This window comes from Magallana gigas, chromosome 6 (genome assembly GCF_963853765.1).
Source record: "Magallana gigas chromosome 6, xbMagGiga1.1, whole genome shotgun sequence".
Classification (NCBI taxonomy): domain Eukaryota; kingdom Metazoa; phylum Mollusca; class Bivalvia; order Ostreida; family Ostreidae; genus Magallana; species Magallana gigas.
Genome location: NC_088858.1, coordinates 31,725,646 through 31,782,810, shown reverse-complemented (window position 1 = coordinate 31,782,810; position 57,165 = coordinate 31,725,646). Strand labels below are relative to the sequence as shown.

At 31.2% G+C, this 57,165-nt stretch overlaps 1 protein-coding gene across 2 annotated transcripts; it reads left to right on the top strand.

Moving 5' to 3' along the window:
• Positions 1-2,638: 2,638 nt before the first annotated feature.
• Positions 2,639-52,164, top strand: LOC105330219 (uncharacterized). Of its 2 annotated transcripts, XM_034470450.2 has the most exons (38): positions 2,641-2,770; positions 5,725-5,776; positions 6,024-6,126; positions 6,455-6,685; positions 6,903-6,977; positions 7,219-7,341; positions 11,475-11,534; positions 11,641-11,730; positions 11,847-11,959; positions 12,549-12,594; positions 12,999-13,235; positions 13,401-13,475; positions 14,036-14,131; positions 14,416-14,583; positions 14,677-14,760; positions 17,388-17,521; positions 17,965-18,010; positions 18,292-18,525; positions 19,388-19,462; positions 19,573-19,692; positions 23,472-23,639; positions 24,394-24,477; positions 25,299-25,402; positions 28,196-28,244; positions 28,344-28,580; positions 31,900-31,974; positions 32,107-32,214; positions 32,618-32,767; positions 36,518-36,601; positions 37,698-37,789; positions 37,960-38,014; positions 38,121-38,351; positions 40,163-40,237; positions 40,521-40,634; positions 42,185-42,400; positions 49,410-49,493; positions 51,384-51,484; positions 51,795-52,164. In XM_034470450.2, exons 2-38 carry the CDS (start codon positions 5,757-5,759, stop codon positions 52,063-52,065), a joined length of 4,428 nt encoding a protein of 1,475 aa, XP_034326341.2. In that variant the 5' UTR covers positions 2,641-2,770; positions 5,725-5,756; the 3' UTR covers positions 52,066-52,164. The 2 variants fall into 2 exon arrangements, with proteins under 2 accessions (XP_065942983.1, XP_034326341.2); XM_066086911.1 differs by lacking the exon at positions 49,410-49,493 and having other exon boundaries at positions 2,639-2,770.
• Positions 52,165-57,165: the final 5,001 nt, after the last annotated feature.

The following is a 57,165-nucleotide window of genomic DNA, read 5'->3' as shown; positions in this document are numbered from 1 at the left end:
TTGTTCAAACTGTCCAACCTTCTTAAAATCATATTGGAATGTGTATAATAATAGAAAAATGTACTATTTAAAAAGCGATAAAAAATAATGGGAATTTCGCCCCTTCTCTAAGATGAAATAAAGCTAGTTGACGTTAGAAAGGGGTTGATAAATAACAAATGCAACCAAAGATTATCAATGAGTAATTATGTCAATATCGTTATGCTTTTATTCATAGGGAACATATTGCAAAAATATTGCTACCGAATGAACTTTGCGGGCGCTGGATTTTTATGGTACATGTAGGTCACCTTACTTTGAATCTAGATATAGACAGATTGAAATAAATTTAAAACAAAGAACAGTAATTACTTTATTTTAATTGCAATTTGTATTGGTATTTGATATTGTTGTTAGAGGGCTGCTACATGATCTATATTATTTTAAGCAATGCGTTATGATCTTATATTTTTGGTTACTCTCTATCAAACATATGTTTTGAGTTTGGAGAATATGTTGGTCAATTCAAAGTACACGAATCCCTTAACTAACACGTATTATATATAATATTTGTGATCGGCTTCGGTCAGTCACAGTTGTGTCCATATGAGGCATCGGGCAAGTTATAATATTTGCGCAGGCATTGTGCCCTTCACTACTTTATTTAATATGCAATGACAGCTTCATGTAAATATTATAAATGTAGATTTCTAAATAAGTTATTCTAATGAGTTTGTCATGAGAGTAAAACATTTATACAGTTTTATACATAATGATTCAAATCACTTTTTTCTCTGCGTAAGAATATTAATCGAAAGTACAATTTGCCTACTAGAAATAAAAATTATTCACGCCTTGCTATTTCGGAAATTAACTAATCGGTTCGATATATCTTATTTATCATATATATTGCATGCACCGTAATACTTTCGCATTACATTAACAGAGCTGACCAATGATATTACTTACCAATCATTCCTTTGAAAGAAATACTTGTTTGAGTTTACGTTCCTTTATTTAGGTCGAATTTCGTTGATATTTGTAGATTGCTAGTTTAGAAAAACCTTTCGTACAATTACCTGTATGATAAATATATTAATACTATTATTCATAATTCGTTGTCGTTGTGGATTTCAATTCATGGATGATACGACACACGAAATCCATAAAGATTGAGCATACACATTCCAATGATTCCACAAATGTCAGAACAATCAAGAGCTATATTCAGACTGGGATGAGGTACCATCAGAACCCCTTTACCCCCGTGAAATTCATTTGGTAACAGTATTTTCACAATATGCTCCCAAGAAACTTAAACATATTTATGTATATATACCGATAATATATACTTTTCCATTGTTTTATGCCAATATTATCACTCTCGATATGACTAAAATTCATTTTTAAGTTATTATTTATAACCCAATGTTATGTTCAGATAGCAAGAAAACTTAATTTTTATAGTAACGGGATTTAAATGAAGTAAACTGTAAACTTACCCCAATACAATGCAAAATATCTGAATGAATATAACGACTTTTAACTAATTTTAATTACTGTCTTTAAGTAAAAAAGACGATAAAAATGTCACAGTGTATAAGTTAAACAAGTGAAGGTGCAAAACGCTTTCGTAGATAATTAAAACATAAAGAACATCAACCTTTATCGCGCATTTTATATCATATTCTATCTATCATTTTATACTCATTGCATTATATTCTGCTTGGTTACTGTTTATGATTATTTATTTCCCTTAAGTTTATAGAAAAAAATGTAAGCTTGACTTTATTAATCAAGATGTTTGTCAGCGTCCGTGAAGACGTATTAAAATTTACAAAACCAAGTATTTTTTAAAAATTAATTTAAGAAAGATGAGTTGAGTTACAACAATAGAAAAAATAAAGCAGTAATGCAAATACAAGGCAATTAATTTTTATACATATATTTCTTTTTTCAAGACTTGAACTTTTGAGGTCAGTTCAAGCCTAATTAAGCATTGAATCATTATGTTTTGAAAGATGCGGTCTCATAACTGCAACGGTGTGTGCATACAAATTGAATAACGCGCGCTAGCGCTTGATGAAAATTTGTTTCCACACACCGTATATTTACGTTTTTTAACATTTATTCTCTTTCAGAAAACATGATTTATTTTTTAAAAATCTCTGCCTTATTCAACGAGTAATGTGCAATTAACGGAAGAGCTAATAGATCAGCCGAATCATGCTAAGAAAAACAGTGCACAGAGATTTGATAACTTTTTAGAGAATTTTATTTTTCATTCTGTAATTTGATGAATTTACTTTTGGTATAGTAAAAAATTAATCATTTGAATTCATTTTACTGTTAAAATATGTTTACATCAATGAAATATTAATCAGCGTACAAATGTAAGTATAATATCAGGTCGTGATCTGGCTTTAGGTCGCGAGAAGAGTCAGTCTTGTTTTTCGAGAAATACTAAAGGAAGAATGTATTCATACGCACCAGATTTGGTGATTGTGTCTTCCGTGTTATGCGTAAATATCACTTAAATAATTCAATGCAGTTTGATAGGGGAAAGAAAGTATATGTAGATTTTATACCATTAACACGACAGGGATATTTTTTTACCTGCATTTACACTACCTGTTACGAGAATGCTATTGTTTTTATTGTTTAAATTACAAAAATACATATCTTGTTTTTAATCGTAGGATTTTAAACGACGTCTTGTTATTTAAACCATTGTCGTTTGAGCTGCTCCTACACCTGGTTGGATGTTTGCAGTTATACAGGTATCATTGTGGTAAGATTAAGCAATCGGTCTTTATTTTTAACCAGCATAATTGCTATTGAATCGTTCACTTAAAAGATAATTTTCTCATATTTTAACAACTTGAGTTTCTGTTGTTTAAAATAATTGCAAGTTTTATCTGAAGTATCATTATCTGATAATTAATACCTGAGTGAGAGTCTGTCCGAATGAAAAGACCACTCACGCTTTGGTAGGCTTTTGGTCAGAATGGGATTCTTTTAAATAAATAACAAATCTTTATTGTAATACATATGCTCTTAAGACTGAATATCCATACGTTTACACAGTGTTCTGTGTACAAGTGTGCTTTAAACTCAACTTACATGCATAAATATTTTGTAGATTCTTAATGCATTTTCCACACCCAGAGACCTGTTTGTTACTTGCCAATGAATATTTCTTTTCACTCAACCTAAAACTGTTTGTTATTCAAAGGACAAAATTAAAAGCTTGAACGGTGTGATTTGATTTATACACCTTTTATAGTTGTTGATGAAAGCGTTTACATTAATAATGGAGTAAACCTGAAACCATATTGCGTTGACTTTTTAAGTCATGATGGATCCGTAAACCATCTTCAATAAGGAGCTCGGTGTTCAACAAATTACCTTTCAAACTTTAAATTACGAATATGATATACAGCCATGGCTACCAGTTTATCATTTTCAAATAGTAAATATCCATATATTTAAGGTTTAAATTTTAAATAGATCTTCATTTGGCAAAGAGTAAGAACTTTTTTTTAATTATAGTCCGGTGTTTTTATACTAATATTAATACTCATACAATTAATTTAAACAATCTGATATCCTTTATACATTTTATTATTTACAAATGTAAAATGAAATGCAGATCTGATGATGAGATTAGGTCGGTAAGATACCTTATAAAAAAGATAAATATAATCTTACTCTACAAAATGATATTCTGAAATGTGCCAAGAAATTGAGATCTTATGATAATTTATTTACTAACTTAGGAAATTATTTGTTATTAGAATATTTGGCTCTGAATTTATGATGACCTTAATTTGATTCTTCTTTCAATTAACAAGAAAAAACCTCCAGTTCTTTATATGATAGAGATCTGTATACTCAAAAATGGCCGTGACCTTCCAGATCTCTTAACTCGTGGAATATATGTCAATGGAGGACTTGTTCCAATACTGAAATAGAGACACACTGACGTCACTTAGCTGTGTTTGAATGATAAGGATACAATTTCAAGATTACACATCTTAATTTGTTAAATTGTCTGTGAATCAATCAATTGGATTCACAAATTTATATCGTTTATTTTCACAGCATTTTAACAATTGATTTGCCAAATTAATTAAATTACAAACATGATAACATTATATCGTGTTGTTTATAGATAGTGGGGGTTTAAATATTTCGAACAGGAAGTTATTTGCACTTCTGGCAGGTTTGCATTCGTCATGTAGGTACATTCTAATTAAAAGTCTGAAAGAAGACTATGATATTTTGTTACGTCTACCTTGTTCTAGCCGAGAATATGGACATTTAAAATCATTTCCTGTGTTTCAAAAAAAAGACATTATTTTGCAAAAGTGGATTAAATTAAATTGTTATACTTTCATGTTAAATACTGAAATCTGATTGGTTAAGACGCAGTTAATAATATTTACTATTACCCTCAGCGTTAGCAACGCACTTGGCAACGGGTAACATTAAAAAATGTTACATGCGCGAAAATTATGCGCGTACGGTTCGCTGTAGAATTCACGTTATTCCTATATAAAAGCAGTAAAATTTTCTGTAAAATTTTAAAAAGACATTCAGTATAACAAAATAAATAGTGCCTGTTTGGGAGGATAACAGTTGAAATTGACACCCCTCGAAAACCATTGTCAACCTCCGCTTCGCGTCGGTTGACCATGGTTTTCTCGGGGTGTCAATTTCAACTGTTACCCTCCCAAACAGGCACTATTTATATAATGTCATTTTTTGGCAAATTTTTCTAAAAATTTTGTGGTTTATACATGTAACACAATTTCTATTAAAAGCATGTTATTCTATACAAAAAATTTTACTTCTTTTATTTTAGAGTTAGACTATCAATATTTGTCTCATCAAAAAATCATAGTAAATTAAACATTAAGTATGTATTTTTTAAATTGAGGATTTGAAATCATTTTTACACTCGGACGTGTCTAACTGACGATTGTAACAAATTCAAGTACTAGTATTTGTTGCACTAGCCGAAAAAGATAAACGGTTTGCGATACCTAGCCTTTTCTTGCGAGAGCACAGAGAAGTTATGTCACTAAGCTTTTAGAAAAATATAATTGCTTATTTTTAAGTTAATGTTCTTTTAAGTAATTGGGAATCTTTTATAACAAATCTTTCTTCGCGAGCCAATTTTTACACAGTTGGGGCGAATACACTTCGGGTTAAAATTGTTCGGGGGCAAATACATACAGGGCAAACAAAACCACTTAGATTCGCAAAGCCAACAGTGTTATTTCTAATTTAATTGTTTATACTGTGTGGGGTTAATTCATCAATGTTAATTTAACCATGTTATAACCACTATATAAGAGCTATTAAGACATTTAGTTGTAGGCAAGAGCATGTACGAATGATCTTTATTTAGAACAGTTTGATGTTGCTAGGATACAGGTTTCAGATCCATGATTTGATTGGTTAATTTAGATATTGAATCTCGAATTTCGAATCTCGAATCTCGTATTTCGAATCTCGTATTTCGAATCTCGAATCTCGAATGATCCTTCTCGGCTTTCGTACTTTTGAATTGACTGCAGGGCATTTCTTTTCGATCCAGACCTGATAAAATACGTGTAACACTTGCCGGTTTAGAATGATTGTAGATTGTAAAAGTTTAAATTGAATTTTTGTCAAAATTTGTACATATCTTTTTATTTAACATATAATTGCTTATTTCTTTTATTTTTCTGAATTCAGTATCAGTTCGTTATACTGGTTTGGTGACCAAAATGACAAAGAAACACATAGGGTAGGTACCTTTATGATCGATTTTATAATCCCTTAACGCAAATTTAATATTCTCCATTTAATTTTTTTAAAACAATATATATGAAATTATTTATAAAATAATATATGAGACATCATTAAGCATAACGTGTTTCAATTTGTTTTTTTAACGAAAATTTTTATTGCGATTTGTAATATAATTTGAACTTTGATCCTAGCAAAGTATATTCTATCATTTAAATTATTTTGAGCATTTTCTTTGAACTTAGAACACGTATCTTGGATGTTTTTGCGCATGCACCAGGGACTTTGAAAGAAAATTTGTACTCTTTACCAGTTAATGTATTGATACTTTGCCTGATATTATGCAAGGTAAGACACATTTAAAATTTATTTCAGTTCATTTAAATTCAGTATTACCGTTCTTGGCTCATGCATTCTAGTTGTTTGTTGCCATAATCAAGAAACAAACAAAAAATGCCTATTAAGTTTTGTATTTTCGTGTACGCCCTATAATTAATAGTAGTTGTTTACAATACAAAGCAAATATAAAACAAATATTTAGTAATTTCAAAAAATACATTTTAAGAAAACCTTTTGACTACCCTAATGGTGACGATTCAAACGTTTTAAAATGTAGATATTATTGCAGTAACGATTATGTTTTTATATTTTTTTTGTTAACGTTTGTGTTTTGCAGTGCGTATCTGTAGGGTACTTTGTAATGGGTCTGGTTTGGAAGCTCCACACCGACGTTATTGATGAGAGCTGGATCAGGATTCTAAACAGGCTGTGGATCGGAAATCTTAGACTAGGGTCTACAGTCAATGGACTAGTGTTCACAGCGATATGTCTGTTTCCAGTTTATGTCATCGCTGGGACTCTCGGATTAGTGGGAGTATTTTGTAAAAAGAAGATTTGTATTGTTTTGGTATGAAAACTTGCATTGTCTCCATTAAATCTATACCAACTTTCTAAACATTGTAATTGAAATATGCCATTATCTAATTTCTGTTAATCTGGATTTGTTTCTTTTTCATAATAAGCAAAACTCGCTAATGCTGCTCAAGAATTACACGTCGTAACATTTCATAAGAATAAATAGCAAGTGAGGCAAAAGAGAAGTTTGATATGGTTTTTTATTACAGTACATGGTTTTCCTGTTGATGTTCCTAATGATAGACATAGTTTATGTATCCCTTTTTGCTGCTCTTCTCACAAATGTAAGTGTTAATGTGTTTGTTGTGGAAAATTGGAAAAAGCTCAAATTGCTGTAGCTGCTTGAAAAATTAAGAAAGTCATAAAGCTTGAAATCGGAAAAATAAAATCATTTACAAACGTATGTAATATGATGCCCTTAAAGAAATCCAAAAGTTATAAATTAAGTGATACATATAGCTATTCAAGTTATCAAAACAGTTATATCCTATATACATGTATAGTGTTACTTCTTTTGTTTGGTAGATGAAGTCTTTCTCCCTAGCATCGGATTTTCAAGGAATATATACGTCCTTTGTGCGTCTCAACCAAAATAGTCAAACTGATGTTAAGAACATCAAAGCTGATTGGCTTCAGATGTTTCAGTTGGTAAGGTTTTCTTTAAATCTCAAACTCATTTCTATCAAATTTATAGCTTGCTAGTTTGTCAAAAACTGACAGATATCTTTTTATATTATTTTTAATTTCACTATCCAAGGAACATATTAAATAAACGCAACACAGTTATTTTAATATCCTTTCATTCACAAATGCTTACTAACTCGTATTCTTAATGAAAGAGGCTGCTTTTATTGAAAGACAACCCAAACCCCAATCCACACAAATAATACCCCAAGAGCAGAAAAAAACAAAAGAAAAAATAGTTTAGTTTAAAAAAAAGGAAAATGATAAGACAGTTGCAAGCACGTTAATTACCAACCAATTTGGAAAATTTTGATTTAGACTGAAAACATAAATATGATTGGGTAATGGTATCAAAAATATTTAACCAAGGTTACTACTTATCGACAAATTTATGCTTTTCAAAACATTTACAAGCAATATATTTTTCAACTTTATATTTGTTGAATAAGGATTAAATAAGAGTACCGAAAGACGTGACAATTTGCCATTTATTCAAATAATAAAACAAATATTGCTTTGAACATGAAATGATTAAATAAATAACTTTGTTATTTTAAGACAACGGAAGTTCACTTATCATAATATCAGTTATAATATTAAAACTAATTTTTGAGGCAGTAATTGGTACATGTAAATATGCAAGCTCAGGTTGCTCCATTTTGTCGATTTTTTTTCACAACTTAAGACATGTTGACCTGTCTAAACCAATTAGGTCTTATTATAGGTCATGACTATTATATGAGCTATATCTAGTATAAAAACTTAAGACTTTTTAGTGTGAAAGTTTTTATAGCAATATGTCCATAGTTTAAATAAACTAATCAGTCACAGCATAAAAACGTTTTAGGTAGTGCTCAAAGTAGTTGTACTCTTAATTAAAGAACCATTACACCATTTATGTCTTTTCTACAGGTAAAGAAATTTCCTTTTCTCTTTCTTCAATGTCTTCCATATTATATGTATATTTCTAATACATTTTCTAGAAGCCAATACTGGTCAGGTGAACTTTCTATTTCAATAGATGATAAATAAAAAGTACATGTAGTAAGAAAAGAGAGTGTTCTAAAAGTTTTCTTGGAGAAATATGAATAAGTTAAATGTTCAAAACCCTGTTAGCAATTCAGCGAGCTATTGAAAACTTTAAGCTGATATGAATTCATGTCAGTATTTTTGATCGTTCCTCAACTGTTACTGGGGTATGGGTTATATCGGTTGAAAAGTGACGGTTAGTTGCGTTCCGATGAAGGCATCCAAACTGAATGAACTAAAAGTATGCATGAACTCTACTTAGTAGTTATATCTTTTTTGGAAAAATAAATAAATAAAAGAAATTACATTATACTCTGTCCCAAGATATCCGGGATTCACATTTGGCTTAATTGCTTGATATTTATAAATACCCCTGGGTTCAAACGATGTTCATTCAAAAGTATGAACAATTTCCACGATTTCTCAGTCGAAACGCCCCTGTTAGCTTATCAGGTTTCAATACAATGCTAAAAAATGTGATGTCTACGGAGATTTTGTATTGCAGCAAGCTCGGATGATAACGTTGAAAAATTGCGCGATGTATTCCGAGTGTATTCCGAATGGAGAAAAGATGTAAGCATTCCCCATTATAAATCTCCGTAAGGAATCTGTTTTCGTTCCTGTGAATTTTTCCGAGTGAAAGATGATAATGTCTCAATGAAATTATGTTGGAAAATATCCCTTTCAACTATTTCAATTGCACTTCTTTCACAGGTATGTGTAGTTTTTATTAAAAATCGTCCAAATGTGCTGCATTAATATCTTGGGACAGACTTTAAATAGAAAATTAAAGAGGTTATTTTAGGAAAGTGCCGGTGTATCTAAATAATTAAGCAAGGAGTGCTGTCTTACTTTAAAAGCCTCAATTTCTGACAGAATGGACATTTTGAGGCCAATTACTTAAAGCATTTTGTCTCTTCATTGCTTGTGATTTTTTACGATCGTTGTGCTTCATTCCATTAACCTGGCACTATGCAGTAAGTTAACAATAAGCATTAGCCCAACAAACAGACCATTTTGAGTTTGGGTATGTAAATTAACTACATGTACATGTTTAATGAAGGAACACAATTATGGAAAGATAAACAAAAATCGTTTTGCTTTGTTCCTTTTAATCCACATTGCTTAATTAAAAAGTGTGCACAAAGGTGAACATATTTAGAAATTTCTGCACATTGGTTATATCTGTAGCGGTAGAGTATGGTGTGATTCTGTAGGATTAAAATGTTCAAACGTGGATATTTGAATGTCTGTTTTAATTCGAATTCTTTTCCAAAATCATACATAATCGAGCACTTTTGCACGTGCTATAATATTTCAATGCGTTGACATGCTCATTTGTGACGGTGGTTTTAGCTTATTTTGATTTTAGTTTCATTTACGTTAATTATGCCTTTGAACTTGACGGGAACTATCGCTTGTATTTTGGAATATTTACGTATCAAATCAAACATAGACAGCTGATTGTTTACCTGCGCAAAATGGGCAAAATCTGACTCACTAACAACATATTATAAAATACAATTCATTTCATTCGTAATTCGGTACGATCTCTACGTTGAAGAATGCAACGTGATTTGTTAGGAAGCTCAGCATTTTCAGTCTAAACGGAGATTATTTTCGCTGCTAGAAATATAAAGGTATATTTATGATGAAAAATAAATTGTGCTCTTTCTTTGTTTTAATGCAATTTTTCTTGTTTTAATTGTTAACAATTTTCTATAATTTACTGACTTATCTAAGAGTTAAGTTTCGAGTTATAAGCAAGTGCCCAATACTATGTAAACAAATAGCGAAGGTCTTGCTTTAATTTGTTGATATTTTAAATGCTGAATAGGAAATACCAAGTTTAAAAATCTTAGTTAATGTAATGAATTCATGTTAACAAAAACATAGCTCAAACCAAGGTCTGTATCTTCCTTTTAATTCTACGATTGACGCTTAGATTTTGGTTAATCATAAGAAATGTCTTGCCAAAAGGATGACATGCAGTAACTACTCTCTGGTGCCCCTTTTTATATGAATTGTATATATAAAATCTACACAAATTTTGATAGTTTTTTTTACACACAAGTAAATAAAAACGAAGGCTTTCAAACAGTTGCCATAGTTCTTGCACATTATTATGATGTGGATAAAAGCATTATCGATGTTCTTAAAAAAATTATAGCGGAAAAGTATCTTTGTTTGTAGCCATTTGTTATTTTCTGATGAAGATGAAAATAATGGATGGACCTTAGTACAATAGAGCGATGTGCCTGTCAATACATTGATTAGAATTATCATGTGACAACATTGTTCAGTTTTATAGTTTGTTCATCAGTCAAGTGAGGTTATGAAACGTCATACGAAATAATTTCACGCCAGGTACTCTACAATCATTTATAATGGAAAACCAATTACATTTTTTAAATGTTTTTGATTCGAGAATTAAGTGCATTGAGGTACAATTTTCTTCTATCACATACAGGAACTTTTTAAAATAAAATACAATAACTAGTAAGTAGCCGAAGGAGAAGATGTACCTATATGCTTTCATATATTTTGATCTCTTTATAAAGTGGTTGGGGGGGGCTAAAATAAAGAGAACCGGAGGTTAACCGTTAAATCCTTTCAAAAAATTAGTTAAATATCTTGCATATGATCTTATTTTCGGTAAAAATGGTATTTCATAAAGGTACAATTTCAAAGATGAAGTGCATGAAAAAATAAGTGTAAAATTTTCACGGTAATTTTTGTGTTATTCTACCGAGAGACCATATGGCACAATAATCTTTGAATGCCCATATAAAGTCATAGTTGCCCAGTTGAGCGATGTGGGCCTCTTGTTTTTCAAAACGCGTGTCTACAATTTTTTTGTCCAATGAAACGTGTTTAAATTAATGACATAGTGCGTTGAAGCATGAATAGTGATAAGTGAATAGTGATTTTCCCTCATATACAAAGGAAATACTGTAAATGCATGTAGTGGGCTTTGTCTGATACCGTCGATTTAATTTTTAACATACAATTCTTATGACATCTTCTTGTATTTTATTCTACGTAAAAATATTATTTTCTAATTAAAGTTGGGATGCTGTGGCATAACAAACAATGATGGTGACAGTCATTGTACCAGTTATATTTCGGTAAGATTGTTCAAACGAAATCAAAAATGCTGAGGTTTAAAAAAATAAATTCATTTGTTGTTAATTTAGCATAATCATGTTGAATGCAGCTATTTCTATTTAAAAGACACGCCCGTGTTGGGAAAAATTTTCGGATACTATGACCACATACTGCTCTTCCTATCTCAGTTTGTCCGGAATCCTATTTTTTCTTGAGGTATTTAATTTTTGTAAAAAACATATTAAGATATAGCCAATATTGTTATTATCAGGAAATACATACTTTTCAAAAACGAGAATATTTTGAGTTTAATGTTAATTCAAATTTTCCAGATAATACAACTGTCTTTATGCGACCTTATCTACAGCCAATTGTCTAGAGAGAAGAAACTGCCATTCGCTTTAGCTAAAACCTTTATATCAAAGATGCAGTTCTCCTGGAAAACGTAAATACATGTTTGTAGATATCTACGTGAAAAAATTAATTTAAAAGCATTTGGTGCAGCTATTAAATCTTTTTATAACATAACAAAATAAAACTACTAACATTCCTATGATTGTTAAAATCATAATAGAAAATAAAATAAGAGATTCTTTATTACCTTATATCAATGAAGAGTATTTTCATCAAATTATAAAGTCTAAAGTGAAAAAATAATAACTCAAAGCTATTTTATATACGTACAACTTAGGAAAAAATGATAACAAGAGCATTTGATTAATATTTATCTACAATCATTAACAAATGCATACGTAAATACATACGTTTTTAAACTTAAAACTTTAGTTCACCTTTCATAAGTAATATGATTAAAACTAGTGCGACCTAAAAGAGCTGAGTATTCAATTTCATTGTCTTTCAAGTTACAATTGACATGTTCATAAATATCTAATATATCTAGGAAGTTTTCTGAGAGTTTGTTAAATTCCTACACCATCGTCTTATTTTTTTATTCGAAGAAGCAATATTAATTTAGATGTTCATTATATGTACATGTGCTTATATTTAATTAACTATTATTATATATTGTTTAGGTCCAGGAAAACTGTTTTGACAAACATTTGTAGAGTTCTTTCAAGCGTAAGTTATATTTTTCCTTTTTATAGTTGCGTACTGAAAAAAAAATGAATGTTTACCGATGCAATTTGCCTTTTCATTCATATTTTTATCCAATATGTTTGCATAATCAATGCAAACACTCCAATTTGTGAAACATATCTTTGAATTTCTTGATCTTTATATATATATATATATATATATATATATATATATATATATATATATATATATATATATATATATATATATATATATATTTTTTTTTTTTTCTGATATGAAATATAAGTGATATATTTTTCTTAACCAAAAAAAACAACTTAAAATTAGATCAATTAGACAGAATTAACTTAAAGATCTTTTTAGCTCCCGCGGACATGTCTTATAGATACGAAAAAATATTTATGAGTATGTATTACCAATTTCAGATTAACGCCATTGTTCTCATTATACTTGGGTCGGTGTTACTAAATGATGACCAAATGACTGGAGAATATGTATATCACATTTACATTCAACTTTACTTTTGTGGACTAAATTTCACGGACATCATTAATGGACTCGGACATCTAATGATTGTTCTTGGGACTTTGGAATTATTTGCAAATATTTCAGCTGTGCTTGCTGACGTAAAGTTTCCAGAAAACAAGACCAAAAGTGCAATGGTATTGTACTGTTTCAAGTCATTCAAAAATCTAATTGAAATCGTTTACGTGCACCAACGATAGAGAAAACTTTTAACATTCATCCTTTATCCTTTAAGGGAGAAAAAATACTTGTGTCATAAATTTAACAAACACCTGCTTAATATCCTTACGTTCATTTTTCAGTTATTGGGACTTAACAGCCTGCTAATGGTGCTGAAAATTATTGTCTTAAGCTTATGCACTCAACTCGTTCTGCAGGTAATGTTGGTAATAGGGTATATTGAGCTTTGTTATATGCTATTGTTGTTGCTCAGGATTACAGCACGTACAATATGCAAAAAAGATTCCAATGCACCGAAATGTGTTGTGTTAAGCACGGAAAATGGGTCTTAAACGCAAGGGATCATTTACTGTAATATTAGTCTAAAGGCATTGTTCCTATCCTATTTAATACTTACAATGTTCTAACTTCATACTCTCAGACGAGTAAAGCCAAAGCTTTCGAGTCTCCAATCACACAATTTACAATTTAAAATAAATTCCAAAAAACAAACAAAAGAACCAAGAGTAACTCATAAAGTATTGGTGTAAATTGGATAAGAAAATATGGAGTCTAGATGAACAAAACAAAACATATTCTAGTAACAGAACCAAAAACTAGTATATGAAACTTAAATTGATATTTATTCTCATGTAAACAAATCTTTTTTTTTAAATTTGTTGCACTTATACACCTCAAATATATTGCAGTATAAATAAGATGTTTAAACAATTTATGTCAAAGTTGAACCATATCAATATTCATATTTTCGATGCAGATGAATGGCGACGAACCTCGTAAACAAATGGCATACTTATTAAGAAACTATAGCATGGGTGATATGGCACGTAATTGGATGTATTTATTCAGCGAAGTAAGTGTTGCTTATCTGGATATCCATATCATTGAATGCTTACCCTTTTATTCTATTCCTCTATTTTTCATATTATTTTTTTAATCACTAGTAGAAAAAATCAAAGACTTTATCTTTTAGGAACATTGTAGAACATCTTAAACATTATCAGTATATTTAAGAAATCAAATATTCTTAATATTCATATGTAAGAGCATTAAACAAAAAGAGACCAAACATCAAAATTCATGTACATATAAAAGGCTATGAATCATACATATACATATAATTTTTTTTCTTTCCAGCTTCAATGTTGTGGAATAATATCTGGTTATGATTTTTCTGACTTTATACCGATATCTCATGGACATTATCCAATTACTTGCTGCCGAATGACATTATATGATGCATCATATAGTCAAATACTTTCCAGCACCGAAGTATATGGACAATATTGCGACTTGATACAAACGGTAAGATATTTGTCGTAAAACAGTTCACGTAAACATACGATAACGGTAATGCTTGAAAAATAACATGTTTTATACTTTTGTCCGTCATTGTAGGGATGCCTCGGAAAGTTAACTGAAAATTTTCAAATTTACACAACTGGGTTTCTTGTCACAACGGCGATGTCCATAGCTTTCGGGGTGAGTTTAACATAGAATTTTTTTTTCCAAATCAAGATATTTTAAAAAGAAAAAGATATAAATATAAGGTAAAATATGTAATTACTTTTTAATACACAGATGCGATAAACTTCAGTAAATTTGGCTTATGTACGCAAAATAAAAAATGAAAATAACAATTTAAAGAAAAAATTATGTTAATTTTAAGATATTTCATCTACTAGGTACCCGGTATTTCCCCCTGTATTCCTTATGAAAATTGGTTGTCATTCGTACAGTTATAAACTGACAAGACATTTACGCTAATAAGTAATGAGAGTACTATTTGTAGTACACGCTTTTGTTGAAAAATGCTCTCCAATGCATCGTTGAGAAAATTAAATGTCACCTTATTTTTGGATAGCAAGAAAAAATATTTTTCACATCGTTTTATTGATACCTTTTATGCTTTTGTTAATTATTTTTGATCAATCCAAACTTATGCTACATTTAGAGCACGAACTCAACGAACTTGCAAGGGCTAACCTCAAAATTCGAGGAAGTTGTAGTTACCATGGTAACCTTCACATGTGTAGCGTTTGACGAGAATACGTCCAAAACAAAAAACAAATTTCAAAAACAAAAGTCTTCTTTTATTATGAACCAAGAAATTGTTGTAATTTGATTTGCTTTGAAAAGAACCTTATAAAACCTTGCTAAAATCGGTTTGAATTTTTATTTAACATCTTCATCGGGTATTATTTATTATTTAACACAACGAATATATGAAAAATCAATCCTTAAAGGTATATGTGGCGTATTTGGAGTAAAATGTTTAACATGAGTTTGAGTAAAAATATACATCATGCTTCTTGTAATTAGACGTTTCACAAACTCAAGGCCCGTAAAACATGTTTTTCTTAAGTTATTTGTCTCTAAACTATGCTACACGTCTGATGAATATTAATGTGATCGGCCATGAACGCCACTGTGCATGAGTGTGGGAAAACCTATTATTAAAAACACGATGGAAAAACTGTTTGTTTACAAATCAATGTCTAAAATTAGATAAGTCTTATATCAGATGTTACCCGAAATATTATTATTTCGTTATTCATTAATGTAGAACAATGTAAATTGCTTATTATGTGTAATAAAGTTGAAAAACGATTTTAACATCTGAACGACACGGCATAATAAGTGAATACCCCCTCTCCCTGAGGTATGCATGTACTCAGAGTGTTTATTTAGTTCTTAATCAAAAATTCCTCTAAAAGAAAATCCACTTGTGGTTTATAACTTATCAAGTAAAGACATGGAACACATGGAGCGCGTACTGATTAGCAAAACCCCTACAACCTCATGATAAAAACTGAAGTTTATTTCGGTTTGATTAATTCCTATTCCATTAATCTACATGGAATGGTCTCTGATGACAACCTTCCCTTTGTTCATATCCTTGTCAGTCTGTCTTTTTTTCTTTATTTGCCAAAACTGTCAAACTTAACGGTATACCTATCTTTCTCGTCGTCGCCATTGTTGTTGTGATAAACTGAGCGTGGTATCACGTGACCGATTCAAGTTTATACAAATGCTGTATTTATTGTGAACTCCACAATATTTATAAAAATTATTAATTAATTTTTATATCTTTTTAACCCGATTGATATAAACTGCGTAATTTATTTTGAAGATCTATCTATACTACTTTATTAAGATAATAAACTCGAATTTTGGGGCTGTAATACCGAGAAATCGAAAGAGTACTGTCTTTTGTTTTATATATTTTAAACATCATTGGTACTGGAAGATTACCAGTTTGTTTTAATATTTTCTCAACTAAGCTTTGCTATTTAATAATCAACGAAAATTCCTTTAAAAAATCCGGAAATCATTAGGATTTTTTGGATTTTACAATCTTTTGCATACGCATTACATTCACGCTAAATCACAGGAGGCTCTTTAGTTTATGTTTTTACAATTTCACATTTGCATAGATAAACTCAGACACGATATTATAAATACGTGTAAATTTCCATTGAAAATTTGTAATATATTCTGTTCATCAAAGGAAATACGGGAGATAACTCTAACTCAGTACATTTAATGGGGAAAATCCCTAGAGTTCCGGTGTGTAAATTCGAAGCAAATAAAAAACGTTATGAAAAAGTGTTGAATTCTTTATAAATGATTTAAAATTTTAGTTGAAAGGCATTTACAGCCTCAAAATGGTTTGTTATGAATCATTTGACTGTTATTTTTAATGCTGTGTCATTAATTTTCTCAAAAATGGTTTCGGAGCGATTTTGCAATGTTTTGCTATATTACGGGTATATGGGAAACATTTTGACTGTGTTGAAGGCCTGTCCCGAGACACAGTTAGATTATTCTTAATATGTAGTGAAATTAATTGCATTATTGTAGGCTTAAAGCTTGGTTATGTTAATGTCAACAATACGGTGTGTCGGTGTATCTATTTCGTCAATGTCCGATATCATATGCAACGTCAACCCGTGCACGCACGGGTCAAAGTCTAGTATAAACACATAACATATTTAAATATATAAATCAATCAAATATTTCTTAGCATGAAAAAATACGCCACATATACCATTAGATCCTACAAAAAGCAATTCAGATTTCTTTTTTTAAATAATTGTGTCTTTCAGAGTATGGTAATTGTGTTTACCACAGCACAGTTGAAATCCATTTATTCAACTAATCTTAAAAAAGATGGAATACCTGAAGAAAATGTAGTTGACCGAAAACACATCGCCAAGCGTCTCATCACATACTGTAAAATGTAAGTCCATAGTAGTTAATCAATTTAAAATAAACAAAAGGGGCTAATCTTATATTAACACAAGCTTTTACAAAATGAAGATTTCTTATCATAATCTTGCTTTATTAATTTCCCATAAGTTTTTACTTATCAGTCTTCTCCATCTAGAAAATACTGGTAGTAATTGTTACCGTCAAGGACGGGATGGTCGAATGCTTTTAGTCCTAGAGTGTTTGAAAAAAACAAACTATAGAATCGTTATAGGTTTTTAATAGTATTATATAGTGTGTAATATTTTAAAAGATTTATTTGAATAAAAACTAGAAAAGGAGATTAATATCAGTATGGTATAAATATATAGTATAATGTAGATCATTTCATTTCATTTAATTAGTTATGGTAAAAAGGAAATGTATCAAAAGCAGGGATGAATGTGTGTTCACATTTTCTATATTTTTTCTCAGGAACTTGGAAGATGTCATTCTTATGATTGCTACCATTCTTTGCATCGTAAGTATAAAGCTAACCACGACGCCAGCTTCTGTTGAAAAATATAACTATCTTCAAAATAAACAACAAAATTTTATTTAATCATTTTTAAATAGAATGGGGATTTCTTTTTTTCTGATACAAATTTAATCTGATTTAATATTTTAACACAATTTTCACAAGTTTCTTATTTATGTATCATTATAAACCATTTTAAGGAAAGTCCACTTGTCATAATATTTTTTCATGTTTGTTATGTTTGACAATGTAAGTGTGTAAAAGTTTGCTTTGAATCGTTTCAGATCTTTGGAAGTGCCCTATTGATAGAAGGATTTCTGTTTAAATATGATTCAATATTTAACCACCATATAATAAGAGAGGTCCTTTTTAACAATATTACATTTGAAGGGTTGTCTTTTACTGATATAAGGCAGTCACAGTGTTCTTTTATGTTTGCTACCGGAACAGTCTTGGTAGTCTTTTGTGGAAGTGGAATTTTTATGTTGAAGACGCAATCAAAATATCTTCATATTATTGTAAGTACTACCTTTTTGAAAGGACACCCCTCTTTTATGCATTTTTATTTCAAAAATCAACATGGTATGCCTTTGTAAACGATATCTTTTTAAAGTTTGTACCTATTATGAACAACTTTAAATAAAAGGTATTATAAATCCGGATCTTGATTTTAAAATACATCATATTCATTGAAACCGCGTATTGCCAAAAATAAATGAGTACCTTCTCTATTGTCTAAAAACTGTAAACAACTTTAAAGAGGCATGGTCACGATTTTGGTCAAATTCTTTTTTTTGTTTTTGTTATTTCCAATGCGTTAGGGGTGCATTTCTAATAATCATTCGTAGAGTTATAAGCAAGATACAGGGCTCACAGTTCTTTGTCATGTAAACAAGGCCCGTGCCCTGTTTTTGTTTACATAGGTTCAATATACCAGTAAAAAATCTTTTTCCAGCTTATCTTTTTATTTATTTTAAGCATAGATAAACAGTTCCTAACGTTTAACACATTCATTTTAAATTAGGTCTAAAACTGGAATTTCCACTTTAACGTTCAAATTGTAAACAAACGCTCTGTTTACATAGCAAAAAATTGTAAGCTATGTAACTTGCTTATAACTCAACAATTGACACTCAAAATTTGGTTGCCTGTTAAAAATGCCTTACTGGAGTATTGTAAATATTAAAATCCCAAAAATAATTTTAGACCAAAATCGTGACCATGCCCCTTTAAAGGTGAGGCATATTACATTTTTTTGTAGCTTTATTACATGATAGACTATTCAAATTTGACAGACAGTTTTCAATGATATAATTGATTGCATATTGCATAAATCATAATACTTGTATTATAAAGTCACGCATTTCACTTATTCTGTAGCAAATGGTGTTTGTGAGTCTTGCGCTGGCGTTGACAATCATTGGGTTAGGCCTATGGGGGAAAATAAAAGATTCGGTAAGTTTTATGGAACACTCACGTCAACTGTATTATAAATTTTATTAAATTTATGATAAGTTCTAGTGTATATTTTTTTAATTTTTGCTTTCAATATTTTTATATTTTAGATAAGTTACCAACTGCAAAATGAAACAGAGATTTTCCTGGACAGGTTTCGTTACAATTCCAATAGACAATTTGCACACTTACTTACCTCAGAAGGAGCTTTGAACAATCTTTTTGCCAAGGTATTTACATTTATCGAATCCGGTATTATAATTGTCTTTTACAAAATTTTCTTTAGATTGCAAAAATATTTCCATTTATAATAAGAACAAGGATTAAAAGATTGTAGACCTTTAATTAAGCTAGTTGTTACTTGTTACTAATTTCTTCCAGACTTCTGCTATTGATTTTCTATCAATTTCGATTTTTCATTATTTATTCAATATTATACGTCGCTGGTGACCAATCGATTTTATAATTTGGTGATTTTGTGAAATGAATTGGCCATATTGTATTTTATAACTAAAAGCAACTAGACTTTGACCCGTGCGTGCACGGGTTGACGTTGCATATTATGTCAGGCATTTATGAAATAAATACATCAAATTTGCACACCATGTTGACATTCAGAACTCTCGGAGTTTTTCATATTAAACACACTCAATTAGAGTTATCTCCCGTACTTTCTTTCTTTAGCAGAATATATAGCAAAAAACGTGGGGGAATAAGCCGAGGCATTAACCCACTTAAGTCCATTTGAAAAACACACAATTTTTTTTTTACAAATATCATTTTTGTTACAGTTATTAAGCATATGTAATCGTTTGCTCTCAGTATTGCCAAAACCTTCAAAAATTGACTTCAAATTTAAATGATATTAAGACATCAGAATATGTATATGCTAATTGAGCAACAAAATGCTAATGAAATCGGACGTTTAGATCATAGTTTATTATGGAGTGGGTCATCATACCATTTTTTAAAGGACGTATACTGATAAAACGTGTTAATGTCTCTCTTTTCCAATTTTCAAAAAATGGTACCAAGACCAACTCTATAGTAAAAAGCAATTTTTCTTCCTTCAATTTTCAAGATGAACATCAAATGGCAAAGACCGAATTATGTTTGCGCAATACTAAAATGAGGTTGTTATTCAACTGAATTATTATAACATGTGATTTCGTGGTGTAGCGGTTAGCGAGGAGTTCGTGAAACTTAGGTATGTTGAAGTGGGTGTTCGATTCCAAAGAATCGTATTGTAAATACTTTTTTTAATATCTTTGTTTACTTTGTTTAAATTCGAAAAACTCATTTGACGTAAAGAAAGTAAAAAAATGTTATTATAAATTAAACATATGGACTTAATCATTTGATAGTTTTTGCTAATTAAGTTATCTTTACTATTATTTTTTAAAAATAACTTATTACTTTGTTGAGGGGAGTACAAATATAGACTTTAAGACAAAAGATTGGAATTTTTAATTCTATGTTCACGCACATAATAACTTCTCTGGAGAAATGTAAGCACAGGAATAAAAATATTTGAAGTTAATACACGTCATACTAAATGCATGATTGTCATTTAAAAAATACTAGTGATAGGGTTGTGGCCACTTGTGGACATATGCATCGGCTTATTCCCCCAGGTTCTTTTACACGTAATTGTATTATTGTTTTTGAGATTATCCATGCAAATGTGATATTGTGGAAACATAAACTAAAGAGCATCCCGTAATTTTGCGTGAATGTGATGCGCATGCGCAAGACTGTCAAATCCAAAAAATTCAGGCGATTTCCGGATTTTTTAAAGGAATTTATGTTGATTATTAATTAGCGAAGCCTGATTTAGAAAAAGTAAAAACTAATTGGTAATCTCCAAGTACCAATGATGTTAAAAATATATAAAACTCTTCCGATTTCTCGGTATTATAGCCCAAAAATTTGAGTCTATTATTTTAATATAGTAGTATTGATAAGATCAGAAGCAAGATACTAGTACCTGTCCTTAAACTGTAGTGTTTTATTACACTAACGAGCTGCTATTTACATGCGCAGAAGAAAATTAGTTCCTTAAATTATCAAAAGTATAAAAATATTTTTTATCAACCAAAATTGTGCAAAAAAAAACCAAAGAAAAACAACTGTGTCTCCCTGGTTATTGATCCGTTTTTCACCGGAGGGGACTATAGCTTTCCTCTGCGTCCGTCAGTCCGTCTGTCTGTCCATCCGTCCGTCTGTCTGTCCGTCTGTCTGTCCCACTTCAGTTTTCCACACTTTTTTCTTTATGCGTTTAAGGAATAATATGAAATTTGCTGAACAGCTTCAAAATGTTAAACTACAGATCAAGTTGACACTTTTGTAGCGTCTGGTTGACGTATTTTCGAGAAAATTATTTTTTTATATTCCAATTTTTTAATGTTCGGGTTCGATATTCTGCATAACAGTGCATTGTTTTCACAATTTCCACAAACCGGTAGGGGACGTGTATTGCTTATCAGGAGGCTTGTTCACAATGTAACGCAAAAGCATAAGTTTGCTTAATCAACGATATGTGAAATCGCAAAGAAATCGCGGATGAATACGATACATGTAACACAAAATCACAAGATATGACAAAGTTCATCAATTTCATTGTTTTGGAAACCGTACCCAATAAAATATAAATTTACAAATTAAACTCCCTAGACTTTATTGCAATAAATTATGAAAGTAGGAACAATATTGAATATTAAAAAGAAAGATAAAATATGTACAGCAGTAGTAAAACTGTATGATTTCTGCGAAATTTTTGACATCACATAAACAGCATCAACATTATATTAATAGCAGATTAAGTAAATATGATATTGTAGCTGGTTTGGTTGAGCATTATAGATACGGTCGATTGCCGCAGTTTGTAAATATAAGTCTGTTTTGTTATAATTTAGGAAATACTGTTGTGTTGTATCATCTTATTAAAATTATTTTTGGATATACGACAGACGAGATTTTATGCTTAAGAAAGAAGCATCCTAGCAGAGGATGCTTACTCCTCCATGTCACTTGATCGTATCTCTAATTTTTGTAAAGGTTCGTGTTTGCACGGCTCCTGTTTTGTATTTTTTTTTCTTTTGATTTGGGACACTGTTCATTATCGCCATATTTCTATAGTTATGAGCCTGTGAAAAAACACTCAAACATTGTTTGTAGCAGAAAACATAATTTATTTTTTCACTGTAGGAATTCTTTGATTGTTTTTTGTAACCATTATCGGATAATTTTATAACAAATGCATCACTACATATTTTATAAACAATATACTAATTATACATTAGAATGGTGTTGATAAAAGTGCATATTATTTTTTTTTCTTACATAGTTTAAGAGAAATCTAAATTACACAAAACCTATTTCATTTACCTTTTCATTCTGATCTTATAATGTAAACATCAGTTCTTTCACAAATTCCGTAAGATCTCTATTCCAGAAAATGTCGTCTCGACGTCTTGGTGGACTTTCCAGCTTCTGATTTCAAATTTTTCCTCTTGCATTGCATGTCATTTTTGGATTTTAAATACAACAACAAAATTATTACATCATATATATTTAACATACCAGGTATTTTTTTCAGAAACTTAACTTCTGAAATTATATTGCTGTCAGCTTTTAATTTCAAAAAATGTAGAAAAAACTTTCGAAGTTCCTGTTTTAAAGTTATGCATGGAGATTTAAAGCGCAATTGAAGTGTTCAAACGAAATTGCGTAAAGCGATGCAAATTGCGACCAACAGTTTATATTTTCACTAATTAAACCTTAGCCTTATTCCAAAAACATACAGAAGAGATTTTTGTTGCTGAAGAAATCTTAAGACATTTGAATACTTTTAGACTTTTAGAATTCGAGCTCAGTCGTTTTCTTCATTGTTCATACATGGACTAAATCCTGAAAGTAAAATATGACATTGACGTGCCGTTAAACCAATCAGAATTTGTTATTAGGGTTATTCCTATCAGACTTCATTTCACTGATATGTATGTTACAGGCCGAATGCTGTGGACTCGCGTTTTCTGATGGCAGTGAACTTTCTTTAGGGGGAGGAGAAAAAATCCCAATTTTTTGTTGCAAAAGCAATCCATTGACAGAACCATCCTTATTAAGTAATGACAATTGCACTAAAGGAATAGACCCAAGCCTGCGACACAGGACTGTGGTAAGACTTATGTACACTGAAGGAATTGGATCCTGAGATCTAGTAGTGGTTAGGAGGGTTTTTAAAATTATTTGTACATAGATTCACCGCTAAGTTTTTTTTTCAAAACCATAAGAAAGTGATGCATGTTTCTTATAAGCGCCAAACATTACATTCCTGACTTTGAAAATTGTTTTACCTGTATTGATTACCTGTCATGGTTCCTGATGCAAACTTATTTATTGTAAAATAGATGAAATTGTGCTTGTTTGCACTCATAACCTATGTTCTTTCTAGTTTTAAAGATTTAACAACAATTGATTGTAAATGATTTTATTCTCAATTTACAATAAACTGGTGAAAATCGCAAAAAATATTTTTGACCGACATATTTGTTTACTGTTTTGGGACAAATCATAAAATAAAGAAATTAATGACTAAAAGTATAAGTTTAATCTAAATTTGTAAAATGCTTTAGGAACCAAACGAAGATATCCCCATGCACAATTGGCGAAACGCCATATTCTCATTGTAAAGTAGATGTAATCAGTACCATTAATATTTTATGTTAAAATTAGAAAAACATCATTTTCGTATTATGAGTTAGTTAACATGTCATTGCTGAGTTGAGCAAAATGTCAATATATTGCGCTTCATTTAGACAAAATGAATTTTAACTATATAACGCTTCATTTAAAAAAGTGTTTTTAGTTCATACTTAGTTTAAAAGGATAAATATTAATTTTATAAAATGGAAAATCTTTGATTTTTTTAGGCATGCAATGATGCAATACTGACCAGACTGGGATACTACGACACCTCCTTTTTCTGTTTCACCTCGTTGACAATTCTTTGTTTAGTATGTTGATCTTAGAAATATTTCATGGCTAACTTTAGTAAATTAATAGTCTCTTGTGATATTCAAAAATGTATGAGATAGTAAAACGCTAATATTGAATAACATTACATGTATGCTAATATTTTTTTCAGGTTTTATTGTTAGTTCACATTTTTCCATGTTTTGATCACTAAAACAGTTTTTGAGCTCTTTTTGTCTGGCGTCCATCTGTCCGTTCGTCTATAAGCTTGAACATTTTATACACAGCTCCAGACAACTACAAGAATTTGCATAAAACATTTATGGGTAACAAGGGGTATTTTAAGAAATGTTATTTTATAATGACTTCCGAAATAAATTTGTTGGTATGATTATAAATGTCATATAAGGAAACAAGCTACATGTGGTTTTCTCTCAAACTAAGTCATATCTTAATACATGTACTGAAAAAAGTTAAAAATTGACAAGGAAATATGAAAAAGGAACAAAAGAAATAAGTTTGTGCAAAACTCCAGCATATGTAATGTAAGGGTTTGATGGTTTGGAATGAAATTTTTATGATGATCCTGCATCATGAAATAAATAAAAGAGAAAAATACTCAACCCAATTGTTCTTATGCTAAGCAAACCACTTTTTGAACTAAATGAAACTCAATTATTAATTTAGGTCAAAACTTAAGTTGAGGCTTACATGTTTTTTATCCTTATGGATAAATTTCATGCATTTATTTTAATACGGTTAGTACTATACTTGGATATAATTATTGTTGATCAGGTGAGCTATGTGGTAAATAAGTCTCTAGTTAGTCTTTATGATTTGATCTTTTGCCACCTTTTTTCAGATTATTCAACTATCATTTTACATATATCGATTGTGTAAAAGGAATTTTACTCCCTTGCAAAAGGAAAAATACTTCAATCTGCTTAAAAGTCAAGGGGGAGACAGGTAACAGGTCATTTTATATCTATTTAATTTAAAATATTTCTTTCTGTAGCCATTCAGCATGCATATGGTACTATATGTGTTTACATGTTCTTTAGGAACGACTTTACATCAGTAATTGATTTTTCCAAGACATCTTATGTTTTTATTAATTAGATTATGCAAATAATTATTTTAATTGATATGTTTAGGATTTTAAAAAGGTTTGATATTAAAGAATGAAACACCTGAGTGTAGTATGAAGTTAATATAATATGTATAGCAAGCAAATATAGTAACGGGGAAAAAACTGCAAAATATTTTTAAAATATGAATGTTTTCATTTAGCATTTGTGACTTCGACCTGCACAAACAAGAATAAAAGCAGTCTCATATGCGTTTAGCCAGATAGTCCCTTTGTTTTATGAACCTAGGAGCTTTCAAGATTTGAACGATTATTGATTTTTACAATTATTTGTGAATATTCTTTCTCCGACCCTTCATGAGTTTATTTACTATTTTAAAACACATTTTCTATCTAAATATCAGTTACGAGGGATGTCCAAAAAGTTCGTGGACACCTTTAATTTTATTCAAAATAATGTCGCCATTATCAAGAAAGTTTTATTTTAATGTCGAGTGTAGTAATGTTAATGTACATGTATAAAAATAAGAGTAATGTACATTTTTGTACTCGAGTTATCATTGAATTTACATTGCCTATACAAGCTACACAGCCGCCCAGTCTGACGTTGATTTATAAGGACGATTCTATAACGTCGTCGTATAATGGCGTTCTGTTTCGTGTTTTCAGCTGACATCGCTTTTATGAAGTTTTTAAAGACATGTACTTGTCGTAATATCGTTTGAAAATCCTCTGCTTGATTGAAAATAACTTCAAATGACGTATGAAAATGACGTACAGCATACAGACTACATCACAATAGAAGAATACGAAGTTTCGAAATGTTTTATACAAACTGTAAATATTCATAAAAACTCAATTACAAAGTTTGGACAAATTTTACGCTTGGCCATGCGTATTTTCCGCGACCATTTGATACGATTAATAAAATTCAAGTTTATATCTATTGTAAACATTCAAAACGACTTTAGTTTGATTTGAAAATTAAGTCTAGATGTACAATATGTATATATAAACCCATTTAAAATGACAAAAATGCGATTGTCCACGAACTTTTTGGACATCCCTCATAAATGTAAAAAAAAAAAATCTTTAAACTAGTTTCCTAGCAATGCGTAAAAGTCAAAATTTTGGTTTTTAGTAAAGAGTGACTATTGACTATATCCTCTCTTTATTGGTTCATATAATTATCTTTGATTTTATATTCACAAATCGTTATTTAGGTAGTATTATGTGTTATTGATAAAATGCCTCGTATTTTTTAATTCTGTTGACAATCATGGTCATAAGAATTGTAGAGAATCTGATTGTCAACCAGTTTAAATGAATAATCAGGTCGTTGCGGGAACTTGTATGTTTTCTTTGTTTCAAGGATATCTGAAAATGTCAGAATTTTCATTATTTAAAATGCATTCTATTGATCGAAATCAATTTTTTAAAATACGTTCTAATGATTGAAATTCTCCATAAATTTAATAGACTTTTTTTTTTATAAAGAAATACTTTATTTTGGACCTACTCGTTTTATATCTTTTGATTTAATTTGCTGTTAAATGTGATTGGATTTTAACATGACTATTAATTATTAGAGACAAAAAGCATTAACTGACTAGCTGGACGCGCAGTAGCAATGTGCACAAAGCATACCTACAAGTCATCTCACAGACTAACCCCATCCAGACCTTTATATGCATAAATACATGTCTTAAATGATACCACTTGTGTTAAGTTCAAAACATAGGAAATTTGGACACCATTGTCAGAGCAAATGGATTTCAAAGAATTGTTTTGAGAGTACATGTTTTTCTGAGTAAGCCAATGAAGGAATGATGCAAATTTTTCAAACAGTGCACACCTTTTTGACACAAAAGGCAACATTTTATCAAAATAATATGATCCCATGAATCTAAACCCGAGCAGATCAAAATCAACCGGTGATACAGGAAGTAATGGAAAGGCCGATTTGATGTCAGCATTTTGCTAAATACGCACCCGTAACCACTAACAGAATCATATCTGCCACTTGGTCTATATTAAAATACTGTACTGAGCATGCTGAGTGATCAATGTAGTCATTAATAGAAGAATTTTCTGGGTAAGAGAGATGGTGAATAAATTGCATGTCACCATCCTTTTTAGGTTCAAGCTTTAAGGCTTAGCGGAGAAATCTGAAGGTTTGGAAATAGTGGGGAATCAAAGAGGCTAGCCACTTGTTTCTAAACCATATCTTTCTAAATTTTGTTCTTCGCCATTTGTAAATTGTTATGTAAGCTCGGAAGGTTGTTAGACCTCCGAGGCAATCGAGGATCCATATATTTAAGCTTAAAACCAAGAAAATAATTCGTGCTAAAGAAAACAGATATCCTTATATCCCACATGTGTTTACAAAGCTTTCGTAAATTAATCGGTGTTGTGCCCGGAGAATATAAAGAACCATTATACCATTATTTTTAACATCTGCTACTTAGGTATTTGTCTCCGCATTTGCTGCATGCATGTTTGTTCTTGCATCTTAGCTTTTCATTAGTGAAGGATAAAACTCGATTGTACATCAACGCTGTCTAATTTAAGGAACAAGTACATTACATAGGTCATATCTGATTCATGTAAATAATATAATATAATGAAAATATATGCAATATATGTCCGTGAAGCTTGTTTTCTCTTTGTAGACTCTCAGTCGTTTTTGAGTGGAGAACACTATTTCTGTTTCTTGTAATGGTAAGCCGCACATTACAAATTTATCAACTTTGAGTTTATATCTGCAAACATTTTCTTTAGTTGTCTTCAGTTGGATTTATTTTTTTTTCTTATCATTAGATATCCTCAGTAAGCATGGTTGTTTTCGGAGTTCTTTTGAAACACGACGATAAAATGACCGGTGATTCTGTACACAACATCTACCTGTTCCTTTATTTCCGTGGCGCCAACTTCAATGACATTGTGGAGGCAATGTATCTCAGTCTGATTGTTTTAGGCATCTCGTCCTTGGTTTGCAGTATGCTGGGACTGTCCGATATATTCAAACCTCTGAGACATACCGTAAAAGAAAAAATTGTAAGTTCATTAAAGTGTTTTACCTTTTGCAAGAAATACCTCAATGATTTTAGTAAAATTTTCTGTATTCAAGGTTTTTCTATTTGTTTCAAAATATTTTAGGTCACTTGGGGGACCTTTTGCCTCTGTTGTCGTGTTTTGTCTACTTAACATGTTTAACATATTCTTAGAAACTACAAGGCTAATTGGCATTAAGTATCTCTTAAATAAGAGGGATCTAAACTGTAAACTGTGAAATTTATTACTTTACACAACTGGGGCATCATGGACAAGGCAATTTATGAAAAACGCCAAATCTAAAAAAAATAATCTTGTCTACTCTATGTTGGTATATTTCTGCACCTTAAATTATTTAATTCTCAAATATGTCGACACGCAAAATTGTGCGAGATAGATATGTTGACAACTTGACAAGCAACTTATAGATCAACAAGATGCACATAGACATACTGATCTTGCAGGTCAATATCACAAAGTTGCATGTCAAAAAAAGTTGCATGTCAGTTACACTAGGGAAATGATGTTAATGAAAGCTTTTACCAAAATAGTGAAATTCATACCTCTTGGGTCAGGGGTTCAGACCCTAGGGCGGGCCATTATTGTTATATACTAGTTAAAATAAACTTCAATTTTAGAAAGCCTTCTTGTCTACTTCCATTTCATTCAATTTAAGAAACACTAAATGCATATAATATCTTTGAAGCCCTAAACCAATACTGTGAAATTCATAGCTCCGTTAGCTCTTTTGTCAGGGGTTTCGGGCCATATAACCAATTAGTGAAAATATATTAAATCATAAAAAAGGATGAGTGCACTTATGGGCCCCGGTAAAAAATGAAAAAATGAAAGTTCAAATTAAGCATATTTTTCCCTAACATTATATATTGATATCGATTCTATAAGAATTAACAAGTTTTAGCGCGGAATTAATTGTGTACAAAAAGCACGAAGCTTTACAACATAGTAGGGGTCAGTCGACTTTCGTGATTTTGTATAGTAAATTGAGGACGGGCATTCATTTAAAAGCCTTTGTTTACTGTCAGCCTAACCGAGTACAAATTTGTGGAAAACACGCATTATACATTTAGAAAACTCCTGTGAAAATAAGAAGTTTGTACTACATTAGGCTGGAACCCAAAAATTAAAAACGTATGAAAATTTCAAGGTTTTTCCAATAGCAAGCGAAAGCTATTAGCTGCGTGACCAATGTTTGAACCCACGCATGTCATGAATTATTTCAAACAATCACGTGGGTTCTATCCAGGTAAACGTTTGTCAAATGTGCTCACTGGAAAACATTGACACGTTTTAAATCGCTTTTCGTCATCTTCTGGGTCAGGAATTTTGGTTTGGTTACTATGGTAATATGCACAGATTATTTAAGGCATTGAAAAATCCTCAATTTTTTTAACTGTATGCTAAATTTGGTAAATTTAAGCGTGCATATAAATCAGAAGTATCCATCAGTGCCTAAATATTACGAGAAAAAAGGAATTTGTTGATATTTTCTGCATAAAAACGGCACTGAAAAAGGGCCCATTCTCTATAGCTTAAATGCACTTGTTCTTTTAGTTGGAGATCAACTGAATGCGTAGTGATAATGTTAGTGAAGCCCTCTATCGTAGTTGTGAAGTTTATGATCCGTGGTTAGGTAGGACCAATATGGCCACATATTGGAATGTATAACATCATCTATTTTCTTCTGTACTTTCACAGTCGTGAGGGATAACTAAATGCATTGTTCTTATGTCTATAATACATTATTCCTTTGCCTGCACAATATTATGACGATTTTAAAGCGCCAGAATTTGCAATTTCACATAATTGCGCCAATGCTATTAATGTCGCAACAATTTTTTTAATTATTGACAAGTAACTTTGAAAAGCATCAGGTCATTTTAAAACAAAAGTTTACAATTATTGCACCTGGAGCAAGGGTAGATATAAATGGAGATCCCCCCTTCTCATACCAACCCCTTTTTTATGAATTGATGTTTGTCGACTTCAAACAATAAAAACTGAGGTTAAAGTCAGAGGAGTCTTGGATTAGGGTTTAAACACAAAAATGAAGATAAAAATGCAATCATGAAACTCCGCGACCATATAAGGTTATGGTACTTAGGCGACCGTCAAGGCCTGTTGTTTCATTCAAGCAACATTTTTTTCTCTACATATTTCTAAACTAAATTTCTGTAACGAAATTTTTATTTAGTTCTGGTACTAACGCGCTTTCTGATTGGCTTAATAATTTATTTTATATTGTGTCAAGATTGCTGCGTACGTCATAGGAAGACTAACGTCAAAAATATATCAATCAGCCTGACGTAACGTTAAAACATCGTACCATTTGATGTCACTTTTAGTTCATATGACTCCTTTTATCTACAATTAATTACAAAATTTACAATATAAGGAGCGGTTTATAAAAATCCGTAAACTGTTCTAAACCATTTTATATCGTAGAAATTAATAAATATTAAAATCATAAAAATGTTATTTGTCCCTCAAACTTTATAAATGAAATGAACTTAAAAGGAATATTTCGATAATATTCATGTATTTTACATAATTTTTGCAAATTTTTGCACGACGGGTACAATGGAATAAAAATACAATTATATAATGTATTACCGGTGCAATGGCGACTCAAAGCGCTTTACCTGTAGATCTTCTTGAATTTAGGTGAATAAATGACCGTCATAGTACCACAAGAAGACTAATTCACATTGTCTATATAAAATATAAAAGACAGCTTTATGGTACAAAAAGGCATACAATATAGAGTTGTCGAATTTAGCTGAGGATCGGAGGTCATTAAACGTTTACTTTTATTTATTTATAAACAATAATATTTAAGTATTTGCATGTACCTCTTTAGCTGATAACATTTCCTTAACTATTGATTAATACTAAAAATAATAAATAACAAAAGATTCAGCTAATAACAATGAAGACAATATAAATTTACTATTAAAAGAAAAAGCATAACCTTTTACCATGTAAAACAAAATTCGTACATTTGAGTTCCTAGAATACTCTCCGTCAACTGCTTTTTTCCTTTCAGTTGATCTTGCTTATGTGAATATGCAAGCTTATTTTGAAGGTCTTGAAATTATAACTTTATGTATCTTGGATCATTCCCTTTCTAGTATTGATTTTATTAACTTAAAAGATGTTTGTGACGATAGAATTAAAATGATCATTCGTTTTTCCTTACAAAAAAATAAAAATAAATAAAAAAAATTGCTTTAGCATTTAAAGTGCATGTATTACATAAGCATTTTAAATGTTTGCTGTCATTTTTCTCTTTTTTTACCAGTTCATTGTTGTCCTGTTCATTTTGATTCCTGCAAAGCTCACCTGTGTTTTTCTTTTAGAGTCGATTCATTCAGAGGTAATATTTTTACTCGAGCATTTATTTGAATTTTTAGATGATGCTAATAGTTGTAAATTACGTAATAAATGAAATTAAACAATTATAAATAATTAAAATGTGTTTATACTACTATATTCTTTTCTGTTGCAGATTGATACTTATTCAAACAGTACAAACTACCAGTTTTTAAATATGGATCGACAATTTTCAAACAGATATTCCGGTGTTTATATCCATTTAAATAATTTTTACCGTCAGGTAAGAATTTTAAAAAATGGTTTGAAAAAGAAATTATTAAAATAGTTTTTAAATTATTTCATTTAGAAAATGTATTGAGGAACTATTAAAGAAACATTCAGTTATAATTTTAATTACATAATAAAACAATTTTAAAATAAGAATATATGTATTTGATGAAAATGCACGTAAAATAAGGTATAGACAATACTGTGGTTTCATTAATATTCAAGGTATCAATTTTCGTGGATAATTGAAAAATCACAGTTTTAAGGATACATAAATTCGTGTCCAATGGGTCAGAAATTGCAGTTCAATGAATATTTAATTTCAAGGATAAACTTACCAACAAAAACTGGTATTCAACGAATATTGATGAAACAACAGTAGTATATGTACATCTTACATTGTAAACTTTCTCTAGTTCGATTGCTGTGGATCTACTGGATCACATGGATTTCGGGATCTTGTCAGTAATGCCGGATATGGGTCTGTGTCCGGATACCAACCAGATGTTTGTTGTTATGGTTACACGCAAACAAATTTTTTGGGTAATTCGAATTGTGAGAAAAGGGTAAGCTCCAAACTAGTGCACTTTGTGAAATTAATAATTTGTCCATACCTTATCCATTACGATATTTATAAATACACTTAACTCAAAACTTGAATATCTGTATTCAATGTGATGAAATATGTAGTTAATGAATCTCACCTGATCTGAACGCTCAAGTGAGCTATTCTGATCACATTTTGTCCATCTTCCGTCCGTCCGTCCGTCTGTCCGTCTGTCTGTCTGTCTGTCCGTCTGTAAACTTTTTACATTTTGAACTTCTTCTCTAAAATCGCTTGACCAATTTCAACCAAATTTAGCACAAAGCATCCTTAGGGGAAGGCAAATATAAATTGCAGAAATGAACGACCGATCTTTATTCAAAGCGGAGAAAACCTGAAACTGTAGAAAAAGTGGGTGCATTTTTAAAAATCTTCTTCTCAAGAACTACTGAGTCAAATTTAACGTAGTTTAGCATAAATCATCCTTATGGGAAGGAAAATATAAATTGCAAAAATTAAGGGCTAATTCTGTTTCAAATTTGAGTTATTCACGAAACAAATAATAAGACAGAGAGAATGGGGGTCAATCAGTTTAACTTCGGGCTCGATATTTCATTTATCAAAAACCAGTCTATGTTAGAAGCAGCCATCTTGAAGTGGAACGGAGATGAATTTGGTTGTTGTGCAACAGTTTACGTGCGAAGGGAATATTTAAAACATCCAAAATATATTTGTGCCGTTTATGTGAAGTAAATTGAGGTTAAATATTTCAAAACGTTGACATTTTCATTTGTGACGGTGGTTTTAGCTTGCTTTGATTTTCGTTTAGCATGTTTAGTTTTACTTGAGAGGAACCGTCTTTATTTTCGAATTTAAAATTTTTTACGTGTAGACCGGTTAATCAGAAAGCTGATTGTTTACATGTACCTGCGCAAAATCTGATGCACTAACAACATATTAAAGAATACTATTCATTATGTTGGTACATGTAATTCGGTACGATCTCTACGTAATGGTTGATTAATGCACCATGTTTTATTAAGATGCTCAGCAATTTCAATCTAAACGGAGATTATTCTCGTGGCTAGATATATATATAAGTATATTTATATGATGAAAAATAAATTGTGTTTTCTCTTTGTTTTAGTGCATTTGTCTCTTGTTTTAATTGTTTATAAAGAACTTTATATGATATGAGTTAAATTTGGCCCCCATAATTCGCCATTTTTTAAAGTGTTTCGGGTACAAATAATATTTTGTTATTTTTTTAGAAGAGTTGATATAAAATATATTTTTCACCTATTTATTTGATAAATTTGCACTCATTGGCAATATATGAGGTCAGAAGTGACGTTTTTTTTTTCTAAAACTCAGTCCAAATCAGTCAAAAATTGACATTTTTCTTATCTTTTCACGAATGGGAAATATAGAGCGCATGCTTGAACAAAGAAATTTTTTTGGTCACTTATTAGTCTTGGCTATATTCATCTCTGATTAAAATATTTTGTTTGTTCAAGCCTGCGCTCCGTGTTTTGTGAAAGAAAAACTGCTTGAAAACAAGCTGTTTTATGCAAAAAATGCAAAAATGGCAGGAAAAGGTTATCTTTACGATGTCATATTTCTAAACTGTGGGCACTTGAATTAAAATGAACATTATGTAAAAACATTACATTTATATCTGTACAAAGGAAACAAAGAATCACAGTAAAATGATGATGTTAATTTAAGGGGGGCATTTTAGGCCCATATCATATATAGTCCTTTCTATTTACTAACCTGACAGTCAAGCTTCGACTTATAAGCAAGATACAGAGCTTTGCGCACAATGTTACTGTATGTTTGTACACAAAACTGAGGTCATGCTTTAGTTCGTTTATATTTTAAATGCAGTTATGCTGAATAGGAAATACCAAGTTTAATCTTAAAGTTGAATGTAATAAACTCATGTGAACAAAAACATGACTCGAACCAAGCTATGTATCTTTCTTATAATTCTGCGATTGGCTCTGAAATTTTGGTTGATCAATAGAAATGTCTTGCTAAAAGGATGATATGCTGTAACTACTTTCTGGTGCCCCTTCTTCAACGATGAATTGCATAAAATCTACACAATGTTTTTATAGTTTTCGAACACAAGTAATAAATACGACTTTTTCAAAACAGTGTCCATAGTCCTGACACATTCTTATTATGAGGATAAAAGCATTATCGGTGTTCTTAAAAAATTATTGCAACGGAAAATCATCTTTGTTTGTAGACATTCGTTGTTTTTTAAGCAATAAAATGAAAATAATGGGTGGGCCTTGGTACAAAAGAGCGACATGCCTGCCAGTACATAAATTTGAATTATTACTCTTTAACATATGTGACAACATTTTTCGGTTAAGTTTATTCATCAATCAAGTGAGTAAGGATGTGAAACGTCATACGAAATGAATTCATGCCTGGTAAACGACAATTGTTTATAATGGAGAAGGCCTATTTTTTTCAATGTTTTTAATTTGAGGAATTGATGGCATTCATTGAGGTACACTTCTCTTCTTTCACATATAGGATTTCTTTAAATAAAATACAATAACTATAGTCTGTCCCAAGTTATTACTTTCATCACTTTTTGATGATTTTTAATAAAAATACACATACCTGTGAAAGAAAAAAATTTACAGGGACGAAAACAAAATTCTTACAGAGATTTATAATGGGGAATGTTTACATCTTTTCTCCATTCAGAAGAACTTGGGACACCTCGCGCAATTTTTCAACGTTATCATCCGGGCTAATTAATGGCTGATGCGATGCAAAATCCCTGTTATTTTGGGATGTGTATTGAAACCTAAAGCGGTAGAGGGGGCCTTTCAAAACAGATAATCTGGACATTTTTCATATTAGTGGATGAACATAGTTTGAGCACAAAGGTAATTATTATTTTCGAAATATCAAGCGAAAAGTGATGGAAGAAAAACCTCGGGACAGAGTATAGTGAGAACGGGAGGGAGAAAATGTACCTTAATGCTCTCATGTATTTAAATCGTTTTAGAACGTGATGGCTATTATAAAGGGAACTTGAAGTTAACCGTGAACAACTGAAAATTTAGTTATTTTGCATATGATCTTATTTTCGGTAAAAATGGTATTCCATAAAGGTAAATATGTCAAAGATTAAGTATGTGCAAAAATAAGTGTAAAATTCGGATATTCATTTTTGGTTAGTCTACCGAGGGGCCACAATTCACAATATCCTATATTTACAATTGCAAATATTTTTCCTTATATGAACCTATAGAAAAACGAAAACGCTCAATTCTGTATATTTACATTTGCAAATAAGTTTCCTTATATGAACCTATAGAATAGCGAAAGCGTTCAATTCTGTATGAACTTTTTCATGAAATCACAATGATCAAAGCACGCGCTTATCGCTTGGATTATTGTAAACTTAAAATTTCGGTAATTTTAACAGTTCTGAACGATTTGTCTTTTTTCAAACGCAAATATAAGTAATAAACAGCAATGTTAAAATGTTCACCGGAATATGAAGTTGGTTGGTACGTAATTAAATCTACCGAGAAACCCTACGGGCTTCACAGGATTTGATCACGTGACCAACCAACTTCATATCCCGGTGAACTTTTTAAATTGCCGTTTATTTCTTTATTGAACGCCCATATAAAGCCAGTCTTGCTCTGGTGAGCAATGTGGCCCATTTGGCCTCTTGTTATATTTACGTTTAAATTATCAGCACGACACAATTTGCTCATGATATTATTTGCAGGCGTGTGGTGGAGAGTTCCTTTCTAGCGTAGACTATTATAGTTATGGACTAATAGCATCCATGTCAACTACAGCATTGTTTGAGGTATATCAAAGTCTAACAGAACTAACTATCTAACAATATTGGTGGTATTCCAAATTCTAGCAAAATCCATTCTGATATCTCACAGAAAGTGTAAACAAACAATCATGAATGTTATTTGCACCTTTGTTTCATCGATTATCTCTGGATTTTTATTAACGTAGGATACATGTAACATATAGGAGAAGCGCTTCATAAGAGTAATAAAGCCGACCATGTAAGATCTGTGCTAAGGAATAAAGCAATGCGCGCACATTGTTTATTTATATAGTAATATATACATTCAGTTTATATTCCGTAACTTACGTTTGAATTAGAAATCTGCATTCAACGTTCATTTTTTTTACACACCAAACCTGGTCAGGGTGTAGTAGCTCAAGTAAATGTAATCACGCGTTTTAATCAGATTTATTTTTGCAAAAATAAATGAAACGTTGAAACTTATCTTGCAATTTTGATATGTACTTCTACAAAATAATCCTTAAATCATATATAAAAAAGATATTTTCTCGACAGAGTTTCTGGCTCTATATTTTAAGTCTGGGAGGAAAACTCAATAACCTGTAATATCGCTGCTAAATCTACTATCCATATCCCTGACAAAGAGTGTATATAATAGCTTTAAAAGGAAGAAACACATTTCATACAAATAAACATCAATATGAACATAAAAATAAGCAATGGATGCTTATTTTTGGGTATCGTCAGTCCTGTAACACACCGTGCTGCTGACGAAATTAATTATCATACCTGGTGTAGTATAGGACCGACGATATCCAATAATAAGCTTTCACTGCTTAATTAGATAGCTTATAACATTTAGAAAAGAAATGTCACAAAGAAAATGATTTATGCTCCTAATAATTGAAATATAAAGAAGAACAAGAACACTACAGTAGTCCCATAGGCGCAATTAAAAATAATGAACAGAAGTTGTATTTAAAAATCAGTTTATGTGTATCAAATTTTCAGATTTGCAATCATATAACTTAATTATTATCTATAACGTAACATCACAGCATGATATGTAAGTTATATCACAAGGATCATATTTCTTTTAAAATAACAAATAATGGATTAGAATGTTTTTCAATTGCAGATCATTTGCCTAATATTTTCCATGTATTACCTTCTGTGCTTTAAAAAACAAGAACAAAGTAAGATAAAAACATGGATATCAGAACTTTTAAAGTAAGTTCAACCAATAAGAATACCAAATTACAAAACACTTTTTGAGATGTAAAATTATTTTTATCTCTGCTACGATACAACAAAAGTAAATTTGTTTGTAATGAACATGCAAACATATATAGCTACAATTTATTGTTTCTGCTTATCTAAATATTGTTCCATAATTTTAGAAAATTTTGTTCAAGAAGACATTTGTGCGGATTGGCATGTGGAGTTTTAAAGTTGGTTGGTGCATATATTATATACTTTTCGATTTTTTGGGGTTTGGTTTGTTTTTTTAATGTAACAAATATTTAAGATTATGTATTATGCTTTGCAATACATTTTGTAGATGTTGTCTATGGCATTTTTGGCTGAAACCGTTGCTCTCCGATATGATGAGATATTTTCCAACAAGCAGATCTATTTTCTTCTTGCAAGAGTATCCATGGCTGGGAACTCGTTTACCACGAACCTAGTTATTTTCAGATGGTTAATGGCTACATCCGGTTGTCTCCTTCTCCTTGACTCTATCTATTCATTTCTAACGATTTACAAAGAATCAAAGATTTTGCATGCCTTCGTGAGTACAAATCAAATACTAGTATCGTATGTTGAAGTCTCTAGATAACAAAAGCAATTTTTATTTACATATATATTTTTCTGTGTCAGCTAAACTGACTCTTCAGTTAGCTAGAGGTTTTTTTCTGATTACCTGTTGATTATCTTCTGTTTTTATCAGGGCTCTGCTGGAAGCAGAGTCCTGGCTGTAGGCAGCCAAATCACCAATGTAACTATAAATAGCACAACTAAAAAAGAAAACAAAAACCAAACAGCGTCAAATTAAAAGCTTCCGCTATACCAAATATATGTAGTTACACAAAGAGCCACGTTTTGTGAAAATTGTTGGCATTTTTTTTTTTAATTTCGAGAGAATTGTCAATTTTTTTTAGTTTTCTTATAAATAACGTGTTTTAAAAACAAGACTATGCATTTTGGACACAAACAATGCGCATGAATTTCCTTGAGAGATTTTTAGTTTTTACTACACAATATGCATTATAAAGACACACCAAAAGATCCCAGCCTTCAGTACTTCAGTACTTTGATTACATGTATTTTTTTATGCATTTTACATTTTCGACCTAAATCAGAATAACTAAATTTAATAAGCATGTAACAAACATGGATCAGAGATAACTAACAATCGGGGGAATGGATGAAATTTAAAACCGAAAATATAGGAAATTATTAGCTTATGTTGAAATTAGAGAAAGTAACACCAATCCTAAGTTTATCCATATCATAACCATATCATAACCCCTGGAGCCAGATGTGGATGACAATTGGTTATTGGAAAGCTGAATTATTTTGAAAACGTGGAATGAAAAAAAGAATAGCTCTTATTATGATCCTTTAATTGAGACTGAAATTTGTAAAACAATGTAAAAGCTATACGAATATGAGATGCTTATTAAATAATGCAAATGGGTTATCAAAATTCAACACAAATTTAACGGTTGACTATGGGTATATGCTATTTAAATTATTAAGGAAGTAGTAAATTCATGGTTTGATTTTTTTTTTTTAATTATGTTTAACAAAAATTATCCCGCCCTATCCCATTTGATATGTTTGATAAACATAGAGCAAGAACCTCTGAAATCATTCAGAGTCATTGTTCATTCTTTGCAAGCACCTTATATTATACAAACTGTGGTCTTAGGAGCAAATATGGAGCCACAAGAATTTTTATGTGGATTTTCTGGTTCAAGCATTATTTCTTGATGTAGATCTGTATTTTGATAATGATCCAAGGGTCAATTTAGGATCGTTTTTCAAAGAATTAGAAAATTTAAGGAAAGCGTCTGAAATTTTTTTGTCTTAAAACTTATAAGAGCAATGTTCATATAGATAGATTCCTGTATGATATTAATTCATAAATTTATTATGTAATTTTTGTATACCGGTCAGCAGAGGATGCTCACTCCTACATGGCAGCTGATCTTATCTCTAATTATTAGATGTCCGTGTTTGCTCTGCTCCTGTTTTTTATATATTTCTATTGGACTTCTGATTTTGAACACTGTTGGTTTATGGACTTAAACTGACACAATCAAGGGTATTTCCTAACGATACATTGGGTAAATTTGAAGTTAAACACATGTGTTTTCGGTGTACTGTCTTTTTAAGTGTTAGACAGTGAAGGAAATTATGAAATGAAAATTAATATATTTATACAGTCCTTTGTTGAGCTTATGTGACCATACATACTCTTATTTTGATTCTTTTTTTTATTCTTTTTACCAGCAACATCTATATTTGTGAATCTCATTAAAATGGAATTTTAGAGGAATTACTTACATTTGAATACACAATTATTTTTCTATACAGAACATAGCTTTCTGTGTCCTGGGAATTTCTTTCGTCCTGTCTACCCTAGGATTCTGGATAGCAGTTGATGTTGAGGTAGAGAGATTATTAGTAAAGAAAACAGATTTTTGCTAATTAGTTTGCTTATTTAATCTCGTTATATGATTAAAAATGTAGAAGCAATATTGATATGACTTCTGCACTTATGTACTCTAGCCATCAATAATACTTGGCATTTGATAAATTCAAGGATCATTTATTATATATTAGCTTTATAATACTAGTAAACGCAGCACCATTTTGTTTTTAACATTGTCCTGTTATGTTTTATAATTGATTATACGTGTACTATTGTATTAACCTTTTTTTTTTTTTTTAGAATTTTCCGAACGAGTTGTTGTCACAATCTCCTGTTATATACAATTTTTTTTCACGGTTAGACGACGGTTACCTAATGAACGAACACGGTGCCTGGAACAATTTATTTGTTAAGGTAACAATGCAACATTATAATACTTAAAACTCTTTAATCAGTTTCGGATCATTCGTTGTATGTTTAAAGACGATCAGCCATCTTTGTGTTTATCCCTTTGTCTGTACAGTTTTCATGCGGGGGTACAGTTGGCTTCTTTTGAAGATTAAAAAAATGATCAGTCGATATTGCATCTACATTTTCTGGTTGAAGGATATTAAATCTTATTGATTTATCAAGATGCCTTCTTCAAAATGTGAATGATAATTTGTTCAAACCTTGTCCAGTGAGCTAAAAAAGAAGCAATAGTAATTTTCGATAATATCCTGGACATTTTAAGAGTTTTACTCAAGGGGGGGGGGGGGGTTATGTTTATTTTTCATTTCTCATTGTCACTTCATTGCTAACAATCAGCAATAAACTTTACCAACACCTAACTTCCTTCTATTTACAGAATACGCCGATATCTAATAGTTCTGCGTGATTAAAAAATCACGCAGAACTTGGTAAATTTATGTTCATTTTTTCATTTTTTTATAAAGCTATGAAATTTATAAAAAGATGATGAAAATGGATTCAATTATTCAAAATTTATTTTTTTTACAATTCTGAACATGTATTTCCCAAATTAGAACAGCAGCATTAATCTATAGAAAGAAGTAATTCTGTGGTAAACGAGGCCCATACAATCTTTGAACTACGAGTTTGTAGCATATAAAACAAGTTAAAATGAGGAACTGTTTATATTAGCCCATGTTATACATAACTTTCTGGTGGCCTGATAGTTAATGTCGAAATCAAACATAATATGCACGTAGCTTCACAAAAAAAAAATATAAAAAACTAGCTGGCGATTTCCTATACTTTTGTTGTCAAAACCAATCGATTTTTTCCAATTATGACGTGGTTTTTTTCTTTCAAGTCTGAAACAAAATATACAGTATTAATTAAATACCACATTATATAAATCTTAAAGACAATATGTGGCAAAGCCCTGACTTTTTTATATACAATTGATTACTTTTTACAGATATACTTTTGAATTTTTCTTACATAATTCTAAACATGGCCAAATGCCTTAAGGAATGAAAGAAGACGACATAATTAAGCCAGCCCTTTCACGTTTCTTTAGTATTTGTAGTACAAAAGTGTTTTCAATGTGTTTTACTGTTTAAAAAAAAGTAGGCGTAGGATTGAATGAATTAAAACCATTTTATCAAAAATGTATCTTTCGAAGATATGTTGCTGAAAAAGAAAGACAACTTGTCAAATTTTGTGCCTTTATTTTCAATTAAAACTACAAATAAAAGTTGTCTATGTTAAGCTACCTTTCTGACGTCAACTTCTGTTTCATTCTAACAAACATATGTATTAGATAGTAGACAGTGCAAATTATCAAATACTCAGTGATATGATGAAAAAATTCTTTTTCAGCTTTTTTTTTGGGGGGGGGGGGGAGGGAAATCCATTATTCATTTTATTCATTATACTGGCGACTTATCAATTCATGGTGCTTAAATTGACATTTATCGTAATCTTATCCTTTGTAAGTTTTCTTTCTTTCATTTCAGCTAAAATGCTGTGGATATAATTACGGTAATGCATCTGATTTTCCACACAGTATTGTTTTGCAAGACAGAATGTCTACCGGATACAACTATTTTTATTACTATAGTCATCAAAAGACCCCCTTGTTTTGTTGTCACTTCAATCCGTTGACACAGACATACAACTCAGACATCAACACGTGTACCTCTCCCGGGGGAAGTGATTATCGTTATTCAGAGGTAACTACATGTACTTGTAACCACTTAATTTAAGTTGATATTAGCTTACCTGAGCTGCAAGCTCATGTGAACTTTTTGATCACTTTTCGTCCGACGTCCGTCTATTTATCAGTTTATCACTCTATTTTCGACGTCTTCTTTAGAACCACTGGGCCAATTTCAACCAAAATTCGTGCAAATCATTATTAGGTGAAGGGATTTCAAATTTGTGAAAATGGAGGTCTAAACCTTCTTTCAAGGGGGTATACTAAAGAATTATTGAAAAATTTGTATCTTTCAAAAATCTTCGTCTACAAATCCAATAGGCAAGGGCTGTAAGTAAAGGTTACATAAACTGTCCATTATATGAGGATAAGGATATGTTGATGGCCGTAAGGCCTGACAATAGTTATTTGTTTTCAGAGAATGGACAGTTTGAGGTTTGTTACCTACTTGAAACTTGTATTCTGTTGTGTTTCTTTTCTACAAATGACAATAAAGTAAACATTAATTGTACTGAGTCTGCATTGTCTTCTTATCGAACTGTCTCATGTCAAGGATTTTTTTCAAAACACTGAATAGAATTCATTGTAATTTGTTACATGTTACATGTGTACGTGTGAGACGTAGTTCTTCCCCATGAATATAAAAGGCTGCATGATTCACTTCGAATACCATTTCCAGGGATGGGGTAATTGAAAATAGTATTTGTAATTGAGTGTAATTAATTACATTTTTCAAAGTAATTGAAAGTAATGTGTACTTGAGTCCGTCTTCAATTACAAGTAATTGAATGTATTTAAATACATTCCAAAAAATATTGTGTATTTTCAATTACTTTTCAATTACATCTCAATTACTTTTTTTCCAAGTTTAGAATATAAAAAAGGTGTTTTATAATGATAAATAGATTTTATACATGTTTGGCATGGACTTTTGTTTATACAATAATTAATTAAATGTCCCATAATGTTTCATATGTTTATACAGCCCAGGGCAATAGGTAAAGATCTAATTTTGTGTAGGTGTGAACTCCTCTAATACCCAAGAACCCCCATTGATTTTAGACTTAAGGGAGTCAAAATACCTCATTCTTGTGAATTATAGCAATTATTATTTATATACTGATATGCTGTACTGCCAAAAGTTGTACTTTCTGAATAAACATAGTTTTAATATGTGAATAAAAATTAATTCACTATAGTGAAAATATTATTCAGAACCAAAAATGAACTCAATGGTACTTAATGAATTTAATGTTAAAGACATTTTTTTTTAGAAATTTTCAAGAAATCTGATCTGAACTGAACTACCAGTATACAACCTTAAAAAACATAACCGTACATAAAGCTCTGTATATCTTAATGCTGTTAATATATGTATATGTTCTCAAAATTTAAAAAAAATAAAACTAATTAAAAGTATTTGAAATGTAATTAATTACATTTATCAAAGTAATTGAGAGTAATTAATTACATTTTAAAAAATCAATGTAATTGTAATTGCAAGTAATTGATAAAATTGTCAATGTATTTGAAAGTTATTAATTACTTTTCAAAGTAATTGACCCCAACTCTGACCATTTCCTTGTGACTTTTCCTGCTGTTAGGATGTCCTTATCCGATGGAGAAAGGGGTTTTTTCACACATAACTTCTTGACGTTGCTTAACAGACATACAAAGCAGTTGGCTTTCTAAGAGTTATTTTGAATGTAGAAAGAGAAAATGTGAAAAACATATTGTTCGGTTATATAAAAGAACCAAAGGATATTACAACAGAAAGTTAACAAGAATACTAGCAATCATAGTGAAAACGAATTAAATTATCTTGTAATGGAGATGTACAGAGATTAATCTACTGTAAATTCCAAATTAAACGCCAGGAATTTATATCCGCGTAAAATCGCGAAAAGCACGTCTCGCGGATTTTAAAACCTCGCCATTATTTTTGGGAACTTTAAGAAATATTGATAAATTTTCCGCGCTTGTGAATTTATATTCTTGCAATTTGATACAAAACAGCAGGATCGCGGAATTAAGTACTTGCGTAATATAAGGAATTTACAGTATTTGGAGTATGTGTGCGCAATTGAAATTGAAATAAAATCAGGAAGGATGTCTTTCAAATCTAAACTTTGAAATTGGAATTACATGTATATGATTTCATCGGACGGTTACAGGTAACTTATTGGATTGTATTTGTCATTTCAAGCGTTGGAAGATATCAAGTGAAAAAAAGAATGCCATACTAATGTTTAAACTTGTATGAAAGTATCCCAAGGTAGTGCAGGTTCAAGATACCGGGTGTGGGTGGAAGGGGCCACAATGAGGAGAATCGAATTTTTACATAGGAATTTATAAAAAATCTTTAAAATCCTTCTTTTAAAAAACTAAGAGGCCGGGAAGGCTTTTACTTTTGTGGAAGTATTTCCAGGTAGAGAAGATTAAAGTTTGCTCAAATCATGATCCCTGTGGATAAAGTGGGACCACAGTGGTGGTCGAGTCTTTATAATGAAAAATCTTTAAACATGTTTTTAAACACCAATAGATTACGTGGGGTTGGGTTGAATTTTTACATCAATTACAAAAAGGGCTCAATGTTTAACATAAGAATATCTTTTGAAAACCTGAGAAATCTTTATATACGGGATCAATATTTTACATTGTCCATTCATTTTGTGTATGACTCCATAAAGCTGACTTTATCATATTTATTGTTGCACAGGTGAGATATGTGGCCAAGGGGCCTCTCGATATATTTTTTTAAACATAAGATTGGCAAAACATACAAAATAAGACATTTTAATAGATATCGCAAATATTAAATATAATTTATTTCGGTTGAACTCGGTGAATTATAATAAAATCATTTTCTTTTGTGGAAACGCTGAAAACTCATGTGAGCTTTTTGGTCACTATTCGTCCATCGTCCGTCTGTCCGTTCGTCTGTAAACTTTTAAATTTTGAACTTCTTCTCTAAAACCACTTGGCCAATTTCAACCAAATTTTGGACAAAGCACCCTGATGGTATGACAAATATAAATTGCAGAAATTAAAAACCGATCTTTATTCAAAGCGGAGGAAATCTCGAAACTGTAGAAAAAGGGGGCGCGTTTTTAAAGATCTTCTACTCAAAAACTTCTGAGTCAAATTGAACGTAATTTAGCCCAAATACTGCTTATGAAAAGGAAAATATAAATTGTAAAAATCATGGGCTAATTCTGTTTCAAATTTGAGTAATTTACGAAAATAATAGTAACAAGTTGCTGTCCTTTAAAAAAGGACTACAATACGTGGACCATTTGCATGTGTTTCCAACGAAAACGTGAAAGCTTTTTTTAAGATTATCAGAGATTCCACTGACTCTATAGCCCTCTGCTTTTAACCTGACTAAATTTGTACGTTGTATTACGTATACATGTATGTATAGCCCTGACTTTTTATCTCAGAATAAAAAGGGTTCATACTTCTAAAATAAATATGATCTATCTATGAATGAAGATTGCATACATGTATAGTATCAGACATTCGGTGAATTCTACTATTTGCGCACACATTACGATTCGCACTACTCTGTTAACTATGCAGTGACAGCTTTGTATAAATTGAAAAATTCAATTTTTGATGCATTTTTTCTTAAGATTTAAACTTTTATACAGTGACATAATTATTCAATCACACTAATATGCTTTAAAAAATTTAATCGGGAAGTTCTCTAGCCTCGCCTACTATAAAAGTAAATTTAAGTTACTTGTGTATTCGGAAAACAAGAAAACTTTGCAAATTATGCCATGTTGTAGTTTCGGCATAACATTAACTAATTCCATAATACTGATAGTTCATATCACATGCCAATCATTTCTTTAAAAGGAATACTTTGTTTCTGTACTGTTTACCGACAACTTTACAATTACAGCGCCTTTGAACTTATGTAATCCCGATCCCAATTCAGATAAACGTGTGCTAGCCTGGTTCCCTGAGCTACCCATTACGCACAGGAACCAGGCTAGCTCATGCGCAGGTTGAATTTTCCCCATAGCATCCGGTTTAACCTCGCTTATATATTTTCTGCGTGGACCTCAGGGTCCACGCAAAGAAAGACTTGGGGTCCATCAGTTAACAACTTCGGGTTCGATATTTCTTATATCGAAAACGGGACGGTGTAAAATTAGTCCGGGCTATATGCAGGTGTCATAACAGTATTTCACTGAAGGTTCACGTCAAAACATGGCTGAGCCAAAATAATTCCCGAATTTTCCTTTGAATTCGGGGCGTTTCCGCACGCGACAGGAGCTGATTTTTTTAATGAGCTGAAAAACAATGTGTAAGAGGTCTATATATAACTATCCCATTTTTGTAATAATGCGATGTCATTTGAATTTTTGATGCGTGTTGTTTCCGGAGGGGGGTGAAAAGGCCCGGGCTTGATTTTCAAGCACATGTGTAACTTCGAGGTAAACAAAGTCTCACGCCTTGCTGGATGCACGTGTGTATTTTGCTAGAAAATTGTAAATGAAGCGTTGTTTAAAAAGATGTAAAGAGGATTTTTTCCAGAAGTTCGTTTTGAATTTTTAATCTGTATGTAAAGTTGTGCAATTTTGGTAAGAATATATAGTAAAATTTAATACTGTAGTGACACCTGCATGTCCCGCGCTGTCCCAATTTCCTATTTCGCGTGTAACATATTTTTTAGTATTTTTTAATACTATTAAGACTAAAATAAATAAATTAATTAAATCATTAAATCAAATTGTATCATTTCTGCTTCATTAGATTATATAGGTATATTTATGATGAAAAATAAATTGTGCTCTTTCTTTGTTTTAGTGCATTTTTTCTTGTTTTAATTGTTTACAAATTTCCATAATTTACTGACTTATCTAAGAGTCAAGTTTCGAGTTATAAGCAAGATACAGAGCTTTGTGCACAATGCTATGTTTGTACAAAGAGCTTAGATCATGCTTTTATTTGTTTATATTTCAAACGCTGAATAGGAAATACCAAGTTTAAAAATCATAGTTGAATGTAATAAATTCATGTAAACAAAAACATGACTCAAGCCAAGGTCTGTATCTTTCTTATAATTCTAAGATTGACGCTGAATTTTTGGTTAATCATTAGATATGTCCATCTTCGCTAGCCAAGGGTGACGATCCACTCTGCTACTCTTTTGAAAAGAGTAGCAAAGTGGATCGTCACCCTTGGCTAGCGAAGATGTAGATATGTCTTGCTAAAAGGATTATATACAGTAACTACTTCCTGGTGCCCCTTCTTATATGAATCTTATATATAAAATCTACACGAATTTTGATAGTTTTTTTTAAACTCAAGTAAATAAAAATGAAGTCTTTTAAACAGTTGCCATAGTTCTGACACATTATCGTTGTTCTTAAAAAATACTGCAGCGGAAAAGCATCTTAAGGTTGTTTGTAGCCATTTGTTCTTTTCAGTGAAGATGAAAATAATGGATGGGCCTTAATACAATAGAGCGATATCCCTGTCCATACATTGATTAGAATTATCATGTGACACCATCGTTCAGTTTTATAGTTTATTCATCAGTCAAGTTAGTAAGGTAATGAAACGTCATACGAAATGAATTAACGCCAGGTAAACGACAATCGTTTATAATGGAGAAGACCAATTAAATTTTGGAATGTTTTTGACCCGGGAATTGAGCGCATTGAGGTACAATTTTCTTCTTTCACATATAGGAATTTTAAAAAAATAAAATACAACTAGATACGACCTCGTTACGAGTAACGAGTAGGTCTTCCGTCCGATTTTTTTTAATGATACCATGATATATCGATACAATTTTAAAATTAACACCCCTCCTTAAATTTTAAGATAATGAATAAAAATCCCTAATTACGTCAAACATGGGCCTGACGATGACTTTTCAAACCGATAATGTAATGTTCAACAACTTTGATTCTATAATGCATAACAAAATATTTATCGTTTTCAAGTTATTCGTAGTAGACTTTACGATTCTCATGACCCCTAATTCAAGGAGCCAGCCCCTTTTTCTTGATTTTATTGGAAAGAACTTTTGATTTTCTACTACTTTTGTTATATATCATTTAACAAAATATCAACTGATAAAAAGATACAAATCAAAACGTATGAAAATTTTGAATGAAAATTCGGACCCAATTTTCGTGCCTAAGCGAGCTCAAAGAAATGGCGCCACTGGCGTAAAACAATATAATAGTGCACAACTTCAAACTGCAGACTACCTTTCCTGAAAATTTCGTATTCATATCTCTGATAGTTTCTAAGATCAGCTCTGCATAAAATAGGTCGAAAAAAAATAGACAATCAGTCTTAACTCGGTTCCGGAAGTAACGATTTTAAAATTTCAAAAAAAGTCAAGAATTATGACGTCTGGCAATCATCTGTGATAAAATGGTCAAAATTGGCCGAATAGTGTTTGAGAAATCGCGTGCACAAAATTTGTGGAAAAAAATAAGAAGAAACAGTACGAAAACAATATGGTCTTCCGTTGGAAACGGAAGACCTTAATAACTAATTAGTAACTGAGGGAGAAGTTGTACCTATATGCTCTCATATATTTTGATCTATTTATAAAGTGGTTGGGGGGGACTAAAAAAAAGGGAACTGGAGGTTAACCGTTAACTCCTACCAAAAAATTAGTTTAAAATCTTGCATAGGGTCTTATTTTCGGTAAAAATGGTATTTCATAAAGGTACACTGTCAAAGATTAAGTGTATGCCAAAATAAGTGTAAAATTTGGATATTTTACGGTATTTTTTATTTGTTATTCTACCGAGGGGTCATATGGCACAAAATTCTTGAATGCCCATATAAAGTCATTGTTGCTCAGGTGAGCGATGTGGCCCCATGGGCCTCTTGTTTTTGATTTTGGTGTTCATTGTTCTTGCTAAGTGCAAGTAAAAAAAGAATTGATATATCAGTAACAAAGAAAATCGAAAAAAAGTTACAAATTGTTTTATAAAAGCACAGCGATATAGAATATTACTGGTTATATGATGCATATATTTCAGCCATGTTCTCTGAAACTGTCTGAGAGACTTCAACAATACAGCATTGCCTTTTACGTCATGGCTTCACTGGCTTGTTTACTTGAGGTAATATATTACACGTAACATGGCACATAAATGTTATAGATAAATCCCATATAGGCATATATACATGTATCTATCGATATACGAGTACTAGAAGTAGAATATAAATTCGTAATACTAGAACATGTATATATATTTCAGTCAATGTTTGATAAAAGGTAATATTTAAAATAAATAGAGAAATATGTATTAAGGTTGTATGGGACACGTCCATGTTGTGACATATTGTTTATCGAAATAAACATAAAAATCAAGGGTAATTATATAGGTAGTGTTTTTCCCAAATTCTTCACCTATCAGTGTAGCGCAGTGGTTTAGAGGGTTTACTACAAATCTGTAAGTCATGATGGATCTACTATCCACGGGGCGCCATAGCGGGGCCAATTATGCAAAAAAGACCAATTTTAAAAAATCAAGTGTTCAGGAGGAAAACCTTAATGCATGGTAATGACGTCCATGAATCCTTCCACTAAAAATTGTGAAATTCATTGTCCCAGGATCAGAGGTACAGGCCCTAGCCTAGGGGCAATATGGCTTTATAGTGAATAATATAGAAAATTTTCCTCACTACTCCTCTTCTCTACTCCCACGCATGTGACGAAAAAACTAAATGCATGTTTATAATGTCCACGATGCCCTCTAAAACATTGTAAAATTCATGGTCCCGAGGTGGTCAGGGGTTCGGGCCCTAAGGTTGTACCAATGTGGCCATATACAAAAATGTATTAGACCTTGGAAAACTATCTTCCTTACTCCCACGCATGTTGTGAAAAACATAATACATCAGTATGATTTCCACGAGGTCCTCTACCTTAATTTATTACCTGAGGGTGGGGTCAATTGCAAAAAAAAAAATACATTCTTTTCTAACCCAAACATATTTGAAGGAAAACTAAATGCGTTATGCTGATGTTCACGAAGTCTTTCACACAAATTAATTAACTGCTACATATCTTATTATAAATTTTGAAATTAGACCACACTGTAAAAATATATTAATCATTATTTCTTATCTTCTTATCCACTCTCTTATATATTTGAGAAAAATTAAATGCATGTTATGATGTCCATGTTATGAAGCCTTTTACCTAAATTCATCTGAATTTGTGAAAATCATGGTCCCTGGGTCAGGGGTTTAGCCCGTAGGGTGGAGAAATATTCAAATGTATTTATTTGATAATTTATCCGTACTATCGCCGTCGTGGAGGATAGGTCAAGCATTGTTATTATGTTCTTAATGTCCTGATTTTAAAGTGTGAAATTCGCTGTCCAGGCCATGCGACAGAAGTTGAGGCTTTTCATCGGGTATCGGGGACGGGGTGAAAAATATGATTGATTGTTCAGGATTATGATTGATTAATAAACATTTTGAACATATGTATTTTTACTTAAGGTAATTGCTGTTAGTCATACATAACAGCTTTAACTTCATTTTGAGAACAACAAGGCAAATTGTCACTCGGAAATTTGAAAAAAAAATATGTCTTTGATTTTAGGAAACTACTTCAATATCCTCTGCATTGTATATTTGTAGAAAAAATATGTATGCATTTTGTGTGCATTACATGTATAAATGAAAATGTAAATAGTATTAAAGTTTGTCTATTAAAGGCTTGCAGGTCTTTTATTAACAAAAGTTTACCATTTTTGGCCACTGGAGCTAGGAAATAGATACATTTTTCATGATTTAATGATTTTTAAATATCAAAAAATAAAAAGTGCTTCAATATTCAGCTTAAAATGTAAACATGAGACTCTCTCTCTCTCTCACTATATATATATATATATATATATATATATATATATATATATATATATATATATATATATATATATATATATATATATAGTTTGTTTCACAAAGTTGACGATAGTTCAAATTTTGCTTTACAGATTTTAACAATTATCATTCTAAGTAGATTGATAAAGAGTGATTTGCCCCTAAAAGAAGATCCAATTTTGCTGAAAATGAGAGTCCATCCAACAACCAGGAGGTAAACGCTATTCTAGTTAAATTGGCTTTAAGATCTGCGTTTTCCGCATTACGTCGTAAATTCTGTATCGTATTTGTTAAAAAAATTATATTAATTCGATTTATTTCTTCTCTCTTGGTTAATAGCATCATATTTTATGTATCATGTATTTTTAAATCTTGGAACTCATTTCAAACATTGTTGAAATTTGTAAGACACTGAAAACGAAAAAAAAATTTAAAAAATTTAAAGATTGGTCTACTTGAAGGAAAAACACTGTGTAAACAATGTTCAAGTTATTCTTTCATGAAATGTGCCTTCACTGTTGTAGAAAATTAAAGAAAGCCTCAGAAGAACAGAGAAATGAGAATCAGGATACGTCTGAGGTGGAGGAAAAAGAACAAAATGAACTCCCTCAAATTTCTACAACAGAAAATATGAATGGCACTGTTTTGGAGGAAAATCAGGATGAAAAATCTGAGAAAATAGAGAAGAAAAAAAGAAGACGAGGGGGTAAAGTGAAGCCAATGTCCGATATACCAAATCCGGTCCAAAGACCGTTGTCAAAGCTGCCTCCACTGCAGATGCAGCGTAATCCATAGTAATGGACCTGTGTCTATTTGGAGATTCGATTTGTTTTAAATGGTGTTGTTTGTATCACATCGAAAATATATTCTAAATGCATCATCCCAAAATACTGTTGAGCTATCTAAAAATAAACACGTGACATTTGTGTTTTAAAGCAGGGATCAAACTCTGGTTGTGGACTTTGTGATTTTTGACACACATGCACTTGATAAAGTGACATTCGATTGATATCCACAACGTATTTTGAAATAAACGTTTGCTTTTATATTTTTCCTTTAAATTGTTTTTGATTAACATATTTTCAAGTTCTTGTTTGCATTTCTTTGAATGAGTTTCAATGTTTTGATTGATTAGTATTTTATTACAACTTATTTTTAAAATATTCAATTGGTCTGTAGATGTTTGTTTTGTTATCTTTTTAATTTAAGAATTGACAATGTACTTTGCATGTGTGAAAAATTAACAGATGTTTTGTTTTTACCATAAAATTATGTCATATCATTGTCTGTTACCCTAAATATGAAAAAGTTTTCATGACGTAAAGTATTTACTAAAAGTTTTTACTCACGATGAAACACGTACATGTATTTATTGTGAAAAAAATTCTGTTATTGGCCTTAAAGTTTCCTTGTCAATTTCCTTGCCTAAGAAATTATCACTATGAATTGTGATATTTATTGTCATAATCTATCATTTAGTATGAAAAATCCTCATAAATTTTAGGTTTGTTTATTTGTTTATTTCCCAAATCTACATACAAAGCACTTCTTTTAAACGAGATTACGATATTCTAAAATTGGTAATTAAACAACCTTCGAGTGCATTAATTGAACAAATTTACATATGTATTATTCTTTAACAATTTATAAAAAAAAAAAACGAACAAATTATTATGCAAATCTATGTAAAACTAAAATACACTTAATTTGTATAGAAATTGAACAAAAGTGCATTTTCAGTATGCACTAACTGAATGTGGATTTCTGCTAACTGTCAGCTTTGAACAATGTCCCGGATAATCATGCTAATGCTTAATGTGGCATTTTTGCACCTGCTTGGATGCAGTGCCGGGTTTTACAACGGAACTTAGGACTTAAATATTACATATATGTTATCAAAATGTACAGAAGGAAATGATCCTCTAAAAATTGTGTTCAAGGAAGATCAGTCAAAGAGACTGAAAAGGTTTTAAAAAATGGTCAAAAGTTTTTTTTGAAAAACACATCCCATGCAGTTTCGTAAAAATCCGTATGTATACCCAATGATAGACCATTGTCAATAGATATAACAACGTTTGTTTCTAATGTCTTCCACCTGGCAGATGAAATATTTACCTTTAAAAATGAATATCCCCTGGGAAAATAATAATTCCCATTGATGAAAAAAAATTCCTACAGGGTATTTTGAAAATCCGGTAGGATTTCTTTGAATGAGATCCTACAGGAATTATATTTCATATAGGATGAAAGTTAAATCAAACAGGTGGGTTTTTTTTATGGGAAGTTAGATTTCTTACCGTTTTTTTCTGAAATCCTATAGATAGGAGGTTTGTTTAACTTCTATTGGAAATTTTAATTACTATAGGAAGTTCTTTTATTTTGATAGGAAATTCTAAAATCCTTGAGGAAAATTGTGATTCTCTTAAAGAAAATTTTAAAGGTAAATGTTACACATGACAAGTGAGATGCATCAATATGAAAAAAGGTCATAAACTTTTTACGCCATAGTCTATCATATGACATAATTGAATTTTTCAAAACAACTTAGATAGATGCAGAAAAATACCACCTTAGCACTGTTCTTTGCCACTCTTATGTATAACTGTTGCTCTAAATGTACCGCCCCTTCTATCGGTTCCGATATTTCATAAGATGGTCTTTCGACCCCGAACTATAACTTCCTCATCAGTGGTGGCCAATCCACTGTAATCGATGGACCACGACTTCCAGCACAGATCTTCTCCATAGTGTCATATCCAGCAGGATGACCCAATTGCGATATTTCTACTCGTGTAAGGAGCTTCCACACTGATCGCAACTGGAGCCCTCTTTGCAGCCGACCTCAACAGGAAACAGCTAAATTAGCACAATCCTCTATCCTTCGGTCTACCATCAGGCCTGTGTATTTGAAGCTTTTTCTTTCATTTGCCTTCTCACAATGTTCTTCCCATAACATGGTCAGCTCTACTGAGAGCACAGTTATTTACTGATGGGACACAAACACTGTGCCTGTGGTGTGTCTATGGTGTTAGATTAGTTTCTACAATGTTTGCTTGCAAAAACTAACTTATTATCCAGGTCCACTCAGAACTACCAGTCATGCTCTCTCTAGTCTCTATCTACCACTGACGTCCGTCTTGTCGCCCTTACGTGACTAGCTGTTGCTTCACATCGTCTCACAAACTGACGGCTTTGCTTCACATTTGTTAGTCGTCTCCTTTTCCTCTCCGCTTCCAACACATCAGCCAACTCCCGCAGGACTTTGTCATGTCGCCTTATATATCTCCCCTGAGTCGACGTCAGAGCTACTTGGCATCCTAATAAAATCACACCATTGTCCCTTTCTTTCCGCACAGCTTACAGTTTTGGTCTTCGCTTAATTAGTCTCTTCTGTTGCAAGTGTTAAAGAATATGAAAGTATGTCATACATGTATATATACTGACTTAGGTATGAATGAAACTATAAACTGGTCCGCAGATTTGTCTCAGTTAATTCCCGCATATTCAAGTCTCACTTCATCCAGCCACCCCCCCCCACCCCCCCGTGTTTCATTTTTTTGTGTCGTACGTTGCTCTAGTCTTGTTGAACCGGTGTTATATAGTGCCTTTTCCCCCTAGCCATCTTTCCTCCCGGAAAAATGGCTATATAGCAGTTCTTCCCCCCGGAAAAATGGCTATATAGCAGTTTTTCCCCCACGGAAAGCTGACTATATAGTGGGTTTTCCCCCTTTTTATAGCCAGATTACCCCCACGGAAAACCTACTATATAGTGGATTTTCCCCCATTTTTACATTCCGGCCATGTTAATTGCGGACCATTCGTGACAATAATTTGCAATAACTGATATGATATTAATTTCTCACAAAAAGGATAATTATGGCATTTATTAATGCATAGAATAAAATACATGGTTTTTCAACCCCAAATATGAACTAAGGCATGCGCCTTCATAACATTCATGTGTCATCATCGTTTATTATACCTGTTCTCACCCCATTTTTGAACACCTTTTACACGGATTTCGGAATACCTCGAATCTTTTTCATCTAATCGATGCTTATCTACAGTTTTGACTTCGACGTTATGAACACGTGAGAACACATTTGAGTAAAAATACGCCGGTTTGGAAATTTAATTTTCCAATGTATTACCATAAATGTATAAGCTTCTCCCAGGGAACTAACTGGCCAATCTTGACTAAAGAATGTGGGCGCTTAAGATGTAGATTCGGCAGGAATCTGGGCGCACAAGGAGAGTGAAAATTTCATCAATTAATTTTGAATATTTTTCGAATTATAACCGTTATTTGGTTTCTGTTGGATGTGGAATGAGTGGAAAAATATTTGAAATGCAAAAGGTTTTATTATAATATGGGTCTAAATATAGCAACAGGATGCAATTCGTGCAAAATCCTACTTATTTACAACTGTTTTTAAATGATTTTGTTGTCTCTGGGTCTTCTCTCCACAAATTTGAAACGTGTAAAGTTAACATATTTCAACATTTAAAATGTCGCTTTTTAAAAAAAGATGGAGAGATGACCCAGAGATGACTAATTATGTACGTTTTCAAATTATTTTTTGAGGGATAAAAAACAAAGTCCATTGATATGACAGTGTTGTTTCAAACAACACTTTATAGAGCATATATTGACAAGTCTCGCATGGCTCAGTGGTTTCGTCCTGGATTAGTGAATACATACTTTCAGTGTTTTGGGTTCAAATCCAACTGGTGGTCTTTTTTTTTTTTTTTTTTTAAATAGACTTTTTTGTTTTAAATGTTTGTTATTATAACATGATGTTGAATTATAATATACCGGTATATTTTAATTTGTTATTATTGATTTCTAGATCTGCTGTATGAACACTATAAAAAAAATTCTTTTGTTATTACTAGTTTTTTAGGATATACACAATATAACTTCATTAAAATATGTTTGCATTAAAATTTCCAACTAGTTATCGGTTTACCTCTCATTGCCATTTTTTGAAAGCTTTGTGAGTTTTTTTTTTATAACCGGAATAGCCATGTACTTCGACTCTCAACATAATATATTTTTGTTGAAACCTGTACATAGCCTTTCGAGGTTATAGACATTTAAATCCCAATTGATTCGTGTCGAGGATTCCTGCAAACTTACCATCTTGTGCGCTCACTTTCTTTTGTAGAGGAAGGGGATAAAAAGTGGAAATGTATTACTCCCTTCGCCAAAAAGGCTATCAATTTTAAATTAATACCGTTAGAATTGACGATCTTAAAAACAATTATATATTTCTTCTTCTAATTATCAAACGGGAGACAGGATGCAATGATATGATGAGAAACTGAAATGTTTTACCAGTAGTTTTACTTTGATTGATGGGGTTCTAAATCATGGTTAAGGGGTATTTTAATTATGTATTAAAAGCATGTGTAAAGTTAGTGTTTACCATTTCGTTTTAAAGTTACGCATATTCATATTTTTAAGCACATTTCTACAAAACGCGAGATATTATGATGTAAACATTTTAAAAAACAATGAAATGTCTTCACAGCCAGAAATCGAACAATGTCGGTATCTTTGCTGGTTACTTTGGAAAATGTGAAATGGAGCCTAAACTAACTTTATGTCTATATTGTCACTCACTATTTGCTAATTTTTCCACTTTTAAGTTTGCAACGTGATTTATAACTATACAATTTTGAAAACGATGCTATATAAATCAAGATATACGATTCAATTACCTAAAAAAATAATACTATTTGTTTCATATTTTTGCAATAAAGATTTACTTGTGTACCATAATAACCATATTATTTCTTCGAACAATTAAACAAGGGTAATTAAAAAAACAAAAAACAACCAACACATATATTGTGATGAGCTGACTTTTTTTTTTTTAGATATAAGCTTGT

What these genes read in the sequence shown, in the direction of transcription:
- LOC105330219 (XM_034470450.2), top strand. Translation starts at nt 5,757, where the DNA reads ATGACAAAGAAACACATAGG. An exon ending in TAAATAATTTTTACCGTCAG is followed by an intron (nt 32,215 to 32,617) that starts GTAAGAATTTTA and finishes AACTTTCTCTAG; the next exon opens with TTCGATTGCTGTGGATCTAC. An exon ending in CATGTGGAGTTTTAAAGTTG is followed by an intron (nt 38,015 to 38,120) that starts GTTGGTGCATAT and finishes TACATTTTGTAG; the next exon opens with ATGTTGTCTATGGCATTTTT.